This window comes from Schistocerca serialis, chromosome 2 (genome assembly GCF_023864345.2).
Source record: "Schistocerca serialis cubense isolate TAMUIC-IGC-003099 chromosome 2, iqSchSeri2.2, whole genome shotgun sequence".
Lineage (NCBI taxonomy): Eukaryota > Metazoa > Arthropoda > Insecta > Orthoptera > Acrididae > Schistocerca > Schistocerca serialis.
The window spans coordinates 565,323,592-565,395,680 of NC_064639.1; the positions used below are offsets into that span (position 1 = coordinate 565,323,592).

The window sequence follows — 72,089 nt, forward strand, 5'->3', positions numbered from 1 at the left end:
GTAAGTTTGATCTGAATATATAGATACGACCAGGACAAAAATTTGTCATATTCCCAAATCCCTCCTTCAGTGTTTAACTAAACTGCCAATCAATGACCAGTCTCCACCTGTTTCAGCTGGACACCCAAAGGCTGAAAAGGCTGCTGGCCGCATTGTAAATGGCGCCCCAGCCTCACTCGGCCAGTTTCCACACCAGGCGTCCTTGATCATGGATAACTCCTACATGTGTGGCGGGTCGCTGATCTCCGCCTCTGTCGTCCTAACAGCGGGGCACTGCGCCTCCGGGTGAGTAAAACCAATGTACCAACGCCAAGATCCAGAAGGTGGTCTCATGCTTATTCGAAAAAAGACTACGTTCATTTGCTATTGTAAGACTTGAAGTCGAATTGCACTGACTAAATCTTCCTGTGTTATTACCTTAAAATAATACTGCCTTGAAGCAACGTTTCGACTAGCTTCCTGCTTATCAACTTCAGGAGAGGAACTGGTATCCTGAATGAAGTCATCTTCAATATACTATGAATTGCACTCTTCCTGCCTTGAGGGACCGGCAGTTGGCCTCATCTGACACAGCGCAACACGATCTACCATATTATCCTACTTATCATTTATCCGTCTTCTGCGTTCTATCTTCTCTCTCTCTCTTCTATCATCTATCTATCCACACACAAAATGAAGTGCTTAGGCGCTGTTCTATCAGGATCTATTGTAGGGGGGGGGGATATTGATATGGTTTTCTCTGATAGATAGACTGACTTATGAGGAAGGAATGGGTATATAATTTTTAAATACTTCATTCAACTACGACGAATTAAACACCACCGCTGCAATGAAAAGCATGTTGAATGTCATTGACATCTAGTGGTGAATGGAAGAACTCTTTGGAAGCAGAGTTCTGCAAAGTGCGAAGCATTCCAGTCAAACAGAGTGCATGCGTTCTGCTTTCTTTGATGTACCACCATGCGGAAAGATTGGCGCAGAATGCTTATTGTGGATGTGCATTCACGCATTAAGAGAAAGAAAAAGAGATGTAAGTCTCTGACGATCTCTCTCTCTCTCTCTCTCTCTCACACACACACACACACACACACACACACACACACACACACACACACACACAAACGATATGTTAGCTACATTTTGTGGACAGCAATACCTGGTATGTAATCCAAAGTGCACCAACTGAAATGTTCATAAACATTGATAGCGTCTTGTAGAAGGAAAAAGACATGGGCATTATCTTCTTGATTCCTTAAACATAAAGGACGGAATAGGATTCAGAAAACCCTAGCATATGATATTACTATAGATGTTCGGGGACGCATTTCGTAAAAAGGAGAGCAGTTCAGATTGCCAGTTTGTGCTTACCTCAGATTGGCAATCGCAATTCGCTCTTATAGTTCACTGCAGATTCTTTGAAGAACGAACAGTGAGTTATTTGACTGGGAAGTATCACAATAAACATAGGCAATAACGAAAACATAGTCACTTAACTATCAAGCTGCGATGCAAAACTATAAATTGCGGGCGAATCAAATAATTATACTGAGTATTTTCCCTGAAAAAGTCTGCATAGCAAAAAAAAAAAAAAAACCGAGAGTCCTAAAACTAAGGTTTTTAATTTTTTATGCTAAATGTAAAACTTTTCCAAAAAAGTACTTCAGCCACGAATGCAGCTTTGATTCGTTTATTTAGGTTGTTTCAGCGGAGCTGTAAATGAGCTTTCAGCCGTCACGTGCTACAAATGTACATTGGGCAAGCTAGCTTTTATTTTACTTCATTTGTCGCCTTAAACCATAATCCGCCCAGCCATATCCAATCACACACACATTCTCTCTCTCTCTCTCTCTCTCTCTCTCTCTCTCTCTCTCTCTGTCAGGTAGATCCTATTAGCATTGGTTATCAACATTTTAATTAGACCATGATGTTCTCCCTTCATTACACTGAGAAATCACTCCAAGCGCCATTAACTACGGAACAGACAACATTCAGGCCTCCTGACAACATTCAGGCCTCCTGGCGTGCACTGCTTAAATGGTCTAAGTTGTTCTCTGATTTTTATTCATAGTCATGCGCGGTGGCGGCATTACCGCTAACCCCGACAACTCGTCCGTCGTAAATAACCGTATGAAGCCGGGATGTGTTGCTAATTCACATATAAAAACAAATCGTTTTGACACCGGATAAGAACGTGCGAGAAACTGTAGCACATTCCTTGAACTCTCCACTGAAATCAACACATTACTATTCTGAACAAACTTCTGGTGAATGTTTTACTCCACTGCTGAAGTCGAGGAATGTTGTGTGCTACACACATCCCTGAACGAGAAAGTACCTCATACGGAGACAGTCGACAGCAATTTGGCAGGAGTAAGGGTCTGGTCTTTATCCTTAAATCATTACATGTGAATTCTGGAACTAAATCGTTCCTTGACAATGCCATCACACATTTACTGTATCATCAAAGCTTGTGTTCAGACTCTGACGACATCGCCATAGACGAGATGTGTAGTCTACCTACTTGGTATTTGTTTCTATGTAACTCGCTTTTTGGGAGGGGGTGGAACTTGGATTCAGAAGGATGTAGGTTGCAGTAGGTACTGGGAGATGAAGAAGTTTCACAGGATACAGTAGCATGGAGAGCCGCATCAAACCAGTCTCAGGACTTAAGGTCGCAACAACAACAATGCTCTTGTCAAGCGAGACAACAGTTTTCATCCAGGTTTCCCACAGTCATTCGGCAAGAACTGCCTCGACAGAACGGCGCTGGCAGCAGGCTTTTTGGACTACCAGCCCCTAGCTCTACGTCCAGTCCCCTACTACCTCATACTCAAAAACCTGTCGGAAGTTTCATTATTTGCTATCATTTCCAGTGTCGCTATTCTAGTTGCCACTATTTAGATATGGATACGTAGCATTTGAGTGGCGTTGGAGGACGACTGGGGGTTGTGCATTCGTGAGTTCAGGTTAACAAATATACATAAAATTTCTAGCAATAGGTCAATAACAGTTAAACAGAACTTAGTTTTTACCCCAATTTAGTTCTACAAGCAGAGCTCAAACAAGAAATTAACAATTAAATGATTTCGACACAATCAAACATAACTAAAATCTGGGAGACACAATAATAATTACAATACATGGCACTATATATTTATATTTTCTGTACTTAACCACAGGACACTAAGTCAACTTACAGACTTAATTAAGGTTACCCACCTAGCACGCAGTTCAGCCTTAGTTCACCAATTCCTGTTACCGTCATCGAATAATAGCATCGCTCCTATTCAAATGTCCAACAGTGCGTCGATTACTCCAACCGTCTTCTTTGAGCCCATCTACGCGCCCTTTCTCAAATGCAGACATGTGTATATGATGTTCTCATGTCTGTGTGCGAGGCATATTTACGCTCCAATTGAGTACACGGAATGAAATTCACAAAGACCTTTATGTCCTGGTAACGAAATGTCTCATGTTTACTACCCTTGCCGTTTGTAAGATGAAATTGCGCTTCAGCGATGCCTGAGCTCCCAGTTCGTGCACATCAACAGCGCAGAAATATATGTATATAGCTTATTTTCTACGTTTACTTCGTATATTATTATTTAAATTGCGTGTGAGTTTCATATAGGAGGTGTAATTTCTAGTTTTAGTTACTGTAATCGTAAATTCAGGCAGATTGTAGCGCAGTCGTTAGGCATTTGTACAGGTTAGTTCATACATTCTTTGGGTGTTTCCCTTGCGTTATTTAGGCACGGACTCGTGTTTCAGTAACTGTTGTACAACATCGATTAGAATGGACGTCCCTGTCCATTCTGTGTTCGGATGAGGGCTCAGTTGGCATCCCTTCACTCACAGCTGCAGGCGGCGCTGACTTCGGTCGCGCAGCTTGAGGCTGTTGCCAATGGGCATCACTGTGGGGAGCCAGACTTGGGTATCATGGGAATGTCAAACTTGTCCCTTCTGTCCCCAGATTGGTCTGCTGCTGTGGTTGCCCCGGTTGCTGTCCACAGTGGGGCTGAGCCCTCGCCTGTGGTTGATTGGGAGGTTGTTCCAAGGTGTGGCAGGCAGCGAAAGACGTCCCCGGAGGCTGATCAGAAAGCCTCCCCGGTGCGTCTGACAAACAGGTTTCAGGTACTGTCTCTGGCTGAGCCAGATGCACCTGCCTGCCCTGTTTCACAGGATGATTCTCAGCCTTCAAGGTCTGGGCAATCACAGAGGGTGGGCTTATTGGTAGTTAGGAGCTCCAACGTTAGGAGTGTAATGGGGCCCCTTAGGGATATGGCGGCTAAAGAGCGGAATAATCCAGTGTGCACTCCATGTGCATTCCATGTGGACTCATTCCTGATGTGGAAAGGGTCCTTCCGGATGCCATGAAGAGCACAGGGTGCAGCCAGCTGCAGGTGGTGGCACATGTCGGCACTAATGACGTGTGTCGCTTTGGATCTGAGGAAATTCTCTCTGGATTCCAGCGGCTATCTGATTTGGTGAAGGCTGCCGGTCTTGCTTACGAGATGAAGGCAGAGCTCACTATCTGCAGCATCGTTGACAGAACCGACTGCGGACCTTTGGTGCAGAGCCAGGTGGAGGGTCTGAATCAGAGGCTCAGACGGTTTTGCGACCGTGTTGGCTGCAGATTCCTAGACTTGCGCCATAGGGTGGTGGGGTTTCGGGTTCCGCTGAATAGGTCAGGAGTTCACTACACTCAGCTGGCGGCTACATGGGTAGCGGAGGCTGTGTGGCGTGGACTGGGCGGTTTTTTAGGTTAGAAGGCCTCGGGAAAGTACAGGGTGAGCTGCAATCTCAAAGTGTGCATGGCAATTACAGGACGTGCTTGGATCAAGGAACAGTCGGAATTGTAGTTGTAAATTGTTGTAGTTGTGCTGGGAAAGTCCCTGAGCTTCAAGCGCTAATAGAAAGCACAGAAGCTGAAATCGTTATAGGTACAGAAAGCTGGCTAAAGCCTGAAATAAGTTCTGCCGAAATTTTTATGAAGTCTCAGAAGGTGTTCAGGAAAGATAGATTAGGCAGAATTGGTGGTGGAGTGTTTGTGTCTGTCAGTAGTGGTTTATCTTGTAGTGAAGTCTAAGTAGATACTCCATGTGAATTGGTATGGTAGGAGGTTATACTTAACAGCCGAACTAAGTTAATAATTGGCTCCTTCTACCGACCCCCAGACTCCGATGATATAGTTGGTGAACAGTTCAGAGAAGATTTGAGTCTCGTAACAAATAAATACCCCACTCATACGGTTATAGTTGGTGGGGACTTCAACCTTCCCTCGATATGTTGGCAAAAATACTCGTTCAAAACCGGTGGTAGGCAGAAAACACCATCCTAGATTGTCCTAAATGCTTTCTCCGAAAATTATTTCGAGCAGTTAGTCCATGAACCCACGCGAATTGTAAATGGTTGTGAAAACACACTTGACCTCTTAGCCACAAACAATCCAGAGCTAATATATGCCGGCCAAAGTGGCCGTGCGGTTAAAGGTGTTGCAGTCTGGAACCGCAAGACCGCTACAGTCGCAGGTTCGAATCCTGCCTCGGGCATGGATGTTTATGATGTCCTTAGGTTAGTTAGGTTTAACTAGTTCTAAGTTCTAGGGACTAATGACCTTAGCAGTTGAGTCCCATAGTGCTCAGAGCCAATCCAGAGCTAATAGAAAGCATTATTGACTGATACAGGGATTAGTGATCACAAGGTCGTTGTAGCTAGGCTCAATACCATTTCTTCCAAATCCACCAGAAACAAACGCAAAATAATTTTATTTAAAAAAGTGGATAAAGTGTCACTAGAAGCCTTCCTAAGAGACAATCTCCATTCCTTCCGAACCGACTATGCAAATGTAGACGAGATGTGGCTCAAATTCAAAGATATAGTAGCAACCGCAATTGAGAGATTCATACCTCATAAATTGGTAAGAGATAGAACTGATCCCCCATGGAACACAAAATAGACCCGAACACTGTTGCAGAGGCAACGGAAAAAGCATGCGAAGTTCAGAAGAACACGAAATCCCGAAGATTGGATAAAATTTACAGCCGCGCGAAATTTGGCACGGACTTCAATGCGAGATGCCTTTAATAGGTTCCACAACGAAACATTGTCTCGAAATTTGGTAGAAAATCCGAAAAAATTCTGGTCGCATGTGAAGTACACAAGCGGCAAGATGCAGTCAATACCTTCGCTGCGCAGTGCCGATGGTACTGTTACCGACGGCTGTGCCGCCAAAGCAGAGTTATTGAACGCAGTTTACCGAAATTCCTTCACCAGGGAAGACGAATGGAATATTCCAGAATTTGAAACATGAACAGCTGCTGGCATGAGTTTCTTAGAAGTAGATACCTTAGGGGTTGCGAAGCAACTCAAATCAAACGGGCAAATCTTCAGGTCCAGATTGTGTACCGATTAGGTTCCTTTCAGATTACGCTGATACAATAGCTCCCTACTTAGCAATCATATACAACCGCTCGCTCACCGATAGATCTGTACCTACAGACTGGAAAATTGCGCAGGTCGCACCAGTGTTTAAGAAGGGTAGTAGGAGTAATCCATCGAACTACAGACCTATATCATTGACGTCGGTTTGCAGTAGGGTTTTGCAGCATATACTGTATTCAAACATTATGAATCACCTCGAAGGGAACGATCTATTGATACGTAATCAGCATGGTTTCAGAAAACAACGTTCTTGTGCAATGCAGCTAGCTCTTTATTCGCACGAAGTAATGGCCGCTATCGACAGGGGATCTCAAGTTGATTCCGTATTTCTAGATTTCTGGAAAGCTTTTGACACCATTCCTCACAAGCGACTTCTAATCAAGCTGCGGGCCTATGGGGTATCGTCTCAGTTGTGCGACTGGATTCGTGATTTCCTGTCAGGAAGGTCGCAGTTCGTAGTAATAGACGGCAGATCATCGAGTAAAACTGAAGTGATATCAGGTGTTCCCCAGGGAAGCGTCCTGGGACCTCTGCTGTTCCTGATCTATGTAAATGACCTGGGTGACAATCTGAGCAGTTCTCTTAGGTTGTTCGCAGATGATGCTGTAATTTACCGTCTAGTAAAGTCATCTGAAGACCAATATCAGTTGCAAAGCGATTTAGAAAAGATTGATGTATGGTGTGGCAGGTGGCAGTTGACGCTAAATAACGAAAAGTGTGAGGTTATCCACATGAGTTCCAAAAGAAATCCGTTGGAATTCGATTACTCGATAAATAGTACAATTCTCAAGGCTGTCAACTCAACTAAGTACCTGGGTGTTAAAATTACGAGCAACTTCAGTTGGAAAGACCACATAGATAATATTGTGGGGAAGGTGAGCCAAAGGTTGCGTTTCATTGGCAGCACACTTAGAAGATGCAACAAGTCTACTAACGAGACAGCTTACACTACACTCGTTCGTCCTCTGTTAGGATATTGCTGCGCAGTGTGGGATCCTTACCAGGTGGGATTGACAGAGAACATCGAAAGGGTGCAAAAAAAGGGCAGCTCGTTTTGTATTATCACGTAATAGGGGGGAGAGTGTGGCAGATATGATACACGAGTTGGGATGGAAGTCATTAAAGCAAAGACGTTTTTCGTCGCGGCGAGATATATTTACGAAATTTCAGTCACCAACTTTCTCTTCCGAATGCAAAAATATTTTGTTGAGCCCAACCTACATAGGTAGGAATGATCATCGAAATAAAATAAGTGAAATCAGAGCTCGAACAGAAAGGTTTAGGTGTTCATTTTTCCTGCACGCTGTCTGGGAGTGGAATGGTAGAGATAGTATGATTGTGGTTCGACGAACTCTCTGCCAAGCACTTAAATGTGAATTGAAGAGTAATCATATAGATGTAGATGTAGATCATCCAAAGTTCACAAGTTTACAGATCCACTGATCCATGTGTTTTCCTGTCGGTGGCGATAAGCCATGTCCGTCAGTTCTTACAGTGATATCAACTACCTTGGACCTGTCCTCCATTATTTCCGTTTACTTGTATGTTCAGTGCTATTTACATCACGCGTTTTGTGTTTTCCTCCACGTTTGTCTATACGCAGTGTTCAGACTCTGTTCACCCAATAGATCAACTCACATGTCAAATTTTCATTCCTTCTCTTGGGGATTCAGGTCATGGGCTTTCTAATCGGCTAATGTAGTTTGCAACAATTTGTGCTGTGCGTGGTGGTTTTGCAGATCTGTCACCCCTGTGCAGATGCAAAAGTGGAGAGGTACGATATTGTTATGCATGTGACGCTTTTCCATTTCTTTCCTTTGTAGTTTTAATTGGTGGCCATCACGGAGATGGCATTTTTGCAGTGCTAGTAGGAGCAGTTGCGCCTCCAGGAACAGCAGCAAAAGCTGCAGCACGAGCAGATGCAGAAACTGCTCAAACAGAATGCGCAGTAACTCTGCTCTTACACTCTGCTCTGAAGGCGGACCAAGTGCCTAGGGAGAAGCCTCCCCTCCACCTTTGCCCGCCCCCTCCACAGAGCCCTCAACAGCTCTTGCTTCGTATAAATGGGTTTACGTGTCAGCAGGGCGATGGTGTCGGTCATGGCATATTTCTACCCGTGGACTAAATTGATACAGTGTGCATCCTTTCACCCACAGAATAGGGCAGTGTGGTGTTGATCCCGCAACTCCCACTTCGGACTACATGGAATTGGAACCAGCGCCTTCCTTTTGCCGCTCGCCCGTGGATTTGTTCTCATCCCTACTGGTGCAGACGGACCGTCCGGCACTCCAGCCTGCACCTTCTCCCGCCACTCCGTGGCTTTTTCAGGGGTGACAGAATTAGCATTCCCGCCTGTGGACATCGATGTGGACGCAGATATGGCGTAGGTTTCACTGCAGAATAGTGCACCACACTGCCACTGAAGGTGCGCTCAAAGCATTTTATAGGCAGAGTCACTGACCCAGGAGTTTACCTGTCGGCAGCGATAGACCGGCGCTGCGTTTTTAAGCCGATTTACACTTCCTTGACTGGGGCGTTCACCTCGCTCTGTGCTTTGTTTCTGGTGCTTGGTTGTTCAGTACCTCGTGCTGGTCACGTTTTGTGTTTTTCTCTATGCTTATCTCTACGCATTGTTCAGACTCTTTGCATCCCCAGTAGATCCACTCGCATGTCGAATTTCCTTTCCCTCTTCCGAGGTTCAGCTCCTTGAATATGTAGTCGAGCCACCGCCAGCTAGCACAGTTTACATTTGTGCCGACAGTTACGGTTCGCGTCGTTTTTACGCCCTGTGCAGACACAAAATACACGATCCACAGACAAGATGAGCACACGACTCCCTCCCTGAGGTAACAAACAACTTCGGCGACAGGAAGAGTATTGGGCCACAAAAGTAAAACAGACGCAAAATTGTGAAAGTTTGAGTACAGCAGAGTCTATAATAGTATAGATTAACACTGTCTAAAAGAAGAAGAAGGAAGATAATTCTCCTGAATACTATTAAGTCAGTATATTATTACTCCATCACGCTAACCTGTGCTGTAACCTTCTTTTGCTGCGACAGGTTTAGCACGTGGGAGGTGAGACTTGGACTCACCAGTCTCGGCATTATTGAGCCTACCCGCGTGACCATCGTCACCACGTCGGCGTCGGTGCACTCCGAATACGACATTGCCGTCGTCTTCCTGGGTACCAACGTCCCGCTAAACAGTAAGTCCAACGCATATGTGGATACATTATCATATAGACAAATAGTTTCGAACACTATCTAAAAATTTACCACTGTATACACTGTATAAATAGAATAGTCGTGGCGGACTGGAATTCGACATTAGGAAAAGGAAGACAAGGAAAAATTGTAGGTGAATATGGACTGGGGGTAAGGAATGAAATAGGAAGCCACCTGGTAGAATTTTGCGCAGAGCATAACTCAATCATAGCTAACACTTGGTTTAATAATCATGCAAGAAGGCTGTATACGTGGAAGAGACCTGTAAACGACAGAAGGCTTCAGACAGAGTATATAATGGTAAGACAGAGATTTAGGAACCAGGTTTTAAATTGTAAGACATTCCCAGGGACAGATGTGCATTCTGACCACAATTTATTGGTCATCAACTGTTGATTAAAAATGAAGGAACTGCAAAAAGATAGTAATTCAAGGAGATCGGACCTAAATAAACTGAAAGAAGCAGAGGTTGTAAGGAGGTTCAGAGGAAGCATGAGGGAATGATCGACAAGAACAGGGGAAAGGAATTCAGTAAAAGAAGAATGGGTAGCTCTGAGAGATTAAATAGTGATGGCAGCAGCGGATCAAGTAGGTAAAAAGACGAGAGCTAGTAGAGAACCTTCGGTAACAGAAGAGATATTGAATTTATTTGACGAAAGGAGAAAATATAAAAATTCAGTAAATGAACAGGCGAAAAGAAACACAAAACCCTCAAAAATGAGATCGACATGAAGTGCAAAATGGATATGCAGCAATGCTTAGAGGATATATTTAAGAATGTAGGAGCATATATCATAGGGATAAAGTAGATACCGCATACAAGAAAACTAAAGAGACCTTTGGAGAAAAGAGAACCACCTACATGAATATCTAGAGATCAGATGGAAAACAAGTCATAAGTAAAGAAGGGAAAGCTGAAAGCTGGAAGGAGTATGTAGAAGGTCTACACGAGGGAGACGTAAGGGGAGCCGGAACGCTGAAAATGACAAAACTGACGTTTTTTGGTTTTTTCATTATAAAATGATTTGGAGTTTTCTGAATAAAACAAATCAAGTTTCACCCTTATAAGTGAATTCTAAGTGTGTTTTTTATAGCTGCAAAGTTGACGCGCCGCGTAAACGGTTGTAGCGACTTGGTGTGCCACCTCTGACGGCGCCGCTCGCTGGCTGCAAGCAGGGTAACTTTGCGGAATTAGACAGTGTTTTGTTTTCCAACGTTGTATGGATTTGTCTCTGTGACAAGTGACTGTTCATATCACTAAACATAAACGCTATACTGTGTGCATTGACTTGTGGAGTTTGCTTCTTGTTGTTTAGCTGTTCAATTTTGCGTATTTGATGAATTTTGCTCGTACTTGTTTTACGTATTTGGATTGTGGATATCAATATGCCACGTTTCAGCAATCGAGTGTTGTTGTTTCGAAGGGAGATGCTGCTCAGATTGCTTCACCGACTACTCCAAATGAATGTGATATAACTTCTTCCAGCAAGAAACTTTGTGACAGCAAAGAAAAATTTGAGAACTATGAAAGTGACAGTAATGATGTGAATGAAATAATTTACAATTTCTTGCTCTCTAATTTTTGAAACATAACTTATTATGCCAAGTTTGCAAAGAAAGAGGACCGGAATTGAAAATAACTTCACACATTGGTTTTGCATGTAAAATGTTATTGAAGTGTAACGAATGTGCTGCAGAAGTTTCGTTTTCTAATTCTAACAGTATTCCTCGGAGTGGTAATAGTGGAAAGAAGGTGTATGATATAAATGTTAAGCTAGTGCATGGCTTGCGTTGCATTGGCAAGGGCAGTGCTGCAGGTACAATGTTATGTGGAATTATGAACTTGCCAAAATCCCCAACCAAGTGTTGAATTTCTAATGAATTGATAGAATCTTCTGCTGAAGATATTGCTCAAGCAGCAATGAAGAAAGCAGTTGAAGAAGTTGTGACAGACAATGGGAATTGCAGAGATTTAACTGTTGCTTTAGATGGATCATGGCAATGTAGATGTCATAAATTTCTAAATAGAGTTGTGACAGCTACCAGTGGAGACAGCTGCAAAGTAATTGATGTTGCTGTTCTCTTAAAACATTGTAGATGTAAGGGCAATACCAAGGCAGAAGAGAGTGAAAGTCGTGAAGCCAATTTTCATGGCACAAGTGGTGCAATGGAAGTGGAGGGAGTGAAAGCAATTTTTTCCAGATCACAGGAGAGGTACAATGTATGATACACTAACTATCTAGGAGATGGTGATTCTAAGGGATATAAAGCTGTAGAGGAACTCAAACCTTATGGCAATGAAATTCACATTAAAAAACAGGAGTGCACTCGACATGTGCAGAAGCGCATGGGGGTTCACTTGTGCAAACTAAAGCAGACATTAGGATCCCAGAAGCTTAGTGATGGTAAGACCCTTGGAGGAAGAGGAAGATTGACAGATGAAGCAATTGATAGATTGCAGAGGTATTATGAGTGTCCTATTAGGAAAATACAAGAAGCATTGAGCATATGAGGAGAGCAGTATGGGCCTTATTTTTTCGTACTGCATCAACAAATGAGCACCCATAACATGCACTGTGCCCCACAGGTGATGACTCATGGTGTAAGTACTAATCAGGAAAGGAATATGCCCCTAAAAACAGTTTCACAAATGCTGTAATTAAGCCCATATTCAGAGATTCATCACAGCCGAGTTTATTGGAAAAGTGTTTGCAAGGGAAAACACAAAATCCAAATGAAAGTGTAAGTAATTTAATTTCTATTTGGACTCCCAAAAAGTGTTTCTACAGATAAAAACATTGCCCTTTGGAGTGTATGATGCAGTGACAACATACAATGAATGAAACATTGTCAAATGTGATGTGTTGAAACGTTTAGATTTACAACCATGACACAACACCATTTACACAATGCGCCTAATTGATGAAGAAAGACTAAGAGGTGGAGGAAGAAGAGACAAAAGCCCACAACATGAAGCAAAAGGGAAGAAAGTCCCAATGAAAGGAAATTAACACTGGCAAAAGACGAGGATACTGATAATCCATCATATGGTGCAGGAATGTATTAAAAAACTTTGGAAGCCATTCCCTGTAACTTTAAAATTTTCATCTTTGAGGAACATTTTCTCAAAAACTGCAAACACTATATCAATAAAATATACAACAATAATGTTTGCTTCCTTTCCTTCATTTTTATATCAATTTGTAAAAAAATATTGTGTAATTAAAGAGTTATAGAAGAAAAAGTGCAAAATTTTAGAGAAAAAATAAGCATCTGCTTAAAAAATTGTAAAACAAAAACCAATAAATATTTCTTAACATGGCATTATAAGTTTGTAGAGAAATAGTCACTGAACATGTAGTCCAAATTTCAGAGCAATATGTTTAATGGTTTTCGAAAAAATGTTCCTCTATTTGCTAAAATTAACATGGAGGAGATGCATCGTTCCGGCTCCCTGTAAGTGATGGCAATATTACAGAAATAGAAGAGGACGCAGATAACGATGAGATGGGAGATATGATACGGTGTGAAGAATTTGATAGAGCACTGAAAGGCCTGAGTCGAAACAAAGCCATGGGAGCAGACAACATCCCGTTAGAACTACTGATAGCCTCGGGAGAGCAAGCCATAGCAAAACTCTTCCATATGGCGAGCATGATGTATGAGACAGGCGAAATACCATCATACATCAAGAAAAATATGATAATTCCAATTCCAAAGGAAGGAGGATCTGACGGGTGTGAAATTACCGAACTATTAGTTTAATAAGTCACAGTTGCAAAATACTAACACGAATTCTTTAGAGAACAATGGTAAAATTGGTAGAAGGTAAAATCAGTTTGGATTCCGTAGAAATGCTTGAACACCTGAGGCAATACTGACCCTACGACTTATCTTAGAAGATAGATTAAGGAAAGGCAAACCTACGTTTCAAGCATTTGTAGACTTATGGAAGGTTTTTAACAATGTTGCCTGGAATACTCTCTTTCAAATTCTGAAGGTGGCTGGGGTAAAATACAGGGAGCGAAAGGCTATTTACTATTTGTTCATGAACCATATGCCAGTTATAAGAGTCGAGGGGCACGAAAGGGAAGCAGTGGCTGAGAAGGGAGTGAGGCAGGGTTGTAGCTTATCCCCAATGTTACTCAATCTGTATACTTGTAACCTCCCCCGTCACTTATCGACCTTAATGACAGTGAAAAATTAAACCGTGTGTATCTAATGGAAATTTGGGAAAAGCAATCGTCACCAATGTTAATCTGTCGATAAAGAGGGAGGAAGGGTTACATCTAAATGAAAGGAAAAATGCGAATGAAATTGGTGGAAATTAATTTTGAAAAAGGGTAAAGTTAATAAAGAAAGTAAATGTGCGGTCGTTACGTTAACAATTAACTGGCGTTAATGAGATATTTGAGATTTGGGGAAAATTGCGGTCTTCAGTCCTATGGACAAGTACTATAATAACTGAAAAAGAAAGGTTAAGCCACACATAATTAGCACTAAAAGCGTGACAAGTAAAGGTTGACACGTGTCGTGTGAAAACTTAATGTTTGTCAGAAGTAATAAATTTCGCTACACTCTCACTTAATTTAGCAAAAGAATTAATAAAACCGGAAAATTGAAAGTTAATTTAGTGTCTGAAATTAATAGAGAACTTTCTTTCTGAAATACTACGAAATTAAATTAAATAAGGTTAGTCTTGGGCTAGCTCAACAATCATCTCAAAAGCAACTTGAACCTACACAATTTAGAAATAAGAGATTTAACTTTGAGCTTGAATTAAATGATTTTGAACAATTAACAATAATAAAATTTAGTATGCACCAAGCTGAGCAGCAGTCACAGGTAAGCTAAAACATGGTAACAAAATTCGCACTCTTAATTTGTGCTTGTGTAATCTAAATATGGTTCTGTTTGGTTATTGTAGCCAGCTATGAATACCTTAACTGATCTTTGAAATTAAAGCAGTGAAATGGAATGATATTACTTTAATGCTGGCGTTTGAATTTCAACGACACTCGGGTTCATTTCGGAAAAGAAAGGGTCCCTGCTTGGTAATGCAGTTGGGACAATGAGCAACAAAGGTTCATGCTATGTTGCTGTATTTTAGTGATGCAATGGAACAGTTTGAAAAGCTGAGGTCTGCCATACAGTTCTAAAACTTTACGTGCTTTCAGTCTTCTTAGTTGGTTGATTGAATGTTTGAAGTCGTCAATCGAGGAGGTGGCGACGATCACTTATTGTCGGCCGTCGCTGTTGCAGAAGCTGGATGTTGGCGCGCCTTCTTATCGACACGGTAACCAGGCGAAACGGGCTCTTGATGTGTGCCAGCTAATGTGTTCCGTCCGCGACACCGTGCCAGAAACTATCATAGCAAGTCGAGCGCAATTACGTGCTGCCAAACCCCGAAAGCGCGGGAACTCGCGCGAGCGTCACTCAACACACCTGCTCCAACCGCCCTACTCCAACCAGACTCTGCTCTGCCCGCGCTCCACGCGCCAGAGATAACACTCTCCAAAATCCTAAACACTTTGGTTCTCCACCCGACCTATCGATGTAATCATTCGATAGCATAGTTTTCCCTAGGCAAGATCCAGCGTAAAAATACAAATAATATTTACAAACCAAACCAATTATACATCGACATCAATGCATAAGTATATATATACAAATTTTAAAACAATTACAATATGTAAAAACACAGAAATGTCTTATCTTCAGATAACAAAATAAGCAAAAAATTTACAGTACAATAGATGGAAATAGGAGGATATGCATTCCCGGCATTACATACTGAGCAAGCAGTTAAGGAAACAAAGTGGGAATTAAAATCCAGGCAGAAGAAATAAAATCTTTGAGATTTGCTGACGACACTGTAATTCTGTCAGAGACAGCAAAGGACATGGAAGAGCAGTTGAACGGAATGGACAGTGTCTTGAAGGTAGGATACTAGATGAAGATCAACGAAAGCAAGATGAGGATAATGGAATGTAGTCGAATTAAATCAGGTGATGCTGGGGGAATTAGATTAAGAAATGAGACACTTTTAAAATAGTAGATGAGTTTTGCTATTTGGACAGAAAAATAATTGGTGATGGTCGAAGTAGAGAGGATACAAAACGTAGACTGGCGATGGCAAGTTAAGCGTTTCTGAAGAAGAGAAATTTGTAAACATCGAGTACAGATTTAAGTGTGGGGAGGTTTTTTGTGCTAGTATTTGTATGGAGTGCATCCACGTATGGAAGTGAAAGATGGACGATAAAAATAGTGACTGCGACTCAAATTCACGAATCATGTCTGTGCCACTACCTCCCCTATTTCGCGATAATACAAAACGAGCTGCCCTTCTTTGAGGTTTTTCGATGTCATCCGTCAGTGCCACCCGATGCGGATCCCACACCGTACAGCATACTCCAGAATAAGGTGGACGAGCATAGTGTAAACAGTCTCTTTAGTAGACCTGTTGCACCTTCTAAGTGTTCTGCCATTGAATCGCAGTCTTTGGTTTGCTCTACCCACAACATTATCTCTGTGATCGTTCCAATTTAGTTTACTTGTAATTGTAATCCCTAAGAATTTAACTGAATTTACAGCCTTCAGATTTGTGTGGCTTATCGCGTAATCGAAATTTAGCTGATTTCTTTTAGCACTCTTCGCACCATAAAAATATCTAAATCGTTTTGCTCATCTGATGACTTTACAAGACGGTAAATGACAGCATCATCTGCAAACAATCTAAGACAGCTACTGTGATTGTTTCCTATGTCGTTGACATAGATCAGGAACAACAGAGGGCCTATAACACTTCCTCGATGAAAGCCGGATATTACTTCTCTTTTACTTGATGACTTTCCGTCTATTACTACGAACCGTGACCTTTCTGACAGGAAACCACGGATCCAGCCGCACAAGAGGCATTATTCCATAGGCACGCAGTTTGGTTAGAAGACGCTTGTGAGGAACGGTGTCAGAAGCCTTATGGAAATCTAAAAATATAGAATCAGTTTGACATCTCCTGTCGATAGTACTCATTACTTCATGAGTATGAAGAGCTAGTTGTGTTTCACAAGAATAATATTTTCTGAATCCGTGCTTTGTGTCAATAAATCGTTTTCTTCGAGATACTTCATAATGTTCGAACACAGTATATGTTCTAAAACCCTACTGCGAATCGACGTTAGTGATATGGTCCTGTAATTCAGTGGATTATTCCTTCTTCCTTTTTTCTTGTTGGTGTGACTTGACAATTTTCTAGTCTTTAGATACGGATTTTTCTGTGAGCCAGCGGTTGTATATAATTTCTAAATATGGAGATATTGCATCAGCATACTCTGAAAGGAACCTGACTGGCATACAATTTGGAACGGAGGCCTTGCCTTTATTAAGTGATTTAAGCTGTTTTTCTACATCGAGGATATCTACTTCTATGTTTCTCATCTTGGCAGCTGTTCTTGATTATAATCTTTGGACTGAGGACCACAAAAGCAACAATAAATACAACGTCCGAAAAACATTAACGCATTCCAGTCAAAAAATCTCCGGTTACTGATCTGAAGAAGCTATTGGGGGTTGTTTTAGTTCACTCATGGAATCAAGGAATGTTGATTAGTGCACACATCTTTCAGCGAGGAAGATTCTCATATGGAGGCAATGGACGGGCAAGTTCCTCCTATGGAGGCAATGGCCTGGGATTCGGGAGGATCGAGGATCTAACCTCAATCCTTTAATCAAATCATTAAACGCTAACTTGGGAATGTTATGAATCATTGACAATGCCATTGCAGGTTTTCTGAGATATCGGAGCTTGTGTTCCGACTAACGCCATCATACGAGGAGAGATTGAGGGGGGGGGGGTCGGTGGTTGCGGTGTGTGGAGGGGGGGGGGGGGTGAGGGTGAATAGTGAGTCTTTGCAAATTAACACATCAGGACGTAACTTCACAACCTGGACTGTATGACATTGCCAAAATAACGTCTTATGCGCTAATTGTATGTCATTGGAAAAGAGGATACATGGGGTGTTAAAAATATTTTGAGAGGTGGTATATGAACGAAATCAAGACAGAAAGTCCACCAAATACAGGCTCCAAAATGCGCACCTTAAGAGCTATGACCATTTGCTTTTCTTCGCTAGTGCGAAACACATCTCTTGTATTGCAAGCTCTTTGTTACTACGAATAATGTATAGAACGCAGTGAACAAATGAGGAGACACTCCTGTGTTACTGTCCTGGATACAGTGTGCAGTAAACATTTGTTAGTGTTGTTACTGTAAACAGTATTCAGGGTTCTGGGTAAATGCAGAGCATAGATTAGTTCTGCTTGAACCAGGCTGTGTTGTGATTAGACTGTCAAATACTTTTATTACATTGCAGTTTTACCTTTAATTTCCTTTTCCATCATTCTGTATATTATCATATGGGACGACATACGTGTCGGTGATAAAACGTGAGGATGTGTTAGATGACGACCAGTTTGGCTTTAGGAAAGATAAATGCATGAGAGAAGCAGTTCTGACGTTGCAGTTGATCATGGAAGCAAGACTAAAGAAAAATCAAGAAACGTACATAGGATTTTTCAACCTGTAAAAAGCTTTCAACAATATGAAATGGTGCAAGATGTTCGAAATTAAGAAAAAAATAGTGATAAGCTATAGAGAAAAACGAGTAATGTACAACTTGTACAACAGCCAAGAGAGAATAATAAGAATCGAGGACCAAGAACGAGGTGCTCGGATTAAAAAGTGTGTATCCTAGGGATCTAGTCTTTCGCCCTACTGTTCAATCTATACATCGAAGAAGCAGTGATGGAAAGAAAAGAAAGTTTCAAGAGTGGAACTGAAATTCAAGGTGAAAGGATATGATGATACGATTTGCTGATGACATTGTAATCCTGTGTGAAAGTGAAGAAGAATTACATGATCTACTGAATGGAATGACAGTCTAATGAGTACAGAACATGGATTGTGAGTAAATCGAAGAAAGTAGCAAAAATAAGAACTGCAAGAAACTAAGCATGAGAATTGATGGTCACGAAGTAGATGAGGTAAAGGAATTCTGCTATCTAGGCAGCAAAACAGCCCATGACGGACGGAGCAAGGAGAATATCAAAGCAGATTTACAATGGCGAAAATAGCATTCCAGGCCAACAGAAGTTTGCTAGTATCTACCATTAGCCTTACTTTTAGGAAGAAATTTGTGAGAATGTACGTTTGGAGCACAGCGTAGTGTGGTAGTGAAACATGGGCTGTAGGAAAACTGGAACAGAAGAAAATCGAAGCATTAGCCATGTGGTGCTACAGACGAATGTTGGTAATTAGGTGCACCGATGAAATGAGGGATGAAGAGATTCTGCGCAGAATCGGAGAGGAAAGGAATATGTGGAAAACACTGGCAAGGAGAAGGGGTAGGATGATAGAACATCTGTTAAGACATCTGGGAATGACTTCCATGGTACTAGAGCAAGCTGTAGAGGGTAAAAACTGTAGAGGAAGACAGAGATTGGAAACATCCAGCAAATAATTAAGAACGTAGATTGCATGTGCTACGCTAAGATGAAGAGTTTGGGACAGGAGAGGATTTCGTTGCGGGCAGCATCAAACCTGTTAAAAGACTGATGACTAAGAAAAAAGAAAAAAAGTTTCATTTTCTCACTTGCCATCACAATGTAAGCTTGCACCCTCAACAGCACATACAAAAATTATTTTCCCAGTGAGCTAATATTTTAAATGGTGCGAAAATAGAGCTGTGACCAAGTGCTGAAAACAGAAAGTAACTGCTAAATTGAACTTTTACGAATAAAACAAAAAATTAAACTTCAAACCAAAAATGGATTTCTCGGTTGAAATGTGCATTCACACAATACACATTATGCGCTGAATGAGTGTCGGTAAAGGAAAATTATTTACTTGTGCCAGGCAACGTATGATAAATGTAACTAGTTCTGTGCATTTTAGAAAGCACAAGGACACTTTCTAAGAAGAGTATGATGATAAATTCATACCACGAAACTGAGAGGACCGAAATTGTTTTTAGTGTTAATAGAATTCCGTGTCAATGGTGCACGCAGAAAAGTCCAATAATGCTGTAGTTTCGATCTCGTCAAATTTTGTTATAGAATTCGATCTCCTGCTGACATTTATCCTTGTACATAAAAACTGAAGACCGGAAGTCCGTAAGCAATATGTTTTCGTTTTTTTTTCGGAAAAAATCTGTTGTTGTATTTTGCAAAGTCTTTCTAAACAAATAATTTTCGACCAACTGCTCGATATCGTCCACCATTTTATTCACGTCACCACTCGAATGAGCATTTCAATAGCTGCGAGTGTTTTGAATGGTGTTTCGCATCTAGGGACAGAAACTGCAGTGTTTATTCAATCGCCATATTCGTCGTCGTCCATTTAAAATCCATTTTGTTTGCACTGCCACGTTGTATTATAAAATTCTTAAAGAATACTAAATGTGGGAGGTGTGTCGTGAATTTATAGAGTGTAGGTGAGTGTAATAATGACGGTGTAAAACCACCCAATAACGTAAAAACTTTCCCAAACATTTCATTAAATGGCACTGGCGTCACTAACTTCCACACAGATCGCAACGTCCGTAATCTCAACTTATGTAATGCATCTAAAAGACTGGGGAGAAATCCCCGCATGCTTCTATTTGCTACGATTGCAAGTAAGTTCTTTTGATAGTGAAATTTCAAGCTTTGTGTGATACTTCAATCTCACGGTTGCAATACATTTGTGGTGTTCGTAGGGAAATTTGTATGCTTTATAGATTTTAATTTATTATTGCGGGGTAGCGGAAAATTATCAAGAATAACTACGCTTAATGCTTTTCATGTAATCTGAATTTGAGGATCCAGTCGGTAAACATATCAGTCAGCAGCCACGTTTATTTCGTGGCCGTATATTTTTAAAACATAATGGCTTTAAACTTGTCCCGATGACAAATAAGGATCGTTAATGAGATCCATCTGACATGTACGTTACCATTGACGTAAATCTCTCCTAACAGGTTAGCCTACCTGAAAATGATTGACCCCTAAGCGATACAGTTTTATTGGGTATGCAGGCGCAAATTGACGTAGTTTCGTTGGTGTTGAAAACATCTGCCGCGTCATATCTGTAGTCGTAGTCGATAAACCTTGGTTAGCTTCACTCCAGACATTTTAAACTCTATGCTGTTCGTTTTCATGAACGTTATAATCAGACTTTATTTGCGGAAAATTCGATATCCATTTGTTTTTCTCCAGTTCAACAGTTTTTCCACTCAAAACTATCCTGGTACAGGAGCATTCTGCGACCTAGCTTATTTGAACCAACAAGCAACGCAGTCTACACTTCATACATGTCTCTGACTCGAAATTGTGCGCTCAACCGGAAAAAACCATGTTCATGGTCGTCGAAAAATTAATCTGTACTCAATATTACATATAAAAACTGCAGATTAATTTTCGACGACTGTGAACGTAGTTTATGTTCGAAACCGTTGGAGTAAAATATAAATAAGCCAACATTTGTGTGTCATGCATTTTATTAAGTTTTTGCAAGCTGATAACTACCTTAAGACGTTTTCGAATTCCGTTCTTCATCAACTGCCTTAAGCAGCCCCATCTTTATTTTAAGAGTCAATTAATTTGGGTCTCATGATTGCAGGAAGACAGTCTGTCAGCATATCATAAAAATTTAACTTTTCGAGTTAAGAGAATGTATGAAATTATTTCGTACTTTGTCGCCAACTCAGTGTCAGTTTATGCTAACTAAGCTGATTTTCCGGTTTAAGCATTTTCGCATCATTGTATCTGAACTTTTCAAATACATTCACACTACTGTGAAATGCAGCTGATCGTATATGCAGTCTTCCAAATAATTTTTCATAGTCACAACACTACCAGCGACGCCGTGTGCTTTTAATGGCGCTGTATCAAGTCTATAGCGGTAAATTTTATTATTGTGAGACTGTTGCTGGATAATGCAAACTCTGACTGATGACAAAACAAGAATTTCATAAACAACAAGTGGCTCATATCTGAAAGATAATCACAGAAGTAATAGGTGCTCGGATGACTGCAAACAGATACATATTTCAAGATGACTAAAAGCGTGACATTTTACAGAAAATGGCTACTAAGCGAGCAGCAAAGAGAAGAAAAGGCTATTTTGAATTTTTACAGATGTCAGGCAGTTACATCGGCGCTCAGTTCTCGATTCGCGCTTTTCGGCGCTCATCGTTTGCCTGTACCGGAGCACATATGATTTACACATCCACGTCTCCCTTTCTCGAACGTTAACACAACAGTTCTGCCACTCTGGCAGCGTCCACAGTTGGATGAAACTTAAGCGTACTCCCATTTCCGTTTTGTAAGTATCAGCAGGACATATAGCTTTCGTGTATAATTTCCCAGTGTTTAAAACGTGAAGATTGTTAAAGGCAGAGGTTATTGTGTTTTTACTGTGTAAAAATTCCAAAAGCACTCTTTGAAGAAAAATTCTGGCATCTTTGTTCCCGTCGTTCTGTATAACCAGTGAAATGCAACGTTTGAGGTATAATCCTTTTATTTTTGATGGTCTGATAATGCATTGGCTTGAACAACATTTATAGTTTCTGAGAAATTGCATTAACTGACCGTTCTTTGTTCTCGGTAGATTATTTTGTCATATATTGACGACATAATGACTTGTACACTGTTACGCCTAAGGGTGTATGGAGACATCAAGGGCATTCAAAGATAGGAAATCAAAGACACAAAGTGGAGAACAATCAAAAGTGGTAGCATTTAGGTTTCCGGAGATAAATAGTAACACTATGGCAAATTGCAACTGTTTCATGGGAGAAGTTTCACTTCAGAGAATTAAGAGGTAACTTCATCCACGACCTCAAGGTATCTGTCGTAAGGCGCCACTGTAGCAGATCGCCACGAAAAGGCACTGAGCCGTGGTGTTCGTGCCGTTTCTTATTTTACATCTTGTTTTTTCCGTACTGCCACCTCGTTACGTTACTTTTCAATTACTGGTGTCACCGAGGTGCTGTCTTGCTTGCCCGTGAGCGGCAGCAGCAACCCTTATCAATATAGGCCCTGCCGTATTATCTTTGCTGGACTGCTATTACTTCCCGGTCGTCGTGTGTTTTGAGTTAGTTCGGACACGGCAGTGTTTGAGTTGGCACGCGGCACAAGTTCAGTTGGGGTGCGGCAGCAGTGAGGTCCGGACCACCAGGACTCGACCGACATTTGCCAACACACATGATTGGAGTGGGGACGACTTTGGTGGGTCGACGGTCGGTCGTCTTGCCGGACGACGTGTATTTGGCCGGCGATAGCTTATTGGTTGGCTGTGTGTGCCGACTCGTGTTTCGTCCATGTTATTGTACAGTCACTGCCGTTAGCATTGTCTAGTTCATCGTGCAAGTGTTCGTGAAACCGTGTGTACTTGGTGTGATTTTGACTGACAAGCTACTTTAAATGATTTCAACGTACTGGCTCTGAGGAGTCGGTCGCTTTGCGTGGACCATGTGAGGAATTCTCGGCGGGGCGTAGTTTGGCCGGGGCCCGCTGGCGGTCTCTACGCGGTGTCGGAGAGTGTGGCGCGGTTCCCATTGCTACGAGGTCCGTGGCTCATCGAACCTAAACACGGAAGTTGAGTTTTGATTTAACGTACTAGCAAGTCAAGATTGTCCACATTGTGTCGTTTGGAGTTCGTTGTCGGCTGTTGGGATATTCCCGCGAGCAACAACGTGGTTTTTAAGTTGGAGAATTCTAGCCACCTTCCTGTGGAGTTTCACTATATTCGGTTATTTGAACTGAAGTGCACCAGCGGTTACCTGCCCTGGGCGTTGACATAAATTTCAAGCAGTTTAGTTTCCTCATCGTGTTATTGCTGTCCAGCACGTGAGTAGTTTGACAGCTCTGTGGATGATTGGTTGTGGGCGTCAATATCTTCCACGTTGTTCCGTTCAACTCCCTGTTGTGCCCTGGTCGGGTGAAGTGGAAGTTATCTTGTCGTTGGGCCCGCTGACTTTCAGTCGGTTGGTTTGTCGTCGGATCGTGAATGGTTGGCCCGACTGCCTGTCTTATCCAAGCGAGCGTTAGTGTTTGAATTATAGGCCGACCCTCGAACATCTGGGTGCCCTTGTGTGTGCTGCCCTATTTCTTTTAATTGTTCTTGTTGTTGGTACTTGTATGGCTTGTACCCGGTTTTGTGTTTTAAATTAGAGTTGTTTTACTCTTAAGGCCTTCAGCCTAGTTTACAGTACTGTTTCATGTAAGCCCTTTGGCATTTTAAAATATTTTTGAATTTTTAAGTCTTTGGCATTCAGCAGATTTGAATTTAACTTGTTTACTTCAGCCTAACTAAAGAATTGTTTTAAGATATGGCTTGCCTTTTAAAATTTCTGATTATCCTTGCGTTTTAAGATATCGGCCTTCAGCCGTTTTTAAATTGAAGTGGCTTTCAGCCGGTAATTAAGTCCCAAATATTAAAGCTGTGTGAATAAAAAAGTTTTTGGGCTCTTGTAATGTTTGATCAAATAATATAGTTGTATGTTCGAGTGTAACTGACAGCTCCTTAGTTTGGCCCCTTTCCACAATTTATTGTATATATCCTTTCCTGCGGGTTAAGCAGGGCATTTCAGGCACATCTTACCAGAGGCAGCAAGCTTGATATTTTCTCCTGAGAACTGCAACGTCAGAGGGTTTACACAGGTTAGATAGCTACTACAGCAGTCACCACCCAAAGAATGGCGGGGGACGGGGCCAAGTAACGTAAAACAGCGTATGTGCAGGATTTAATAGGGTGGCAATGACGTTTAGCTGTCAGCTGAACGCTGTTGACACCAAACTTGGAGTATGTTAATGTAAAATCCAGAAGCATCCCTACCTACCGAGTAGGAGAAAGGGAGGAATCTAAAAGTGGTTGGCCAGAGGCATCCTGGAGGTGCCGAACGACTCACCAGACTGACCAAAGCTTGTTAAGTGCTGGTGAACTGGTAGGTCGACTACAGGAAGGAAGAAATGGCGCTCCTCCACGATTCTTTTAAAAGCTTCGTTTTTGTATTTAGAGGGAGTTCTCAGTCAAATCGCTGGGGCGCCGACTCCGTGCCACTCGAGGCCAGCCTCGGTAAGCTCTGACATGTCTTTCTCTCACTTGTAGTGCTGCTCTCGAGTTTGTACTTGCCGTGCTGCTACTGTTCCATAGCTGTGTTAGTACTCTCCCCTCCCCCACACCACCACCCCACGTTTCACCCCCGTGAGCTTCAGACACTGACTGTGCTGTGCAACAAATTTCCTTCTTCGCTTTTTCTAATCTTTGGAATTAGTCTTCGGTGTAGTAGTTAGTATGATAGCAAATAAATAGTGCTAATAAGACCCCTGAATTCCATGAGTCTCCCGCTGTAAGTATCCTGTCGAGCTACAACACAAGCGTCTCTCGTAGATACCCTGCGATAGTGTTTGGCGCTGATCCAAGGCATCAACCTGCCTTCACAGGTAATTTGTCTTACTGCATTAGCTCGGAAATTGCAGACCGACCTTAAACCCCCCGCCTTCCCACTATCCTGTATCAGGACACGACAATTTTACACATTATAAATGGAATAACGCACTACAGTGATGTGATGTTCTATAGCATTTATTACAATGTCTGACAAAACAAGTGATGCATCCAGAAGGGGCGCATCAAACGAAATGAATCATCACGGGTCGAGAGAGTATGTGACGTTATTTCGGTGATTACAAAATAGTCATGTCTTCAAGAAACTTAGAAGTGCGAGGCTACGCAACAGTATGACGCTGCACCTACTTTGTCCTGGTTGCACACACTCATTCATTTGGGAAGCCGTTGTATCCCCCCGTGGGATAGCTGGCCCATAACTGATGTACACTATGTGATAAAAAGTATCCGGACACCTGGCTGAAAATGACTTAAAAGTTCGTGGCGCCCTCCATCGGTAATGCTGGAATTCAGTATGGTGTTGGCCCACTCTTAGCCTTGATGACAGCTTCCATTCTCGTAGGCATACGTTCAGTCAGGTGCTGGAGGGTTTCTTGGGGAATGGCAGCCCATTCCTCACTGAGTGCTGCGCTGACTAGAGGTATCGATGTCGGTCGGTATGGCATGGCAGGAAGTCGGCGTTCCAAAACATCCCCAAGGGTCAGGATACTGCGCAGGCCTGTCCATTAGAGGGAGGTTATTGTCGTGTAACCACTCTGCCACAGGCCGTGCACTATGAAGAGGTACTCGGTAGTGTTAAAAGATGCAATCGCCATCCCCGAAACGCTCTTCAACAGTGGGAAGCAAGAATGTGAAGGTGCTTAAAACATCAATGTAGGCCTGTGCTGTGATAGTGCCACGCAAAACAAGAAGGGGTGCAAGCCCCCTCCATGAAAAACACGACCACGTCATGACAAAACCGCCTCCAAATTTTACTATTGGCACTACACACGGTGGCAGATGACGTTCACCGGGCATTCGCCATACCCACACCCTGCCATAGGATCGCTACATTGTGTACCGCAGTTCGTCACTCGACACTATGTTTTTACCCCTTGTCAATCGTCCAATGTTTACGCTCCTTACACCAAGTGAGGCGTCGTTTGGCATTTACCGGCGTGATGTGTGGCTTATGAGCAGCCGCTGGACCATCAAATCCAAGTTTTCTCACTTCCTGCCTAACTGCCATAGTACTTGCAGTGGATCCTGATGTCTGGATAAATGTCTGCCTATTACACTCTACTATCCTCTTCGCCCGCACGATCTTGTGCTGTACATGTGCCTTCACGTTTCCACTTCACTATCACATCGGAAACCTAGGGATGTTTAGGAGTGTGGAAATCTCCGGTACAGACGTATGACACAAGTGACACCCACATTCGAACTCCGTGAGTTCCGCGGAGCGTCCCATTCTGCTTTCTCACGATGTCTACTAACTACTGAGGTCGCTTATATGGAGTACCTGGCAGTATGTGGCAGCAAAATGCATCGGATACTTTTGATCACATAGTGTGACTCGTTCTTGATATCCACTGGGTCGGAGTGGACGTCTGAGATCGTCCCATACCTGTTCTATCGGGGGAAGATCTGGGGATATTGGTGGTCGCGGGAGTACCTCAACATCACGGAGATAGATCTACATCTACATCTACATCTATACTCCGCGAGCCACCTTACGGTGTGTGGCGGAGGGTACTTATTGTACCACTATCTGATCCCCCCTTCTCTGTTCCATTCACGAATTGTGCGTGGGAAGAACGACTGCTTGTAAGTCTCCGTATTTGCTCTAATTTCTCGGATCTTTTCGTTGTGATCATTACGCGAGATATATGTGGGCGGTAGTAATATGTTGCCCATCTCTTCCCGGAATGTGCTTTCGTAATTTCGATAATAAACCTCTCCGTATTGCGTAACGCCTTTCTTGAAGTGTCCGCCACTGGAGCTTGTTCAGCATCTCCGTAACGCTCTCGCGCTGACTAAATGTCCCCATGACGAATCGCGCTGCTTTTCGCTGGATCATGTCTATCTCTTCTATTAATCCAACCTGGTAAGGGTCCCATACTGATGAGCAATACTCAAGAATCGGACGAACAAGCGTTTTGTAAGCTACTTCTTTCGTCGATGAGTCACATTTTCTTAGAATTCTTCCTATGAATCTCAACCTGGCGCCTGCTTTTCCCACTATTTGTTTTATGTGATCATTCCACTTCAGATCGCTCCGGATAGTAACTCCTAAGTATTTTACGGTCGTTACCGCTTCCAATGATTTACCACCTATGGCATAATCGTACTGGAATGGATTTCTGCCCCTATGTATGCGCATTATATTACATTTATCTACGTTTAGGGAAAGCTGCCAGCTGTCGCACCATGCATTAATCCTCTGCAGGTCCTCTTGGAGTACGTACGAGTCTTCTGATGTTGCTACTTTCTTGTAGACAACCGTGTCATCTGCAAATAGCCTCACGGAGCTACCGATGTTGTCAACTAAGTCATTTATGTATATTGTAAACAATAAAGGTCCTATCACGCTTCCCTGCGGTACTCCCGAAATTACCTCTACATCTGCAGATTTTGAACCGTTAAGAATGACATGTTGTGTTCTTTCTTCTAGGAAATCCTGAATCCAATCACAAACCTGGTCCGATATTCCGTAAGCTCGTATTTTTTTCACTAAACGTAAGTGCGGAACCGTATCAAATGCCTTCCTGAAGTCCAGGAATACGGCATCAATCTGCTCGCCAGTGTCTACGGCACTGTGAATTTCTTGGGCAAATAGGGCGAGCTGAGTTTCACATGATCTCTGTTTGCGGAATCCATGTTGGTTATGATGAAGGAGATTTGTATTATCTAAGAACGTCATAATACGAGAACACAAAACATGTTCCATTATTCTACAACAGATTGACGTAAGCGAAATAGGCCTATAATTATTCGCATCTGATTTATGACCCTTCTTGAAAATGGGAACGACCTGCGCTTTCTTCCAGTCGCTAGGTACTTTACGTTCTTCCAGCGATCTACGATAAATTGCTGATAGAAAGGGGGCAAGTTCTTTAGCATAATCACTGTAGAATCTTAAGGGTATCTCGTCTGGTGCGGATGCTTTTCCGCTACTAAGTGATAGCAGTTGTTTTTCTATTCCGATATCGTTTATTTCAATATTTTCCATTTTGGCGTCCGTGCGACGGCTGAAGTCAGGGACCGTGTTACGATTTTCCGCAGTGAAACAGTTTCGGAACACTGAATTCAGTATTTCTGCCTTTCTTCGGTCGTCCTCTGTTTCGGTTCCATCTTGGTCAACGAGTGACTGAATAGGGGATTTAGATCCGCTTACCGATTTTACATATGACCAAAACTTTTTAGGGTTCTTGTTTAGATTGTTTGCCAATGTTTTATGTTCGAATTCGTAGAATGCTTCTCTCATTGCTCTCTTTACGCTCTTTTTCGCTTCGTTCAGCTTTTCCTTATCAGCTATGATTCGACTACTCTTAAACCTATGATGAAGCTTTCTTTGTTTCCGTAGTACCTTTCGTACATGATTGTTATACCACGGTGGATCTTTCCCCTCGCTTTGGACCTTAGTCGGTACGAACTTATCTAAGGCGTACTGGACGATGTTTCTGAATTTTTTCCATTTTTGTTCCACATCCTCTTCCTCAGAAATGAACGTTTGATGGTGGTCACTCAGATATTCTGCGATTTGTGCCCTATCACTCTTGTTAAGCAAATATATTTTCCTTCCTTTCTTGGCATTTCTTATTACACTTGTAGTCATTGATGCAACCACTGACTTATGATCACTGATACCCTCTTCTACATTCACGGAGTCGAAAAGTTCCGGTCTATTTGTTGCTATGAGGTCTAAAACGTTAGCTTCACGAGTTGGTTCTCTAACTATCTGCTCGAAGTAATTCTCGGACAAGGCAGTCAGGATAATGTCACAAGAGTCTCTGTCCCTGGCTCCAGTTCTGATTGTGTGACTATCCCATTCTATACCTGGTAGATTGAAGTCTCCCCCTATTACAATAGTATGATCACGAAACTTCTTCACGACGTTCTGCAGGTTCTCTCTGAGGCGCTCAACTACTACGGTTGCTGATGCAGGTGGTCTATAGAAGCATCCGACTATCATATCTGACCCACCTTTGATACTTAACTTAACCCAGATTATTTCACATTCGCATTCGCATTCGCAGTATCATACAGATACGGGCTATGCATGAATGAGCATTGTCCTGTTGCAAGAAAGGGTATCACGATAAGGTCGCATGAGCGGTAACACATGTCCATGACGTACCGTTGTGCCGCCAGAGTTCCCTCGATCTCTACCATCAGTGTCCTGAAATCATACGTGATTGCTCCCCGCATCATGACGCCAGAAATAAAAGCACTGTGTTTCCCAGTATGTTGGAAGAATGGATCCCCTGCCCAGGTCAAAATCATACTCACCACAATGCGACGCTGAACATAATGAGGCGTTATTCATCAGCAGTCCATGATACCAGGTCACGTCACCACTCAAAAACTGAGCCGTCTGTATTGTGGTGTTATGGCAGCCTACACATGGGACAAGAATTCCCTAGTGCGACTGCTGCCAGTCGCCGACCAATGGAGTGGGACGAGACAGAACGTTGCAGCGGGTCCATTGCTTGCTCTCTGATCGCAGTATTTAACGAAAAGTATTCTGAAGTATAAAGTAATTACGGATAATATATTTTGTGCAGCTAATTTTTGTCTTAGAACAATTGTTGTAATTTATCGTGTAGTTTATCATTTCATTTGTCACATATTTTACCTAAGCTAAATAGTTTTACATTGCATTTTACTGAAAAACTCTGTTTTTAGTCATAAAGCACATATTACCAACTGTCATCTTTGAAAACAAACTTAGATACTCGCTAGATACTCCAAGCTTCAAATATTTGACCGCGCAGTAATTTCACAACCACACGTATTTACGCGTGTACCTGGCGTTAGAGTAACAGCCGAAAATCGATTTCACTACAGTCTTGTGGAATATTGAACCAATGTCGTGAATTTCTCATTCATCATGTTCTGATAATTATTAACTACAGTTACAGAGAGCATAATGTATATTTCAGACGATTTTAACGGCTCGTTTTCAATATAATTGAACAGTACGATTAGCCTCGGCTTCCCTGCTTGAGCACTTCCCCCACGGCTATTTTTAGCATAATGTCTTGCTTATTGGGATTCTTTTCTATGCGCAGATTTCTGAATTATTTGACTGACCAAAGTCATTTATACAAAATTTCTCTAAACATGAAGCTACTTTTTAGAACAGAATATTCATGTTGATTTTTAGCAGTGAGATCGGTCATAAGGAATACCAAAACGAATGTCCGTTGTGGGCATCATTTGTCTTTGTTGATAATATTCTGTGATTTACTGGTAATATCTGAGTAAATGCCTTGGTAAATTTTCGGCAAAAGCAGTTCTCTACAAACGGATAGGGACCGCACAGAGTGGTTCGCACGTAACTGTCTTAATTTTACCTCCAAGTACACTTGGTTTCTCAGAAACCGTAGGTCGAGTGCTCATATTTTCGAAGACATCTTAATTATCCCGATCAAGTATGTTATAGAGACGTCCGTTCATTTACGTACTAAATGCGTCCATATGTATCTTGATTACTAGAATCGTAGTTCAGAGAGTATTTTCATTGCTTCTGTGACTTCATTCTTCGAGAGAGTCCTACGTCTTGATTGTTCCAGGGATATAACGAGAAATATAAAAATATGTTTCTATTTTTACAGATTACATCGGACTGGTGAACCTGCCTTCTCGTTCACAGGCGAGCAACAGCTTCGAGGGCCAGACCGCTACGGTCAGCGGCTGGGGCCTCAATACCGACAGTAAGTACACGCGTTCTACGTAGGTGGTGACTACTTTTTATGCTTTTTATTGATTCCGTCTCATCCTGAAAGTTGGTGTAAGGGTATCGAATGTTGTTAGCGGTAATACGTTTGAAAATGTGAGTCTGCATTTATTGTATAGGTTGTCTCGTCATACATTACGTCAAATTTTGCACGATCTGCGTAAATTTAATGTAAACTGAGTAATCTTCTCAACGCAACACGTTTCATGGAAGTATCTTCTGGATCACTAAAATCAGTGGCGTATGAGATATGAAACGCGCCGTCAGGCTTCCAGGAAAGCAATGTACTCATACTGCGGCAGAAATTAAAAGCAGATAACGCTAAGAGCTACCACATGATCAACAAGGCACGGGAATTTCATAAGTTGCTGACTGGATGCATCCAGAGAAGAACAGAAAAGAATATCCGTCATGTAGTGATAGATAGTCACGAGCTATTCGAAATTTACATTTGAATATCTATCTTTAAAAAATCGTCATGTGTCAACTTGAATAAGATATTCAGAATTATGTAGATAACCAAATGTAATACAGGGGAGACGCTTAAGTATAATATCTATCGAAACCGAATAAAGCTAACTGAAGTTAGTTTGTAAAAGAGTGCTACAGCTCATTAACATTGCAGCATAAATTTTTTGTGGATAAGGGAAAGACGAACCTCAATGCAAGTTCCAATTAAGAATATATAGGTGTCATTTATGAGCTTCGTGGATGACAGTCTTGTCCTACGAGATATTTCACATACTGCGTATTTGTCCTGTTCGGGAATAGCTCTGTAGGGCCTGCAGTGCTTTATAAAGACTTGATACATATGAGTTAGTACAACGTGACAACTACCGTCTGAATATGAAGACACATGCTTAGCACTGGATCGTCTGCAAAAAGTTCGAACCAGATTTGCTACATGTGATTTATCATTTAGAAGAATTTGCTGTGGGGTAAGACACCCCTAGGGCAGAGCCGTAGGTGGTTGAGGGAAGGACGTTAAAAATCCCGAAAATGATCTATATTATTATCAAGTCCATAGTTTTCGAGATTTCCGAATGGTGACACTTCCAGTGACAGTTGACTCCTAGAAGTAGAGGTGGCACTAGGCAAAATTGACATGTAATGCTTAATTTCGAAACGCTTCGAGAAAATTCCAGAAAATGTGACTTATTGTTGTTTTAATCTTCAGTGGCAACACTGGTCTCCCTCTACGATATTTATCCTCCACACTCCCCTTCTATACTAAACTGGTGATGCCTTGATGTCTCAGAAACTGTCCTCTCAACTGATCTCTTCTTTCGGTCAAGTTGTGTCAAAAATTTCTTGTTTCCCCAATTATATTCAGTACCTACTCATTAGTTACGTTATCTACCCATCCAATATCCAATAATTTTCTGTAGCGCCACATTTCGAAAACTTCTATTCTTTCTTTGTCGAAACTGCTTATCGTCCATGATTCACTTCCACACATGGCAATACTTTCAGAAAAGGCTTCCTGATGTTTAAATCTACACTCGATGTTAATAAACTTCTCTTCTTCAGAAATCCTGTCCTTGGCATTTACAGTGTATACTTTATATCCTCTCTACTTCTGCATTCCTCAGTTATTTTGCCTCCCAAATAGCAAAACTCACCTACTAGTCTAATTTCCTTAGCATCACGTGGTTTACTTCGACAACATTTCATTACCTTGTTTTGCTTTTCTTGATGTTCATTTCATATTCTCCTTTCAAGACAATGTCCGCTCCGTTCAACTGGTCAAGTAATTTGCTGTCTCTGATAGAATTACAATGTTACTGGCAAACTTCAAGGTTTGTGTTTCATCTGCCTGGATATTAATTCCTACTCCAATTTTTTCTTTTATTTCCTTTACTGCTTTATCAGTATACAGATTGAATACCGTCGGGGGTAGGCTAAAAAACAGTCTCACTTCCTTCTCAACCACTGCTACCCTTTCATGCCCCTCTACTCTTATTACTGCCTTCTGTTTTCTTTTGTAAATAGCCTTTCGCTCCCAGTATTTTATCCCTGTTACCTTCAGAATTTCAATGAGAGTATTCCAGTCAATGTTGTCAAAAGCTTTGTCTCAGTCTACAAATACTATAATCGTAGGTTCGTCTTTCCTTAATCTTTCTTGTGCGTCATAGGGTCAGTATTGCCTCGCGTGTTCCCACATTCTCCGGGATCCAAACTGATCTTTCCAGAAATCTGCTTCTACCAGTTTTTCCATTACTGTGTAAGGAATTTGTGTTAGTATTTTGCAGCCATGACATGAAACTGATAGGTCGGTTATTTTCACACCTGTTAGGAACTGCTTTCTCTCAAATTATTACATTCTTCTTGAAGTCTGAGGGTATTTCATCTGTCTCCTGCATCTTTAACACTAGATGGAAGAGTTTTTTAATGGATGACTGTCCCAAGGCTATCAGAAGTTCTGACGAAATGTCGTCTACTCCCAGGGTCTTGTTTCGACTTAGGGCTTTCAGAGTTGTGTCAAGTTCTCGCAGTATCATATCTCCAATCTCAACTTCAACTACGTCCACTTCCATTTCTGTAACATTGCCTTCAAGTTTATCTCCCTTGTACAGACCTTCTATGTACCCCACCAATCTTCCAGCTTTCCCTTTTATGCTTAGCACTGGTTTCCCATCTGAGCTCTTGATATTCGAACAGCTGCTTCTTTTTATTCGTAATGGCATCTTTAACTTTCCTGTAGGCGGTATCTATTTTTCCCGTAATGAAATACGCTTCTAAATACTTACATTTGTCCTCTAGCCATTCCTGCTTAGCCATTTTGCACTTCCTGCCAATCTGATATGTTAGACTTTTGTATTCCCTTTCGCCTTCTGCATTTTCTGTATTTTTATATTTTCTTCTTCAGCGATTATATTCAATATCTCTTGTGTTATCCATGGATTTCACTAGGGCTTGTCTTTTTACGTATTTGATTCTCTGCTGCTATTTCATCTCTTAAAGTTACCCATTCGTCTTCTTCTGTATTCCTTTCCCCTGATCTAGTCATCCGTCGCCTAATACTCCCTCTGAAACTCTCAGCAACCTTTGGTTTTTTCAATTTATTCAGGTCCCATCTCCTTCATTTCCTACCTTTTTCCAGTACCTTCAGTTTTAATCTACAGTTCGTAGCCAATAAATTGTGGTCAGAATCTACATCTGCGACTGGAAAAGTTTTACAGATTAAAACCTGATTCCTAAATCTGTCTTGTCATTACATACTCAATCTGAAAACTTCCGGTGTCTCCAGGTCTCTTCAACGTAAATAATCTTCTTTTGTGATTCTTAAACCGAGTGTTAGCGACGATTAAATTATGGTCTGTACAAAACTCTACCAAACGGCTTCTTCTTTCATTCCTTTTCCCCAGTCCAGACCAAATTCGAGTACCCCATCACTATTAAATTTTCGTCTGAATAACTTCTTTTATGTCGTCATACACTTCTTCAATTTCTCCATCTTCTGCTGAGCTAGTCGATATGGAAACAAGTTCTACAGTGGTGAGTGTGGGCTTCGTGTCTATCTTGGATACCCGCCGAGCGTTTCTAGGCCCTACAGTCTGGAGCCGCGAGACCGCTACGGTCGCAGGTTCGAATCCTGCCTCGGGCATGGATGTGTCTGATGTCCTTAGGTTAGTTAGGTTTAAGTAGTTCTAAGTTCTAAGGGACTGATGACCTCAGAAGTTAAGTCCCATAGCGCTCAGAGTCATTTGAACCATTTTATCTTGGATACAATAATGCGTCCACTATGCTGCTCATAGTAGTTTACCCGAATTCCTACTATCTTATTCACTGTGAAACCCACTCCTGCATTATCATTATTTCACTTTTTTATTTATAACCCCGTATTCAACGCACCAGAATTCTTGTGCCTCCTGTCACCGTACTTCACTTATTCCCGGTATATCTAACTTCAACCGATTCCTTTTTAAATTATCTAACGTACCTGTCCGATTCAGCGCTCTGACATTCCTTGCTCTGATCCTTCCTTTTATTTCTCTTCCTTATCTAATGTATTCAGAGTGAGAATAGGGACAAAACCTAGTTAAACGAGAAAAAAAGAATTCTATTAATGAATAATTGACTACAAAATAAGAATGAAAGTGCAAAACACACAACATGGAAACCAAACAAATAAACAATCATAAATCCTACTATCCAAGACTGGCACAACACCTAGCGGTCAAAACGCGTCCCTTGTTAAGTTCGTTAAGAACACTGCAAAGGTTGATGTTGTAACCCTTTTGTAAGCTCTAACCACCACCTAAGGTGGAGTAGACAACGAAAAACTAAGAGACGAATTAGTGGCACTGCAATTATGTGAATTTACTCTTCCCTATATTACTTCGATTCGCAAATATCACCCAAGTGATCAGAAAAGTGTCAATCTTCCGCGTCGTAGAAGACTGGCGGCGCCGTGGAGATGCAGTGTGACGTCCAGAAAATACACTCCTGGAAATTGAAATAAGAACACCGTGAATTCATTGTCCCAGGAAGGGGAAACTTTATCGACACATTCCTGGGGTCAGATACATCACATGATCACACTGACAGAACCACAGGCACATAGACACAGGCAACAGAGCATGCACAATGTCTGCACTAGTACAGTGTATATCCACCTTTCGCAGCAATGCAGGCTGCTATTCTCCCATGGAGACGATCGTAGAGATGCTGGATGTAGTCCTGTGGAACGGCTTGCCATGCCATTTCCACCTGGCGCCTCAGTTGGACCAGCGTTCGTGCTGGACGTGCAGACCGCGTGAGACGACGCTTCATCCAGTCCCAAACATGCTCAATGGGGGACAGATCCGGAGATCTTGCTGGCCAGGGTAGTTGACTTACACCTTCTAGAGCACGTTGGGTGGCACGGGATACATGCGGACGTGCATTGTCCTGTTGGAACAGCAAGTTCCCTTGCCGGTCTAGGAATGGTAGAACGATGGGTTCGATGACGGTTTGGATGTACCGTGCACTATTCAGTGTCCCCTCGACGATCACCAGTGGTGTACGGCCAGTGCAGGAGATCGCTCCCCACACCATGATGGCGGGTGTTGGCCCTGTGTGCCTCGGTCGTATGCAGTCCTGATTGTGGCGCTCACCTGCACGGCGCCAAACACGCATACGACCATCATTGGCACCAAGGCAAAAGCGACTCTCATCGCTGAAGACGACACGTCTCCATTCGTCCCTCCATTCACGCCTGTCGCGACACCACTGGAGGCGGGCTGCACGATGTTGGGGCGTGAGCGGAAGACGGCCTAACGGTGTGCGGGACCGTAGCCCAGCTTCATGGAGACGGTTGCGAATGGTCCTCGCCGATACCCCAGGAGCAACAGTGTCCCTAATTTGCTGGGAAGTGGCGGTGCGGTCCCCTACGGCACTGCGTAGGATCTACGGTCTTGGCGTGCATCCGTGCGTCGCTGCGGTCCGGTCCCAGGTCGACGGGCACGTGCACCTTCCCCCGACCACTGGCGACAACATCGATGTACTGTAAAGACCTCACGTCCCACGTGTTGAGAAATTCGGCGGTACGTCCACCCGGCCTCCCGCATGCCCACTATACGCCCTCGCTCAAAGTCCGTCAACTGCACATACGGTTCACGTCCACGCTGTCGCGGCATGCTACCAGTGTTAAAGACTGCGATGGAGCTCCGTATGCCACGGCAAACTGGCTGACACTGACGGCGGCGGTGCACAAATGCTGCGCAGCTAGCGCCATTCGACGGCCAACACCGCGGTTCCTGGTGTGTCCGCTGTGCCGTGCGTGTGATCATTGCTTGTACAGCCCTCTCGCAGTGTCCGGAGCAAGTATGGTGGGTCTGACACACCGGTGTCAATGTGTTCTTTTTTCCATTTCCAGGAGTGTAAATACGGCTAGACTATGGACGTATTACTGAGTCGGAAAACTCCTATGATTGAAGACACTCAGTTATCGCAGACATTTACGAGACTGTGCAGTCTGCTTGCCTACACTGGCCAGGAACACAAGAGTGTCTCTAGTGCACGAACGTAAATGAAAACTTCTCAATACGAACAGCGCCACAATAAAGTACCAAACTGTTAACAAATTAAGAACATCTCCCTAAAATTTGGGGAAACAAGGTGGACAGATCACAAAACGTTACAACTCTAACCACATTCGTTTCATTGTCACTTAAAACGGAGGGCAGAACTGCTGGTAAATTTTCCGTCGCCCTCTGGCCCGAAGATAAAACACAGTCTAACAGAATGTGGCGTACAGTGATCTGTACACCCTAAGCACCACACACTGGAGGGCCGCCGCGCTGGAGCAAGAAGCCAGGCGCGAGAGGACTGTGGCTTACGCGAAGACGAGAAAGGAGAAGCTCACCCTGTCTTCGTGGCTCGAACACCACTGCGTAGTGCGCTTTACTAGACGCAGCGTATTACCTGTCACTTCCAGTTACTCCCATCGCGGCATGACTCTGTACCTCAACAGCGAGGCGATATAGTGTGCAAGGGGACGGCACAGTGAAATAACTGAGGATCACGACATGCCTCCTTCGCTGCTACATCTGCGCTTTCGTTCCCCGCAATATTCATGTGCCTTGGTACCAAGAAAAAAGACCTCCCTCCACAGCCATTGTACTTAATGGAGGTGTCTTGTATATTCTGTCCCACTTTCACTTCTGGGTACAAGCATTATATAGAATGACGGTCGCTCAGAGAAACTGAATAGACAAGGAATTTTGCACTTGAAGCAGCATCTTATCTGCTCCAGTGCCCGCAAGAACGTATGAAATTCCCCGTCGAAGGCAGTTAAGTCCCGAGGCTGCCGGACCTTGAGGACTCGATCTACAGGGCAACCAACGGTGTCCTGTTTCGACGAATCCGCAAGGACAGCTGTAGAGTTGTGTTGCCCAGTTGCAATGTCATAAAAAATGTGGTTAAAAACATATGCAGGAGTGCAAACAGTCCTGTACGGCACTAAATCTAATATTGTTCTGGGCCTCTGCAGTAACCGTGGTGGCAATCGCATAAAACCCTGGATTTGTGGTTGTACATGCTCCATGCTTAGTGACTGCAGCGCAAGCCGCGCACGGATGCCAAATGGTCATTGCGCTCGTGGGCGGTTGGACAGAAGGTGTAATCAGTAACCAAAAGTCGCCAAAACATCACTACAATTGCAAATGCAATCATGTTCTGTATATCTGGTTCCAAACTTCCTGCACGTTTGACTCACATGTGCAGTTTGATTGTAATTGCATGTTAACCGATACATACCAGACCGACTATATTTATCAGCGTCGGTATTACGTCTTCCAAGTCTCCTCTGTATTATGTTGTTTTTTCGGTATCTTTAGCATATTGCCCACTCAGTTTCTGTAAGTCATTAAGTGCCTTTTGTTACTTACTATCTGCTGACAGTATGTCAATAATGAAGCCTATCTCCTTAACTCCCTCCCCCCACACCATCTCTCTCTCTCTCTCTCTCTCTCTCTCTCTCTCTCTCTCTCTCTCCCTCTCTCTCTTGTTGTGTGTGTGTGTGTGTGTGTGTGTGTGTGTGTGTGTGTGTGTGTGTGTGTTTCTGTCTATAGTGTTACGTGTTCACCGTTTTTGTATTTTCTTGTTTCTTTTGTCTGCTGACTTTGCATCGTACCGATTCTCCTGTGCAGTTCATTTTATCACCCTGTAAAATTAAATTCTTTTACCCATAGTCAACACCATTCACTCTACTAGCTACCCATAAGTCTCTCAAATCCACCTCTCTCTCTCTCTCTCACGGTATGTAAACACGTGTACATATTTGTGTTATTTCCAATTTTACTATAAAACTAAAATCTTTAGGCACACGGTAAAAGAACAACTCCTAAAGTCTCAGCTCTGTGATATACACACATCAAAAAAAGTTTTGCACCACCTCGGTTCCGAGAGTTCCGGAACACGTACAGAAAATTGGAACAGAGCTCAACATAAAGAACATTTCCGCCCTTGTTATTGCTCATGAAAAGCACACACTGCACGTTGTACCACCATGCAGCGCGACTTCCAGATATGGTGGTCCAGATTCCTGCACACACCAGTACCTACAATACCCAGTAGCACGACCACTTGCATTATGCGCGCCAGTATTCGTTATGGCATACTATCGACAAGTTCCTCGAGGCACTGTTGGTCCCGATTGTCCCACTCCTCAACGGCGATTCGGCGTAGATCCCTTAGAACGGTTGGTGGGTCACGTCGTCCATAAACAGCCATTTCTAATCTATTCGTGGCACGTTCGATAGGTTTCGTACCTGGAGAACATGCTGGTCACTCTACTCGAGCGATGTCGCTATCGCGAAGGAAGTTATTCACAGGATATGCATGATACGGGTGCCAATTGTCGTCCATGAAGACGAATGCCTTGCCAGTATGCTGCCGATGTGGTTGCACTATCTGAGGATGGCGTTCACGTAACGTACAAACCGTTACGGCACCTTCCATGACCACCAGCGGCGTACGTCGACCCGACATAATGCCACCCCAAAACAGCAGCGAAATTCCACCTTGCTGCACTCGCTAGACAGTGTGTCTAAGGCATTCAGCCTGACCGCATTGTCTCCAAACGCGTCTCCGTCGATTGTCTGGCTGAAGGCATATGCGACAGTCATCGATGAAGAGAACGATATGCCTATCCTGAGCGGTCCATTCGGCATTTTGCTGAGCCCATCTGTACCGCGCTGCATGGTGTCGTGGTTACAAAGATGGACGTCGGGAGTGAAGGTGTGCATCATGCATCCTATTGCGCAAAGTTTGACTCTAACATTACGTCCTGTGGCTGCACAAAAAGCATTATTCAACTTGGTGGCGTTGCTGTCAGGGTTTCTCAAAGCCATAATCCGTAGGTAGCGGTCATCCACTGTAGTAGTAGGCCTTGGGTGACCTGAGCGAGGCATGTCATCAACAGTTCCTGTCTCTCTGTATCTCCTCCATGTCCGAACAACATCGCTTTGGTTCGCTCCGAGACGCCTGGACACTTACCTTGTTGAGACCCTCTCCTGTCACAAAGCAACTATGCGGACGCGATCGAACCACGCACGGTATTGACCGTCTAGGCGTGGTTGAACTACAGACAACACGAGCCGTGTACCTCCTTCCTGATGGAATGACTGGAACTTATCGGCTGTCGAACCTCCTCCGTCTAATAGGTGCTGCTGATGCATGGTTGTTTACATCTTTGGGCGGGTTTAGAGACGTCTCTGAACAGTTAAAGGGACTGTCTGTGATACAATATCCACAGTTAACGTTTGTCTTCAGGAGTTCTAGGATCCGGGGCGATGCAAAACTTATTTTGATGTGTGCATGTCTCAACTCTGTGCTGTATGTAAACTAATGAAAAACGATTGACACTTAACAATCGTTCCTTTTACAAATTCAAATACATTTGTACCAGAAGTTCAAATAATCCATCTGAGAGGTTAATATGAAACAACAGTTTTTCAGAAAGAAAATAAACAATTATCCATTGAAGATAGCACAAAAGTGCTGAAACATTTTTGGGTAAAAAAACTATAAAGCAGTGTCTTGAATAACGCGGAATTCGTCTCCAGTTTTTCTTCCAGCACCCAAATAAGAACTGCAATATCCACAAGATCACTACATAGCCAATGTCTTTCAGTTTTCTTAATTCTTCACCGCCAGATTCCCATCGCCCTCTTGAAGTTTTGGCTTTACGGAGGATTTTTGCTATCTGCTTCAGCACTTCTTCGTTTTCTGAGACCTTATCTCTTGTTTTGTCAATTTCCAATGTTCTACAAGCTACTTTCATTCGGCAGACTGCCTTTCACAGTCTTCAGTCCACCTAGCATGTTTACATCTCCTTTGTAACGCTGTTATTTCCTTTTCTGTAGGTACGTATTTTTTCAGGTATCAGGCTAGATCCCTGTTTTCCTTTGTTGTAGCAGCTTTTGAAAATTAGCTGTGCTGAGGTTTTCAGTGTCGTTTCTTATAACTTTATTCTCAGGCAGTGTTTTCTTATTTAATGATAGAAGTCTATCCTTACACGGGTCAGGAAGTGATAAATTGGAAATTTGTGGTAAGTTCCTTTGGGACCAAACTGCTAAGGTCATCGGTCCCTAGGCATACACACTACTTAATCTAACTTCGAGTAACTTACGCTAAGGACAACACACACACTCATGCCCGAGGGAGAACTCGAACCTCCAATGGGAGGAGGCGCGCAAACACTGGCAAGGATCCCTAGACCACCCGGCTACACCGAGCAGCAGAAAGTGATAGGTTAAAACTGCCACATTTTCTCACTTCTACATTTCCTATTTCCCTAACGTCGCATTTAGATATTGCAACGTATTCCAGTTGAAATTCACCAAAATATTTTTGTGGAGAGCGCCAAATTTTCTTTTTCGTGGGATGTCTTTTGAAAACAGTAGACACCAGTATAAGACCAAACGTGTCACAACCGCCAGTAAGTTTTCTGACATTTAAATTTATTGTCCTCAAGAACATCGCCCTTGTATAGACCCTCTATATACTCCTTCCACCTTTCTGCTTTCTGTTCTTTGCTTAGAACTGAGTCTGCACATGAGCTCTTCATATTCATGCAAGTGGTTCTCTTTTCTCCAAAGTTTTCTTTAATTTTCCTGTAGCGAGTATCTATCTTACCCCTAGTGATATGCGCTTCTACATCCTTACATTTGTCCTCAAGCCATCCCTGCTTAGCCATTTTGCACTTCCTGTCGATCTCATTTTTGAGACGTTTGTATTACTTTTTGCCTGCTTCATTTACTGCATTTTTATATTTTCTCCTTTCATCAGTTAAATTCAATATCTTATCTGTTAGCCAGTGATTTCCATTAGCCCTCGTCTTTTTACCAACCTGGTCCTCTGCTAACTTCACTATTTCATGTCTCAAAGCTACCCATTCTTCTTCTGCTGTATTTCTAGCCCCCATTACTGTCAATCGTTCCCTTATGCTCTCTGCAACCTCTGGTTCTTTCAGTTTATCCAGGTCGCATGTCCTTAAATTCCCACCTTTTTGCAGTTTCTTCAGTTTTAATCTACAGTTCATAACCAGTATATTGTGGTCAGAGTCTACACCTGCCCCTGGAAATGTCTTACAATTTAAATCTGGTTCCTGAATTTCTGTCTTACCATTTTATAATCCGAGACCTTCCAGTATCGTAGGCTTCTTCCATTTATACAACCTTTTATGATTCTTGAACCAAGTGTTAGCTATGATTAAGTTATGCTCTGTGCAATGTTCTACCAGGCAGCTTTCTCTTTCATTCCTTAATCCTATTCCATATTCACCTACTACGTTTCCTTCTCTTCCTTTTCCTACTATCTAGTTCCAGTCACCCGTGACTATTAAATTTTCGTCTCCCTTCACTATCTCAATAAATTCATTTATTTCATCATACATTTCATCAATCTCTTCGTCATTTGCGGAACTAGTTGGCGTATAAACTTGTACTACTGTGGTAGGCGTGAGCTTCAAATCAATCTTGGCCATAATAATGCGTTCACTGTGCTGTTTGTAGTAGCTTACCCGCGTTCCTATTTTCCTATTCATTATTAAACCTACTCCTGCATTACCCCTATTTGATTTTCTGTTTATAACTCTGTATTCACCTGACCGGAAGTCTTGTTCCTCCTGCCACCGAACTTCACTAATTTCCTCTGTATCTAACTTTAACCTATCCATTTCCCTTTTTTAATTTTCTAACCTACCTGCCCGATTAAGGGATCTGACATTCCACGCTCCGATCCGTAGAACGCCAGTTTTCTTTCTCCTGATAACAACGTCCTCCCGAGTAGTCCCCGCCCGGAGATCCGAATATGGGACTATTTTAACTCTGGAATATTTTACCCAAGAGGACGCCATCATCATTGAACCACACAGTAAAGCTGCATGCCCTCGGGAAAAATTACGGCTGTAGTTTCCCCTTGCTTTCAGCCGTTCGCAGTACCAGCACAGCAAGGCCGTTTTGGTTAGTGTTAAAAGGCCAGATGAGTCAATCATCCAGACTTGCCTCTGCTACTACTGAAAAGATTGCTGCCCCTCTTCAGAAACCACACGTTTGCATGGCCTCTCAACAAATACCCTTCCGTTGTGGTTGCACCTACGGTACAGCTATCTGTATCACTGAGGCACGCAAGCCACCCTACCCACGGGAAGGTCAATGGGACATGGTTTCTTTCTTATAGTTCAATAATTGTCACCCTGTACATGCCTCAATAAAAACACATATTATGTGGCACTTGTTACCCTAATAAAAGTTTACAACGAAGAGAGAAGAGAAACATGTAATACAAAATACGCAGAATATGTTTAATGTTCGGCCTACTTGTTGCATTACATTATCTGTGTAATTCCGTAACGTATCATGATAAAGAACATTCTTGGAAACTGAACATCAGCACATTTAGTGAAGCTGTCACTCATGGAAGCATTGAGGGGTACACGAGGCCGTGTTGTTTGTTTCCAGACGGTGTCATCCCAGACACGCTGCAGTACACGACACTGAACGTCATGTCCAACACGCAGTGCAGCCAATACTACGGCGGTCCCATCTACGACTTCACACTCTGCGCCGTCGGTTCCAGCGGACAGAGCACCTGCAACGTAAGTATCTACCGCCATTGTCACTGAAACAGATATTGATTCCATACGGTAACTGAAGTGGCCGAATAGTCTGACCACCAAGAGTACCATGTCCAGTCGGGACAGTGCGCGGATTCTGGGACAGAAATCAAAAGAACTAGTGAACACTTAACTTTGGAAAAAAGTGTCCTTGTTGAAATCCATATAAAAGTCTTTAGCAAAGCAGGGACAAGTTATCACGTTAATAGTTCACTACATAGAAACATATGTACTGAAAGTCTTGGTGCCAGTTTGATGCACTACTTTCGTAGAGAAAGTTACGACTGCATTGTAACTATCCTCGACTGCTGCTAACCCGAGCTATTCGACAACTGGGTGACAACTATGCCAGAACTGGACTACAACCCAGCAGGAAGTGGCTAGATCTACGGTCGGGCAGTCTCTTACTAAGGTGATCTTCGGCGCCGGTGGCGCCTAAGCTCAGGGTGCGTGGCACTCGTGCGTCCGGTAGCTGGGCGGCGAAAGTTGCGTCGCTGTCGCTGCCAGGAACCTCGATGCCTTTCTTTGTGAGGGCACATGCTTCAATGGCGAAATTTTTATTGTTGGTAGAACTCAGCACCGTTTTGAACTTTGTTCGTAGTCTTCTATCCATCGAATTATCCCTGGAGATTATGCTATATAGGTGCGGGAAACCGTCCACAAACTGTAGCTGATGATGTCCTAGTCTCACAATCGCGTGATGCTCGTCTACATTGAATGCTGTCGCCTCTGCCTTGGTCTCGCTGATATGAAGGTATTCTAGGAGCTGATTTCCACACACGTTGAATCTGTTCTGAACTCCTTCTTCTGATTTGCCTCAGATCATGATATCATCTGCAAATCCAATTGCATTAATTTCAATAAAACTTTTCTGGTTGTTTTTTATTCCATCGCCCATAAAAGTGATGAACAGTAGAGGAGACAGTGCACTGCGTATCTGTACTATACTCATGGTCTGAAATCATGAAGATCGTTCCTCTCCACCGAATGATTCACAATACCGAATTACTAACGATCCTCGGAATACTTCACAACATTCATCGTTCATGAAAAGCTGATGCTGCACCCTCGGTGTCCAAAGATATTAACAACATTTCCGAATCTGATACACTTTTGTTCGCACGATGCCGAGCTAATATTACTCACGGTAGGAGTTTTCCCTGCCTTATGGGCTACACTGTGTGTGAAGCTAAACGTACTGCAGATCTTCCATAATAATAAGCTCATCTAAGGGTTAACGATAGGGATGGTTGTATTTCTTTGATGAGGATGCGTACCGTTAGCCGTGGTAAAGAAAGAGAAATGTATCAATTTCAGGTATTGGACTTCGGTACGGAAACAACTAAGGAAAAAGGCGTAAGTGTAAATGCCAAATTTCATATTACCAATTATGGTCTGCTGACGATGATAACAATTTGGGGTCTCCCAGCTTCTGTGCTGGCATCACTTTGTTGCACAAAGAAGCGAGTATTCTTACATATCCTCTTCATTGGTAATCTGTACCATCATCACAGTCAGAACCTGTAGAGGGTATTTACAGACTTCCATAACACTTCACAATAAGGAATGAGTATCTAGCTCAAGCAAAGGCATTCAGGTACATGGAGACAAACGATTGTCAGTGTGAACGCGGTTTGACATGACAGCGGTGCGAAAAGGGAAATGAGATATTTGCTTGGGCAACCTTGACTCGGCACAGTTCCACATCATCAGATGACAATTATCCGGACACCCCTCCGTAATGCGGGACTGACTGCTGGATGTCAGGTGGATGCGAGTGTATAAAAGGAGGGGGAGAGTATCGTGTTGCCAGCAGAGAAACAATGACAGACGAATGGGTTAGTCAGAATACCTCTGTTACATCGAGCATGGAATAGTCATTGGATGTTGCCTGAGAAGATCCATTGGAGATACTGAACGCTTCTCCAGTTGCCCAAGTCGAGTGTCGTTGACGTCATTGTAAAGTGGAAGCGTGACGGTAGAGCCACAACTGAACCAAACCAGGTAGATCTACTGAACTGACGGACGGGAACGGTAGAGCATTGCGGAGGATGTAAAAAATTGCACGAACTCAAAGCACACAATTATCGAGCAGCTTCTCAGAAGCGACACATTTCTGTAGTTATTGCTAACCAACGCTCGTGGAGGTGCAAACAGCGATGCCACTGGGCAGTGTACGAGTGGAAACGAGTGCTTGAATCACTTTGTACCCTGGAGCAAACAGATGAAAGAGGATTTTAGTTTGAGAAATGCGTGGAGAATGTTACCTGTCTGTGCCGACAGTGGGAGTGCGGAGAAGGTGGCGTTATGGTATTGGAGTCTTGTTAGAGTGTGATGCCCGTATTGTGCTTAAGGAAACACTAGATAGGAAAGATATGAACATAGGCCGAGAAGAAAAAAATCGCAACACCAACAAATTATGTAGTGTAATGAAATTTTTCTAGTACACTTGTCTATGTAGTATATGTAAGAGATTAATACTGCAAGATTGCAGGTTATTGTAAGCACAAGATAAGCCATTGTAAATGTGAAATTCTGGAGCATTAATAACCGGTGTAACTGCCACAATGTTGAATGCATCATGGAAACGTGTATGCATTGTGTTGTACTGGTGCTCCACGTCAGATTGTGGGATGGAGTTCCATGCCTGCTGCACTTGTTCGTCCAATACCAGGATGTTAGTGCTGTTAGTAGATGTCGCTGGAGTTGTCGTCTGATGTTCCACACGTGCACTATTGGAAACAGATCTACTGATCGAGTAGACCAAGGTAGCATGTCGACACTCTGCAGAGCGTGTTCAGTTTCAACGGCGGAATGTGCGTGAAGGTCATCTTGTCGGGAAACACTCTCTGGAACGCTGTTCTTGAATGACAGCACAACAGGCCAAATCACCAAACTAATTTACAAATTTGCAGTCAGGGAGCTTGGGATAACGACTGTCATACGAAATCGTACCCCAGACCATAATTCTAAGTGTAGGTCCAGTGTATCTAGCACACAGACAGGTTGGTTGCAGGCACTTAACACGCCTCCTCCAATCCAACACAGGGCCATCACCGGCACCAAGGCAGAACTGGCTTTCACCAGAAAACACAACATACCTCACTCTGCCTTCCAATGAGCTCTCGCTTGATACCAATGAAGTTGCAAATGGCAGCAGTTTGTGGTCAGTGGAACGCACGCTACAAGGCGTCTGGCTCGGGGCTGTTCTTGAAGTAACTGATGTGTCACTGTGGCGCCAACTGCTGCTCAGTTTGCTGCTGTATGTGCAGTACGATGAGCCAGAGCCATACGCCGAAGACGATGGTCTTCCTTCCCGGTAGTGCCACGTGGCCATCCCAAGTCCGGTCTTCTTGCGACTGTACATTCTCGTGATCACCGCTGACAGGAATCATGCACAGTGGCTACATTCTTACCAAGTCTTTCTACAGTATCGCAGAAGCAACATTCAGCTTATTGCAGCCCTATTATACGACCCTGTTCAATATGGCGTCTTTATCGCCTTAAAGGCATCCCTGACTGCAATCAACTCACATTCAATCTCAAAGGTTCACGACCTTTACAGCATGTAATTAAAGCAAACCTGAATTGCATGTTCACAGTGACGCTACTAGCGGCGCTCTTATGCGAATAGCTCGAAATTTGAGTAGACTTCATTTTTCAGATGTAGAAACACGACTACCAGTTTTCGTGTATGTCGCAGGACACCTTCGTGTTGCAGTATTTCTTTCGTCAGTGTATTTTATAGCATCGTGTGCTTCATAGAGTAGAAGAACAGTTAGCAGACGATGAGTGTCTCAGCATGACGATGGACCTTATAATAAAGGTGTAGCTGTGAGGCAATAGATTGTGGACAGTAGCATTCCTGAAACAGATTAGCCTGCACATAGTCCCTACCTGAACACAATGGAACACTTATTGGTCGACTTCCATTACTTCAAACTGCAGCGTCCTACAGCACAATCTCCTATAGTTTTGGGCTAGCATTCCTCCACATACGTTCAGACACCTGACTGAAAGTGTCCCAGCACAGTTTCAAGCCATGGCGGACAGGCTCGCGTACTTTTGAACAGACAGCGAATATCCGCCACAATGGCAGTTGCATTCGAGGAAAAGGATTTCAAGAACTTATGGAGTTACTATTTTAGAATTTGTGTGTTTACCTTCCGCGTACATCTTGAGTGAGTGACACTTTACTATGTTGGGGAATACCTGATTGGGGCTCCCACCAGCCAGAGATTATACTGTGGTCACGTTTCAGGGCGACAGCGGCGGCGCGCTGGTGGTCGGCTCACAGGGAAGCTACACGCAGATCGGGATCGTCAGCTGGGGTTCGGGCAATGGCTGTGCGAGCGGAGACCCGGCCGGATTCACCAGGGTCACCTACTTCCTCGACTGGATCTCAAGTACTGCCGGCATCACCATTCCGTAAAGGCAGCACGTTCATCACAAGCTATTTCCAAATTCCTCGACAGAAGGAACTGTGAACAATACAGAGCCCCAAATAAATAATTCAGTATATGAAGTGTCTTATTTATTAATTTCTTGATCCTTAATTAACCAGAGTGTGAATGCGTCAATTACACACACAGTTCATCTGTAAACTTCTTTATGAGTTCCATTATTTCAGTTCCATGTACGAAACATATAGATAATGGCACTTAAGAAGGCAGCCATGTTGTTTCAAAGCTGCAAATTGTCCCAAAAAAAAGAGTCCTTACGCTATTCGTCATTACCAATCACGCACAGCTAATCTTGGAAGCAGGCAGAAGCAACTCGATTGTAATACTTCCCTGCTAGTTTCGTAAATGAAGTACGTACTGTGAAACTGTTTTGTTTGTTGCTGTTGTACGAGAGCATTTCGAAAAGTAAAGATCCAATGACTCGCAGTCCTTAAATACAAAATTTATTTAGAAAACGTCAGTGACATCTTATTAACTGGATTATTTGTTATTTTTCGACATAATCACCCCCGTTATCCAAACATTTGTTAAGTAGGTGCACAAGCTTTTGTATCCCACAGTCATAGAAGGTTGTTGCCTGTTGTCGGAACCACATTTCAACTTCACCTTTGATCTCTTCATCGTCGTGGAATGATTTTCCACCAGGATGTGACTTCAGGTAACGGAAGACATGGAAGTCGGTGGGCGCAAGGTTCGGGCTGTATGGCGGATGGTCCAATACGTCCCATTTGAATTGTTTGAGTAGTGCTTTGGTTACGAGCGCTGTGTGAGGCCGAGCGTTATAATGAAGCAAGCGGACTGCACTTGTCAGCATTTCCCTGCATTTGTTTTGAATTGCCCTTCGAAGACGTTTCAAAGTCTGGCAATATGCAGCGGCATTAATTGTCGTTCCAGGAGGCATAATTTCCAACAGAAGAATGCCTTGTCTGTCCCAAAAAACAGAAGCCATGACTTTCTTCGCTGAAATCGACGTTTCACATTTCTTGGCTTTTGGTGAATTCGAAGGGCGCCATTGCATTGATTGTTGCTTGGATTCAGGTGTATGGTGATAAACCCATGTCTCGTCACCTGTCACAATGTGATCAAGGAACTCGTCACCTGCTTCAGCATAGCGTGTGAGGAAGTCGAGTGCAAAGCCCATCCTTTTCTTTTTGTGTTCTTCCGTTAAAAGTTTGGAACCCAGCGGGCACACAATTTCCTGTACTCTAACTTCACAGTCACAACGTCATAAAGAGTTGTCATTGACACATCTGGTGTGATCTGATGCAATTCTTTGAATGTCAGACGTCTATTCGCACGAATTGCTTCCTCCGTTCTCTGAAGAACGGTATCAGGTATCACAGATGGCCGACATGTTCTTTGTTCGTCATGAACATCGGTCCTACCTTCAGAGAAATGACGACACCATTTCGTTGCATTTTGTCGATTCATAATGTTCCCATAAACAGAAACAATTTCGTGAATATCCGCTGGTCGCTGACCTTTTGCATTAAGAAAACGTATGACGGAGCGCACTTTGCATTTGGCGGGATTCTGAATCGGCGCAGTCATTTTAAACACCACCTACTCCAACCAGAAGAAAAAGTTCAACTGCCAAACGACCGCGAGGAGAAAGCTAACGGTTCAAGGTTAACACCAGAGTTGCCAACTTGCTCGCCAAAACTCTTCTTTTCCTCTGGTGTACGTTGTATCTTTACTTTCTGAAATACCCTCGTATATGTTGTAACGTCCCCTTAGAAAAATTATACATGACTGTGCTTAAACTGACACACAATATTTTGAGCGCAACGCAATCTGACTTTCAAAAATCCCTACAAAAGAATGGCCCTGACTAACATTAACCTATACCTTTCACAAATCACTTACCACACCAAAAATTTTTGTTACTAGAGCTACTGCAATAGAGCGAGCGCCACTACTGCCAGCTTAATAGTGTTCAAAAGTCATAAATATATAGCAGTTCATGACATCTAGTCTTACAAATTTCAAAACTCCGCCATTTCTCTCCCCACATCCAGCACTGCTGGCGGCTCACCCCCAACTGCGCAATGCTACGCGCTGTTAACATCCAGCTGCCCAACACTACAATAGCCAACAACAATGCAAACCAGCCACAGACAGCACACAGCACAGCCAGTGATTTTCATACAGAGCGCTATGTGGCATTACCAATATAAAAACCTAAACAGCCTACTTGCATAGCCCCCATGCTCCCCACAAAAAATTTTACAAATTGTTTTGGGCAGTGGCCAATAATGATTTGATAAAATTTTTCATAATTACAATAACAAAGAAATCAAATGCACACACTTATTGATACAATGTTGGTCAAAAGCTAAAACTTTCTCACAGTCCATAAAGACAGTGATGTTCATTCATCACAGTAAAATTGCAGTGTTTTTTTTTTCTCAAAGTCTGAGCAGTAAAAGAAAATGCACACAGAAGTAGTGGATTTCCATGCAGTCTTGAAGAAGTAGTGTTGTCCTTCAAACGGAAAGACAGTGCTGACTCTTGACATGCAGACAGGTAATGGGCCACAACAGAGCAAACCCACAGCAGAGTCAGTCGAAGTTTTGAAGAAAATTGGTAGGTAGGTCATCAAAGAGCAGACCCACTGTAGTTCTGGTAGAGAGTATGGTATTGGTGAGTCATCAAAGGTGCAGCCCCAGTGCAGTCCTTGTAGAAATAATGGTATTGGTGAGTCATCAAAGACGCAGAACCACTGTAGTCCTTGTAGAGACGGCCAGCAGCTAACTGTTGCGACTGTGCAGCTGCACAATCACCATCGAAGAGTCTTGCGGAGAATATAGTAAGTCCATAAACCACCACTTGTGTACTCACAAAGTTTTTGGAATTGTCCTTAGAACCAGCAATGCTGTTAACCAGTCCCTTGCTGACTTATCAACACACATGGGAGCGCTAACAGTCCTCTTTTTTTTTTTTTTTTTACTTATTGTGCCTATACTATGACCAACAGAAATGTGTGCAGTGAAATGAATGCTTACAAGTTACTTAATTTGCTGAACTGGTGTCAATTACAGTATTATAACATGAGAATACAATAACAAAGGTACAAAATATATCATTAAAGAACATAACCATACAGATAACATTTGTGGTAATATGGGCTTTACAAAAGAATTGAACTAACATATACATCAGTGTTACAGGAATTATGACATAAGTACATACATAAAGATCAGAATAACTTTTGAAACATCACCTTCACATATGAGCAACAAAACAGAATAAATAATGTCTAAACATCTTTACAAAGTAAATAACATATTATCAGAAAAATTCCACAACGTAGCTCTCAAATGTTCAGCAAACAAGGAAAATAAATCCATAGTAAAACTGGCTTAACAGAGTAATACAAAGTCAAATTCAGTAACATTATGCCTGGCAAACAGCAGCAGCAAATGCAATAACTTATATGTAAACATGACAAAGCTCAAGCAGAAAAAATATTACAGTAAAAATGGCCATGTTTAATACCTACGTCACATCTTAACACTAGGGTGATGCATTACAAAAACTTACTCTGCAAAAAAGGTACCAAGTCATTAAAAAAATTAATTATGCCATTCCTGTGAAGGGAAATGTCTATTTGTGCTCTCTTTTCTGCGAAAGTACATCATAAAATTATTCTTTACTGGGTCTGTAGACAGAAAATAGTGATATTAGTACATCTATTAAATTTTATTTTAACCAATGCTGCAGTACAGCTAGAAACTAGATATTAAAGAAAATGAGCAATTATGTACAAAGGTAGGCATGAAACATCATTCATTAGCCATATGGCATTTCATAAGGTTGTAAAAAAATCTCTCAATTTAGAAAGACAGTAGTCATAATCCGGTGTATAGACATAAAAATATTTCTCGTCATTTCACTAGGCATTTCAGTAAATATCATAAATTAAGAGCTCCACAGTGTAATTATGTGTTTTCAAGTTTGAGCATGTCGTATTTATGATGCTTTCTACAAAGAAATGTCAATAGCGAGGAAAATGGCCTCCATTTTTTTTCTCCACCTGTACCTCTGAAAGGCACACACTAATGGCTTTTTTCCCAGGCAACTGTCGCGCAGCTGGGTGCTTACAGTGACCTACCTTCCTTACCAAAATATTTACGACATCAGTTTGCACTACAGTTACAGTTTCATATAAAAAATTTCACAGGTCGAGAATTTGCGTTGCAAATGTGTAGGAACAAAATCCTATAAATATAACAGCGTCCAAAAAATTTTCGACAGCATTGTAAAACATTCACGCATGTACACACATTTCATAATTCTTAAAGTACGATTCTTGGTTTCCAACATCTTTTTCCACAAATCAGTGTCCCTAACCACTATTCACTATTCCTTACCTTATTATACATATACATATTCGTCAACACTTCTTCAATATTTCATCATAAGAAATACGTAGAATAATCAAATTCCTCATATACGGTTGCATCATCTTATTGATCATAAGCATATCTCAACAGCATAATACACATCGCCGTTGTAATAATATTGTAACATCTCAGTCAATTCTCAAAATCGTCATAGCTTCCTCCAACAATTTCAAAACCTAAAAAAAATTCTCTGCTCATTTCAATATTGTTATCTACCTCAAACGTACTTTAAAAATCATGATCCCATACCAAATACATCATTCAAAGCTCTCATAGTATCACAATGGTTCCAAAAATATGAACGGTTCACACAGTACAGACAAAATACAATTTCATAAGTGTGAAGTTATCCAGCTGCGTAATTACGTAAACATCTGTCACTGACGTAGTAAAAAAAAATGTTTGTCTCTCTCAGTTAAATGATCAGATAGCTGTGTAATTTATGTGTTAGAGAAATATGGTACCCATGTGTAAAGTTGTATAAGCAAATACCATATTAGCTAGGTCTCCTTGTATTTGCCAGACACATGGTAAACAAAGTAAACTTGTACCCCCCTGAGGATTAATGTAATTATACCCTCAGGTGTTACAGATTACAGCAATGGAATGAAATGTATCACGGAAACCCTTTGTATCATTGTACTTCAAATATCTTTAAAAATAAATGTTTTAAGTAGAAAATTAATCACTCAAATACGTGTACTGTAGCGCTAAACTGTGCGTCTTGTTGTAAGGTAATCTGTGTCATTACTTAACGGTAAAAATGTGCCAAGTGTAGTAATTGTCGTCGTCCGCAATCAAAGTTCTGTAGAAGTCAATGTACTTATCTCGTAATAAACAAAAGTGAAATGCTATGCGTAGAGATATCTTAGTTATTACGTACAGTACCGTGATCAAGAAAGTACTATACTGTAACGTATTGCTGTGCTAGGAAAAAGGCTGTCTCATTGTAGCTATACCATAAAAGTTACTACTAAAACATGTTTTACTTTCCAGAAGAATTGAGAAAAACTGTGCTGATATGAAACAGAAACACCGCAAAAGCAACATTGTAAATTGTCGCTCATTAGAAGCGTCGTGATAAAATCGTGTAGCTGTCACATAAACTAACCACTGTGTCATCTGGTATCTCACAGAAAGTACTTTAAATCCAGAATGTATTTTCAAGTAAACCAAAATGTTGCATTAAAATCTCATTAGCAGTACTGGTAAATGTTCTAAGTATGTGAGCCTTATAGTCGTTATGTAATCGTGCAACTAACAAGCAAGAATGTACACACACAATAACACTGTGTCGTCTGTTCACAATAACAATGCATTTGTAATTTCTGTTTAAATAAGTTCTCTTGGTTCTTGACTGGATATTTAACTTCAAACATTGTTGCATATTAACAGATTCTAAGTCTGACAAAGCATACTAGTAATGTAAAGTGAAAAGTTATATGGCAAAGACAAAGTTAAAAAGCAGATTATCTTCAACAAACGGTTTTACATGTGAAATGTGGTGCAATCCTTTACTCTACATAGTACTCACAGTTTGAACTTGAATGCAATTATCATGCGGTATACATTGGTAAGGAATGCTAAAATTTTTCTCAGGGTTAACGTCTATGTTATTTTTCTCTGAGCCAGCTGGAGCACGTGGCTGCCTGCGGTGTGAGTCATTGTCTGTCTCTTTGTTGGCGCGCATCGTTACTGGGATTAGAAGACCTAACTTCTACAAATTCACCTTGTCGAGAGGGCCCTACCCTGTTTGAATTCCGCCAGTTATGATGAAATTCCGGTCTGTCGTTACGATTATATCGTCTGTCGTCATGTCGGTAGATTCCACAGTTTCTTTCTTGTCGGTCACGTGGTGGAGAATTTCTCCCTGAAGCGTAACTGCATGGTAGACTGTTGCGTCTGAAGTTATTCTGTCTCCCTTGATAATAATAGTTTTGGTTCCCATATTGTCTGTTTCTATGGTTGTCTCTGTCACATTCATTACTACAGAAATGCGATCTTTCTCTGTAACTATTTTTTCTCTGCCAACGGTTGTCATACGTGTGGTGTCTGTTTTGGTCACGATTTGCATTGTAAGAATAGCCATGTCGTGTCCATTTATTATTTCTGTCATCGCAGAATTGTGACGGATGTGACCTGCAATTGTTATGTTCCTGTTTTCGCGTTCCACGATTGTCAGTGTCAATTTCTAATTCTTGTAAGAGTCCCTGAAAAGCTTCAATGTCGTCTTTGCAACGTCTTGCCAATATAATATGTCGTAAATATTCAGGTAATTTGATTAAGCAAATGTGGATGAGTTCTGAGGGGCTGTATGGGTTTGACAGGTACTGATTCTTGTGCAACATGTCTTCAAAATATTTCACAAGACTGGAAAATAGAGATTGTACGAAATGTTTCATCATTATGATGCTATGTTTTACTCGGTCTTGTGTAGCTTGAGACGAATATGCTGAGAGGAAGGCATGATAAAATTCTCCTTCACTGTGACAATCGTGAATGACCGATTGCATTCTTTCAGCTGGTTCATTCTGTAAATAGCCACACATAAATTCTAATCTGTGCTCTAATGACAAGTTGGGAGGAAAACAATGAGAGAATTGATGGAGACACGCTTTTGGATGAATGTCGTTGCCAGAATTATTAAATGTTTTGAATTTACATGTAGTAATGAACAGCTTATAGTCAAAATCATCATGTCAGCAAGTCGCATATCGGTCATTGTTAGGTCGTGTCGGCCGTTCCATCTCAAAATTCGGTGTACCTTGCCAATTTCTTTCATAATTTCCGAAGTGACTCGTGTTATTATTTTGTGGCTGTTCCGTATTTCTATGTCCCTCTTCCTGTATTGGAGCGCGAGTGTCCTCTGAAATATGTAATTCTTTTATTACCTGCGTCAACTGATCTTGTACTTCGCGGATTTGTCTTTTGTACTGTGTATTGATTTGATTTTGATTTTGTTTGAATTTTCTAATTTGTTCATACTCTTCTGTGTCAGTGAAGGTTACGGGTCTTGTGTCATTCAGATCATCATCTACCTTTGTAGATAAGTTAGTGAACTGATCCGAAAGTTCGGCTACTTTCTCCGATAGTGAACACATTTCCTCAGTGGGTTTTTGTGAACCAAGTTTCAGTGTGTCCATTTGTGTTGAAATCGAATCTACTGTGTCCTTTAAGTTTTCCTGAGTTTTTGCAAGTTGCGTAACCAAATCGGTAGATGCAACTGAGTCAATTTTAGCCAACAAGGTCTCATGATTTTCATGGACAATGGTTTGCAGTTCTTTTATGGCTGCTTCGTGATTCTGTAATGCATTTTCATGCCGCGAAAAAATTGGTTGAAAATGCTCACAAATTTGTGTTTTTACACCATTACAGACTTATTGACATTTCGATTCAATGTTATGTAACTCAGTAGTTAAATCTTCACGTGTTTGTTCAAGTGTGGTGTCTAACTTCCGAAGATTTTGTTCCATTGTGTCTAACTTTTGAAGCTTTTGCTGTGTTTGTCTCTGATTTTGTTCCATTGTGTCTAACTGTTGCTGTGTTTGTCTCTGGTGTTGTTCCATTGTATCTAACTTTTGAAGCTTTTGTCCCATTTGTTGCATTAATTGTAATAACAATGCACTGGTGTCTGAAACATGTTCCTCAGTGCTATTCGGCAATGCATTTGAAGCGGCAATATTCGCATTTTGAAAAGCAGAAAATGTGTCTTGACTTATTTGAGAAAACGGCGAGGACGCAAAACCTGGGTCTACAGTATTTGCTAGATTGTGACCTGTCATTTCGGATTCCTGAGGCAAGCTGTTGCCAACCGATCGATCGATAATGCTTCCCTGTTCACTAATTGTTTCACTGCCTACACCATTATTTGCAGCCCGCTCCATTTCCCTATGCACAATTACCAAATTACTACTTTGAACATTAGTTAATTCGGTGTCGCTAACACACTGCTTTCGCCTTCGCTGTCATTTCTGTTTACTTTGGAGCCTAGTATTACATTTTTCACACGCCATTATTGTCACAATATTTCACACGACAACACAGAAAAGCACAATTTGAAGAGCAAAATAAGAAAACACATTAACATAGCATTAAAAATAATATCTCGTTAATTGCAAGCGCAGCTGCGAAATACTTGGTGCAAATCTACATGCATGCCACAACTGTTTTACTGTACAATAATGAAAAACCACAACTACAAAGGAAATTCTCTCTACAATTACGCGCTAGCAATAAACAACGGCTGCACTAATTACACAAACTACAAGAAAAAATCAGAAGATTCCAGTGAGATATCCTCGGCTAAGGGTCGACATATGAAACGTCCCCTTAGAACAATTATACATGATTGTGCTTAAACTGACACACAATATTTTTAGCGCAACGCAATCTTACTTTCAAAAATCCCTACAAAAGAATGGCCCTGACTAACATTAACCTATACCTTTCACAAATCACTTACCTCACCAAAAATCTTCGTTACTCGAACTACTGCAATACAGCGAGTGCCACTACTGCCAGCTAAATAGAAGATTCAAACTACTGAAGGCCCTAACTACTGATAGGCATAATTAGCAAATGGAAGATTTTGATAGAGAACAAACAATGTATTTACCTTAATAGTGTTCAAAGGTCATAATATATACATAGGAGTTCATGACATCCAGTCTTACAAATTTACTGTCTCTGTCCAGATCATCCGCTCTCAAAAATCCGCCATCTCACTTCCCCACATCCACCACTGCTGGCGGCTCACCTCCAACTGCGCAACGCTATGCGCTGTTAACATCCAGCTGCCCAACACTACAATGGCAGACAACAATGGAAACTAGCCACAGACTGCACACAGCACAGCCAGTGATTTTCATACAGAACGCTACGTGGCGTTACCAATAAGAAAACCTAAACAGCCTACTTACACTGTTCTTTATGTCTGATGAAGCCTGGTCTCACCCGAGTGATTATAACTCACAGAATCAGAGATTCCAGGCAGCAGAGTATCCACGTAACTTCCACGATACGCCACTGCATAACCAGAAGGTTGGAGTTTAGAGTGCAGTGTCTGCACGTCGCATTTTTGGTCCCATCATCTTTCATCAGACGTCAGCGCGTTGCACTGCCAACATTTTGAAACCATTTGTGGCAGTGTTAACGGAGGAGAAAACACCTACAGTTACTTCCAACAGGATGGAGCAACTGCCCATACAGCCAGCCGATTTTTTGAGAACATTTACACAATCGTCACGCCTGACAGAGTCTTTAGCAGAGGGCAGTCTGATCTCGGCCGTAGCTGGCCATCCAGGTCACCCGATCTGTCAGTGTGCTATTATTTTGTGTGGGGAGCCCTCAAGTCTAGGGTCACAGCAAGAACCCTCGGTCTACAAGAACTGCTGCAGAATATTTCGGATGAGACTTCAGCAATTCCAACAGTCCATCTTCGATCCGCCTTCAGCAACTTGCTGACTAGGGCCTAAAAAAGCTAAGAGATGAATGGTGATCACTTTCAGCATCTGCTATAGTCAGGTTAGTACTGTATTTCCTTTGTACCCTGGAATTCTGTGCTTCGGGCCACTTTTATTTGCCCCACCCTGTACTAAGAAAGTGAAAATGGAGCAAATTGGCGCTCAACAATGACTTCGTTAAAATTACGAATTGATACCGTTTATGAAAACGGCCTCATTTACATTTATTCAGAAAATCATTCTAGTGACGTGGAGGGTAACTTTAAATCAGTAACACGATACATATTTAACAAGTCGATTATTATTTCAATAGTATTAATTACTTGCACAAAGTACGACGCCAAAGACAATACAGGAGGCCAATCAGCTTCAGACTTAGGACTGGCTCAACGTTAATAATGTTATCGCTTTCATAGACCAAACACAAACATCATTTGTCGCGTTTTAGTTACATGTACTTTGCTTTTCTATTATCACCTTGAGTTTATTATACTGATTACTGACGTATGATATTGCAAAATGTATACGTTCTGTTCGAAAAAAGGAAAACCAGGGCATACCTGAAAAGTTGGCGTTCGAAAATTATGTATCAGCTGACAAACTACATGTTGTAACCTATTCGATCTTCTCTCTCGTACACTCCTGGAAATGGAAAAAAGAACACATTGACACCGGTGTGTCAGACCCACCATACTTGCTCCGGACACTGCGAGAGGGCTGTACAAGCAATGATCACACACACGGCACAGCGGATACACCAGGAACCGCGGTGTTGGCCGTCGAATGGCGCTAGCTGCGCAGCATTTGCGCACCGCCGCCGTCAGTGTCAGCCAGTTTGCCGTGGCATACGGAGCTAAATCGCAGTCTTTAACACTGGTAGCATGCCGCGACAGCGTGGACGTGAACCGTATGTGCGGTTGACGGACTTTGAGCGAGGGCGTATAGTGGGCATGCGGGAGGCCGGGTGGACGTACCACCGAATTGCTCAACACGTGGGGCGTGAGGTCTCCACAGTACATCGATGTTGTCGCCAGTGGTCGGCGGAAGGTGCACGTGCCTGTCGACCTGGGACCGGACCGCAGCGACGCACGGATGCACGCCAAGACCGTAGGATCCTACGCAGTGCCGTAGGGGACTGCACCGCCACTTCCCAGCAAATTAGGGACACTGTTGCTCCTGGGGTATCGGCGAGGACCATTCGCAACCGTCCCCATGAAGCTGGGCTACAGTACCGCACACCGTTAGGCCGTCTTCCGCTCACGCACCAACATCGTGCAGCCCGCCTCCAGTGGTGTCGCGACAGGCGTGAATGGAGGGACGAATGGAGACGTGTCGTCTTCAGCGATGAGAGTCGCTTCTGCCTTGGTGCCAATGATGGTCGTATGCGTGTTTGGCGCCGTGCAGGTGAGCGCCACAATCAGGACTGCATACGACCGAGCCACACAGCGTCAACACCCGGTATCATGGTGTGGGGAACGATCTCCTACACTGGCCGTACATCACTGGTGATCGTCGAGGGTACACTGAATAGTGCACGGTACATCCAAACCGTCATCGAACCCATCGTTCTACCATTCCTAGACCGGCAAGGGAACTTGCTGTTCCAACAGGACAATGCACGTCCGCATGTATCCCGTGCCACCCAACGTGCTCTAGAAGGTGTAAGTCAACTACCCTGGCCAGCAAGATCTCCGGATCTGTCCGCCATTGAGCATGTTTGGGACTGGATGAAGCGTCGTCTCACACGGTCTGCACGTCCAGCACGAACGCTGGTCCAACTGAGGCGCCAGGTGGAAATGGCATGGCAAGCCGTTCCACAGGACTACATCCAGCATCTCTACGATCGTCTCCATGGGAGAATAGCAGCCTGCATTGCTGCGAAAGGTGGATATACACTGTACTAGTGCCGACATTGTGCATGCTCTGTTGCCTGTGTCTATGTGCCTGTGGTTCTGTCAGTGTGATCATGTGGTGTATCTGACCCCAGGAATGTGTCAATAAAGTTTCCCCTTCCTGGGACAATGAATTCACGGTGTTCTTATTTCAATTTCCATTAGTGTATTTTACGTGATTGTTTTCTTTTTCGTGAAACGAAACATCAACTTGTGGTGGGAGGAAACAGTGACGATGCAAACTCTAACTAGCCACACGTTTCACGTCGACTGCCTGATCAGGACGCTATAGTCTCACACAGCTTCTTGGATGAACTACTTAGCAGACTTACCGATGTCGTTCTGCAAATTTTAAATCCAAAAGCATCATCTACAGGGGTCAAACGTACCTGCATTAGCCACAGGCTAACTGCAGGTTGCACACCAGCCTGTGAATTCTGAATACGAATGTACAACGAGAATAATACTCTGGGGATGTAGTTAACCTCGTAAATAAACGACGGGCAAATTTGGTAAAGTCTTGATATTTTGTCGGGGTCCAGTGTCCTCCAATTTCGTATGGGTACATACGCTAAAGCGGTGGAACTCAGTTCCAGCTGCTTCTATCAGAGTTCACCGTACTGTCGAAAAGGTAGCTTTTGCCTGTAGGCAGATATTACCGATACACAAGAGAAGTTACCGAAACCACAACACACAGTAACTGCCTCCCACCCATTTTACTCTATTTGGAAAAACGCGAGTCTTGCCATCTCATCGACACCGCCAGCACAGTTTTGGTAATGCTGGCACTTTCACAACGAACACAAAGTGACTGAAATATCTTCCTGCCACAACCAAATGGTCATCAGTGATAAGAATTTCACCACACTAAGATGGCACGCATCGGAACAGTAAGGACAACGAATTTAGATTGTAGCAACTCGACTGGCATAAGCTTTGCACATTGTCTGACTTTTCTAGGTCTGTCCGTATATCACCAAGCAGAAACACTTGTAATCAGCAAACAAATTCACTCCCTACGCGACTTGACTTTCGACAACATTATTTATGTAATGTGTGCAAAAACAAAGCTTATTTTGCCATAACTGCGGAACCGGCTCTATACGTATATGAGCTCCAGGCTCGAGTCACGTTCTCCAGGAACAATGGCGCGTCCTCCTCTCTGCTGCCCAACTGGGTTGATATTAGAATACATCCCATCGATACCCCAAGTTAGATGCTTGCAGAATGATATCCACAAGAATTTTACCTCTCTCCTAACTATTACGATCCACAACATTTTCAAATATTCCTTTTACAAAGAATTGCCTCAATTTAATCTTCTTACCAATAAAAATATGAGTGAAACAAGTATTAATGTCAGTGGTGTTGAGAACCAACTGAATTTGTTAAAATTGAACAAAGTTACAGGGTCCGATTGCATCGCTATCAGATTCCGAACTGAACTTGCGGCTGAGTTAGTCCCTCTTCTAGCCATAATCTATCGCAGATCGCTCGAACAAAAACCTATGCCCAGCTGTTGGGAAAAAGCACAGGTAACAGTCGCCTACAAGATGGTTAGTAGAAGTGACCCACAAATCTACCGTCCAGTGTTCCTGACGTGAACTCGTAGAATCTTAGAATAGATTCTGAGCTCAAACATAATGAGGTATGTCGATCAGAACGATCTCCTCCATGACAACAAGCATGGATTCCGAAAACAGCGACCGTATGAAACCCAACTCGCATTTCTCTCACATGACATACTGAAAGCTTTGGATCAAGGCAGTAAGTCAGATGCAGTCTTTCTTGATTTCCGGAACGTGTCAGAGACTCAGTACCACCTTTACGCTTATTGTCAAAAATAAGACCATTGGGCTATCAAGAGAAATTTGTGTCTGGATTGAGGATTTTTGATATGGAGTATGCAGCGTGTTATCTTGGATGGAGATTTAACGTCAGATGGAGAGGTAACTTCTTGTGTGCCCGAGGGAAGTGTGTGGGACGCTTACTGTTCATGTTGTAGCCTATGTTAATGCCCTTGCAGAATGTATTAACAATAACCTCAGTCTTGGAAGATGATGTAATTATCTATAATGAACTACTGCCTGAAAGAAACTGCATAAATATTCAGTCAGATTTTGAGAAGATTTCCAAATGGTGAAAAGTTTGGTAACTTGCTTTAAACGTTCATAAAATGGACTTGTGCACTTCACCAAACGAAAAACGTTCAACATCACCTGTTAGTCCTATTTGGTACGTGTCTGACACAGTTGAGCAGTTTTCTAGGACGGGTTGCATAAGTGCTTTGTAGGCAATCTCTTTTGAAGAACGATTTCATTCCGGCAAGTATTTATTTAATATTTTATTATTTTATTATTTATTTAATATATTATTATTATTTTATTATTTATTTTATTATTTATTTTATTATTATTTTATTATTTATTTAATAATTTATTTATATAAAATGACTACAGTATTAATGAGTCACAGCTGGATTCGGTTAGCAAACTTCGTAGGGGTATGAAATGGAATGACCAGATAGTTTCAGTTGTGGGTACAAAAGGTGGTAGACCTTGGTTTATAGGTAGAATACTGCCGGAATGAAATCGTTCTTCAAAAGAGATTGCCTACAAAGCACTTATGCAACCCGTCCTAGAAAACTGCTCAACTGTGTCAGACACGTACCAAATAGGACTAACAGGTGATGTTGAACGTATACAGAGAATGGCAGCAGGAATGGTCATAGGTTTGTGTGATCCATGCGAGAGCGTCACAGAGATAATGAAGAAACTGAACTCGCAGATTCTTGATGATAGACGTAAACTAATGGCAAAGTTCCAAGAACCGGGTTTAGACAATGACTCTAGGAATGTACTGCAACCCTCTACGATCCGCTCACATACGGACTGTGAGAATAAGATTAGAGTAATTACAGAGGCATTCAACCAAGCATTCTACCCGCGATCCATACGTGAATCGAACGGAAATAAACCCAAGTAGCTGGTGCAATGGGATGTACCCTCTGCCGTGCACATCACGGTGGTTTGCAGAGTACAGATGCGTAGATCATCAGGTGCTACTTTGTCTCCGACTTTTTATGTTACTTTGAACTCGTCCAACCGTTGAGGAAGAAGGGGAGTCCACTGCTGAAAACTACGCAGTATTTTAGTTTGGGACACATGTCTATCCATCCGCCAGCCTTCGTCCCATGCAGAAGCCCTGGCTGCGACCGCGCCCACGCGACTTGCGATGGTCAGCCAACACTGGCTCGCTTTGCGACACTGCCGGAGCCTGCTTGCGTCGGCCACTCGTGAAAGATAGACCAGTTGAACTGAAACCTAAATATCTCACGATCCGTTACTTGGATCACGTTGCGGCCTTCGCCAGCTTTAACAAAGTTTTCTATAGTGCTAGGTATGCTTGTACCTGCTCAGCTGTTTACTTTAATGCCGGCCGGTGTGGCCAAGCGGTTCTAGGCGCTTCAATCTGGAACTGCGGGACCGCTATGGCCGCAGGTTCGAATCCTGTCTCAGGCACGGATGTGTGTGATGTCCTTTGGTTAGTTAGGTTTAAGTAGTTCTAAGTTCTAGGGCACTCATGACCTCAGATATTAAGTCCCATAGTGGTCAGAGCCATTTGGACCATTTATTTTAATTTATCCAGTCATAGACGATGAGCCCAAAGAGTGTGGACGGTGGAGAAAAATGCAATTGCCAGATCTCGAAGTAATACATATAAAACGTTTTTGATGGTTGTCATTACCACTGCCAGAGAGCGTAGGCGAATGTAATATGTGCGACCTGACACATGATGAAGTGATCATGAATATGTAAATAGTTCATAACACCACTTGAAAATCTGTATTTAAAATTAGACTTCACCAGCATTGGTTATTTCAAAGAATCGTATTTAAAACCCTTATTATTTCACAAGTGTATGCTATATATTGCATTGTCAGAATTGGAGATGATATCTTCTGAAAAAGACATTAACAAACGTTAGTCTCGATGTTTAAAAGTACAAAATTAGAGATACTGACAATCTTTAATTGTTGTTTAAACTTATTTGTAATATTCATGTCCAAAATTAGTTACAGTTACAGAAAAACAAATTGAATTATTGTCCCAAAATAAATAAATAATCGTAAAACAATGAGTGACATTAAACACCCCTTGCCAGCACCATCAGCTTCGTAGAGATAGAAATTTCAAATAAAGTGAGTTTCACTAACACACGCCCTCGGTCTCTTTACTGTTGATACTGCGAGTGAACGTACGTTATTACCACTACTTAAAATTTAGACAACATTGTTAGTAGGAAAACAGCCATGGTAACGTAGAAGCCAATATGGGAGCTAAGAAACCAAAGAAGTACACACGGGGACGCCGACTGTAGTCGTGGTAACGATCCAGGTCGATGTCTTCAACGACGATTGTGCGGACAACTCATAATATAGGTAGCTGGAAGAGCTGGAAATTATCGTTGCCACATGGCGGCGTATGGCTGAAGAGTTGGCGTAATAATGCGCATAAAATATAATGATAAAATAGGTACTAAAACGGAAATATACATTTTACAGAACGCTGTGGAACTGGTACATACCATGTTGTAGTGATACTTGGAGCACTAGTCGGGATGCTGTTGCTGGGTCGCCATGGTGACAAAAAATGACCGGTAGGAAGAAAAACAGAAAACTGCACTTAGTAATGCCGATTTTGACCATGTTAACGACAGACAGTCGATTTTCTCAATTACTTCTGAGTGGACGTTTTCATGGCATAGCTTGCTGGGAACCTAAATACGGGTATGACGACGTGCCAGTAATCCTTCTGATGATAAAAATAGCATAAAAATACAAAGACCAAACTAGTCTTAGTAGCATTAAGATATACTAACATTTTTAGTAGCTTACAGGAATGAAAAGACAAAAATTAAAACATTTAATATATGCACCAGTATATATCACTCTGGATGGTCCCAAGCCTAATCGTTTTACTGGAACTTCCAGTAACTCATAAGTTGTGATAACGAAACCGGCCTTCACTGTGAAGTGGATGTGGCCTTCACTGTGAAGTGGATGCGACAGAGATATTTCGAGATAACATAAATAGAAACTCAGTGGTGCTCGAGATTACACAATCTTGAATTTGGAAAGAAAATTATAGAGTTGTATATGCATGGAGTAGGTTAACGATGCTTCTTGCTTTCGAAACCCTTTTATGGGAAATATATTTGAAACTGGACAAGGAATTAGGATGTTATAGGTTGCATTGCTCATGCAATAGAGTTTTTCTAACTGCAGGATTAGATATGAATGGATATCAGCGTGACAAGACCCACAAAAATTAATATTCATTGTAGGTTGTAGTTAGCAAAGTATTATAGACAGTCATCTTGCGATTTAAGGATTTATCTATTGATTTAAGGACAAAAGAACAATTGTTTTTAATTTTAAGTTTTTTTTACAATATGTTACACATGTGTAACATTTTGATTCGAGGTAACAGTATCAGCATGGTAACAAACGTATAATAATATTTCTGCGTTCTGAATCAGTTTCTTACAAAAGTAAATTTAATAATGTGACAATTTATTCACAAACATTTCTTTTAATAGTGGAATCTTCTGAAGCACAGATAAAACAAAAGTGTTCTGTTTCTGCAAATTTTGCATATTCCTCTAGTCTTATTCCACTGAGGAAAGTGGTCGGTTTTGTCCTTTTGGCACTAACAGTTACTTTGCCAGCAGGTTACTTGAATTTCTCACAAACATCGTCAGTGCCTGGACGTCTCCCCTTTAATTTTTCACCAGTATCAATGTAATGCATAAGAGAAACGAGTCTGAGAGAAACACCTTGCAGTCTTCGCTATATTTCATCCAGCGTCAACGTGTCTTTGAGTGCGAGAGTTCCCAGTAGTAGACACCTCAAGCAAGACATGAACTGAGGAACTGTATTCTGCCTGTCACTAGTCTGACATTGATTTGGGAACATTCTAGAATAAGCTTGGCAGCTATAACTGTTGTTTTACTTCCAGGAGCGATTCAGAATTATCCTGGCCAATTCCCTCAGTTTTGTTTTGTCATTTGAATTAAGTATCCTGAATGAGTCTTACTAAATGGTTGACGCAGATGTAGCATCTTCATGTTTTTGAATCCAACAAGTTTGATGCAACAGAATCTGCAGCTTACTTCATAATATACGAGCCCTCTGTATTAGCCATTGTGTGATAACAAGGGAGTGATGTCGGCTAAAGTTGTACGATAGCTTAGCGATAAAGTGTTCGCTCTTCAAGGGAAACGTTGCGTTAGATTTCGGTTCTAGTCTCGCTGATGACAAGATTTTTACTTGTTCTGTGAAAGAACTACCAGCAGGCAGATCGACTATCAGGAAAAAAATCTTAAAACAACTTCTCCTCTATAAGTTCCGACGCTACTTTGATTCTGAAACGGCAAGATCTACAGGCGAGAAAACTTGCAGGACAGCACACTTGTTAATGCCTGCCTTTTCTGCTTCTTGTCAATTGTATTGACTTAATTGTGACTGTGAATGATTTTTTAACTATTTTGATATGTATCTACTCCTACTGCTACATTTTTCATACCTTTTGGCAGTTCTTCCTGTAACACTGCTTCAAACTGAACATATACACACCGTTTCATAGCGGAAAGTGTGTATTATCCTGCTAACTCGTGATAATTTGTTTTATTAAAAAACATTGTTTTTGTAGTGGTACGGAGCGGGCAGGGAGTGGTAAGATGGTGAGCCGAAATTAAATGATTCGTTTTGACAAAGATTTTATTACATTCAGTTTCAAAGTACAACAAAGAAATTACTGAAACTTATAAGATGAGAGGTCTAAACATTTGCATAAAATGATCAAAGACTATTGAACCCACTGACCTCAACATTAAAGTTATTTTCCGTACAAAGTTAAACTTGGACACTATTCTCAAGTAAGTAAGTTTTATTTTTTATTATTTTGAGCTTTTTCTCATTGTAGAGGCATATCTCCAACATAACAATTTACTTGGAAATTACAATACAAACAATCAACGTTCGTAAACTATATTTTCAAAATATTCCTCCAGCTGTTTCCATCTTGTGTGTCCTCTTCCTCATTGTGTGCTGTACGTTTTGGAGCCAGGTGGTCATAGGTCGTCCTCTTCTTCTTCTCCTCTCCGGTTCCCACTCCAGTATCAATTTGGGTATCCTGGTTTTCTCCATTCGTCGTACATGCCCGTACCACTGTAATTTCTTCCTATCCATTACGTCATATATTCTTTATTTTATTTCCATCCTCCTTACTATTTTGGTGTTCCTTATCTTTTCTTTCCTGGAGATTCTTGCCGATCTTCTCCAGAAGTCCATCTCTAGAGCTTGTAATTTTTCAATGTGCTTCATGTTAATTGTCCAGGTCTCCGTTCCATACAGAACCACACTCTCTAATATGGATTTGTATATTAATTTTTTGGTTGTGCTCATTACATTCCTGCTCCATAAGACTGAGTTAAGCATCCCAATGACCCTCCGTCCGCTACTAATTCTTTTATTGATTTCTGACTCTGATTTTCCCTCGATTTCTAAAATGGATCCGAAATAACAGAAAGTGTTTATCTTTTTGATTTTATTTCCTTCATTGTATAGCTCATCTGAATCATTAGTCAAGTATTCTGTTTTTTGGTAATTAATCTTCAAACTCCAAGTTTTGTATGCTGCTGCTAGTTGATTGCACATATAGTTAGCATCCTCGCCATCTTTTGCTACGACTACTTGATCATCAGCAAACAATAAATGATGTAGGTGTTGTGGCGTAGCAAGACAGCCACGCCATGGAAGTAGCCGAAAGGCACGCGTTTAGTTCACGCAGGCAAGAGATAGGTCTGTAACAGGATACGTAATGAATGCTATAAAGAAAAGTACGTAGCTTCTGGAATACTTAACTTTAATCCATCCTTGGTACATCGCTATTGACGATTTAAGTGGGGCTCCATAGATACATGCAATGTTACTAATGGCGCCTTGCTAGGTCGTAGCCATTGACTTAGCTGAAGGCTATTCTAACTATCTGCTCGGCAAAGGAGCGAGGCTTCGTCAGTGTAGTCGCTAGCTACGTCGTCCGTACAACTGGGGCGAGTGCTAGTCCGTATCTCGAGACCTGCCTTGTGGTGGCGCTCGGTCTGTGATCACACAGTGGCGACACGCGGGTCCGACATGTACTAACGGACCGCGGCCGATTTAAAGCTACCACCTAGCAAGTGTGGTGTCTGGCGGTGACACCACATTCCTCCACCGCAAATCGGCGAACGGTCGTGTTATAAGGCTTCCGCCCGCCGTGGGGAGGACCCCATGTTGACGCATGCGATGAGGTGGGGAGCCGAACAACAGGTGAGGCTGTGCCACCCGCACCCGGCCATTCGGTCCGAGGGGAGCTAGGAAATGCCTGAAAACCTAGTCCAGGGTGCACGTCAACATGCGGTGTATGCGCCCGTAAAGAGACAGGAGGGGCCGAAGGGTCGACCTCCATTGCGTCGGGGTACCCGACGCGCGAAGACGCCATGTGGTCCGGAGCGGGCAAGAGTTCCATGGCGGAGGACTGCTGGTCATGCGAAGCGATCGGCGGCGCGTGACCCAGGGCGGCGCTTGGCGGTTGCAGCGAAGCGTCCACTGCGGGCGGCGCCGGCGGGAGAACAAGCGGCGGCGGTGGCGGCGGCGGCGGCGGCGGCTCGTCGCCATGGGGCAAAATGGAAGGCATCGTCGGTAACACCTGTGGATGAGGCGAGCCAGTAGATGGGTCCCCAGGGCGCTGACCGGACGGCACCGTCGCTGAAAGCCGATGGGGAGCGGCAGAACCCGTGCGACGACAGAGGCGCAGCTGATTGAGATGCCGACGCACCTCACCAGAGGCCCCCAAAACCAAATACATCGCGCGGCGGAGGCAGCGAAGAATGCGCCCTGCGAGCCAACGCCGTGAACCTCGATAGTTGCAATAGAATACAACGTCGCCTGGAGCAAAAGCAGAAGTCTGCCGCTGCACAGGAACCTGATGCGGCGGGTGCAGCAAAGACATCAAGGTTCGATGAGGACGACCGTGGAGCAACTCAGCCGGCGAGCGACCATCTCGGGGCTGAGAGCGATACGATGACAAAAAGAGCAACAACGCGTCCTCCCGAGAATGCGACTCTTTCAACTTCAACATCTGTGACTTGAAAGTGCGGACCAATCGTTCAGCGGCACCGTTTGACTGAGGCGAAAACGGCGCGGATGTCAGATGTTGAATACCATTGGCCTTGCAGAAAGACTGAAATTCTGCAGACATGAATTGTGAGCCATTATCGGAAACAATAGTCTGCGGAAGACCTTCAATGCAAAAGATAGCAGACAACACTTGGATGGTGGCCGATGACGTCGTGGAAGACATCCGGACAACAAAAGGAAAATTACTGAAGGCATCTACCACAACCAACCATCTAGCATTCCAGAATGGACCAGCAAAATCGATGTGCAAGCGTTGCCAAGGGGAAGTGGCTTTCGGCCATGCAAAGAATTTCCGCGGCGGTGCGGATTGTTGTTCGGCACACGCCAGGCAAGAAGAGCACATATTCGTAATCGCAGCATCGATTCCGAACCAAGTACAGTGCTGACGAGCAAGTTGTTTCGTTCGCACTATACCCCAATGTCCTTGGTGAAGAAGACGTAAAACAGAGGACTGTAACGAACGTGGAACCACGACTCTGGACTGATCATTATCAGAACGCAACAACAAAACACCACGTCGAACAAAAAGTCTGTCCTTGTGAGCAAAAAATCGGCGAACCAGCGGATCCTCAATCCGCGACTTCGACAAGGGCCATTGAGTAGCAACAAACCGCAAAACGGTAGCAAGGACAGGGTCAGCAGCTGTGGCTGTAGCTACACGACGAAAATCAATCGGAAACGAGTCGACCACGTCATCGGTTTCCGCATCAATGAACATGCAAGCAAGTTCGGAAGAATCGAATGCTCTATCCTCAGCAACAGGCAAACGGGACAACGCATCGGCGTTTCCGTGCTTAGCAGTGGACCGATACAAGATATCGTAGCGGTACTGCGAGTGGAAAATAGACCAGCGAATGAATTTCTGCGATGTACGCGGAGGTACAGGCTTGTTCGGATGAAAAAGCGACGTCAAAGGTTTGTGGTCTGTGATGATGGTAAAGTGACGACCATACAAGAAATCATGGAACTTAGTAACACCAAACACGAGAGCCAAAGCTTCTTTCTCTATCTGTGAATAATTTCTTTGCGCAGACGAGAGCAATTTGAAGGCAAAGTGATCCCATCCTCGTCGCGTAGCAAGACAGCCACGCCACGGAAGTAGCCGAAAGGCACGCGTTTAGTTCATGCAGGCAAGAGATAGGTCTGTAACAGGATACGTAATGAATGCTATAAAGAAAAGTACGTAGCTTCTGGAATACTTAACTTTAACCCATCCTTGGTACATCGCTATTGACGATATAAGTGAGACTCCATAGATACATGCAATGTTACTTATGGCGCCTTGCTGGGTCGTAGCCATTAATTTAGCTGAAGGCTATTCTATCTGCTCGGCAAAGGAGCGAGGCTTCGTCAGTGTAGTCGCTAGCTACGTCGTCCGTACAACTGGGGCGAGTGCTAGTCCGTATCTCGAGACCTGCCGTGTGGTGGCGCTCGGTCTGCGATCACACAGTGGCGACACGCAGGTCCGACATGTACGAATGGACCGCGGCCGATTTAAAGCTACCACCTAGCAAGTGTGGTGTCTGGCGGTGATACCACAGTAGGTAAACTCCATTTCTTATTTCTAATCCCATACTATGATATTTACGAGACCATGTTATAAGACTAATATCTATATAGATTTTAAATAATGATGGTGACATGGGACAACCCTGTGAAAGGCCTTTGCTTGTTCTAAATTTCTGTGAAAATTTATTACCAACTTTCACTTGGCAAATGTTATCTTTATACATATGTTGTATTATTTTAATCAAGGAAGGGTTTATGTTTGCCGTATGTAGTGCTCTCCAAAGTAATTTTCCTGGAACAGTATCATATGCTTTTTCTAGATCTATGAAAATTAATTCTATATTTTTTTGATTTTTCCCTATGTTTCTCCAAAAACTGCCGTATTGTGAAAATATGGTCTACACATGGTCTCCCAGCTGTGAATCCACATTGTTCTTCTTGCGTTCTAAAACTTTTTTCCAGTTTGTTTTTAATTACTTTCGCAAAAATTCTCATTAATGTGTTTGTAACACAAATTCCTCGATAGTTTGAACAAATTTTGCGATCCCCTTTCTTAAATATTGTATGTAACCTAGCTTTATCTCGTTGGGTATTGAATCTCCATGTATCATTTTGTTGAAGAGCTGTGTTATCAGTTTCACAATTTTGTCACCACCATATTTCAGACACTCCAGATTGATATTGCCTGGTGCTGGTGATTTACCATTCTTTCCTGTTCTCAACGCCTGAAGTACTTCACTTTCTAAAATCTGGATCTGATCACAAATTGCAATCAATCGTTCCCCATTTTCATTATATTCGTCCTCTCCATGTTTTCCTACTATTCTACAGGATTCTCTAATTCCTACCCTTCCATTCAGATCTCCCATGATGATCAGCTCCATTCTTCTTGGGATTTTTTCAATAGTCTCCCTAAGGGTGGCCCAGAATGTATCTTTCTCCTTATCTTTTGTGTCGTTCGTGGGTGCATATATGCCAATAATCACAAGTTCCCTAGCAAATAATGTCATTTCAGCAGTTATAATACGTTGATTGATGAATGTCCAATTTGTGATTCTTTCTTTCCATGATTTCTTTAGCATAATGGAGACTCGTGCTTTGGCTCTTACTGCTTTTGATACAACACTCCAGATATGTACATAATTATCCAGTTCTTCTTCTCCTTGGCTTCTACTTTGTTTCAGAGAGTACGACAACATCCATGTTGAACATGTCAAGTTCTGCAGGTAGTAAATTTCTTTTAGTGGAAATACCTTGCACATTCCAGCATCCAAACATCACTTTCCGTTTCTCGTCGCCAGTTCGTCGTCCAAAGTTCCCAATTTTCCGAGGCATATTGTTAGGTTTTATAGCATTTTTATGTTTTTATGTGAGTGAGGAGCTAGCCCACTGCACAGTCCCCAACCCGGAGGATCAGGTAATTTTTACTGAAGGTTTTCTTTTTTTAGCCTTT

General features: G+C 42.5%; 1 protein-coding gene across 1 annotated transcript; it reads left to right on the forward strand.

The window, feature by feature from the left end:
• The first annotated feature begins 208 nt into the window (after positions 1-208).
• On the forward strand, positions 209-48,095 carry LOC126456224 (brachyurin-like). The gene is made up of 5 exons (XM_050091977.1): positions 209-285; positions 9,506-9,651; positions 30,938-31,036; positions 43,509-43,645; positions 47,925-48,095. The coding sequence occupies exons 1-5, from the start codon at positions 209-211 to the stop codon at positions 48,093-48,095; spliced, it is 630 nt and encodes a 209-aa protein (XP_049947934.1).
• The last annotated feature ends 23,994 nt before the right edge of the window (positions 48,096-72,089 follow it).

What these genes read in the sequence shown, in the direction of transcription:
- LOC126456224 (XM_050091977.1), top strand. Translation starts at nt 209, where the DNA reads ATGGATAACTCCTACATGTGTGGCGGGTCGCTGATCTCCGCCTCTGTC. An exon ending in CTGGGGCCTCAATACCGACA is followed by an intron (nt 31,037 to 43,508) that starts GTAAGTACACGC and finishes GTTTGTTTCCAG; the next exon opens with ACGGTGTCATCCCAGACACG. An exon ending in GCGGACAGAGCACCTGCAAC is followed by an intron (nt 43,646 to 47,924) that starts GTAAGTATCTAC and finishes GTCACGTTTCAG; the next exon opens with GGCGACAGCGGCGGCGCGCT.